Source organism: Podarcis gaigeae (assembly GCF_964106915.1).
Source record: "Podarcis gaigeae genome assembly, chromosome: 7".
Taxonomy (NCBI): Eukaryota; Metazoa; Chordata; class Lepidosauria; order Squamata; family Lacertidae; genus Podarcis; species Podarcis gaigeae.
The window spans coordinates 68337774-68404588 of record NC_139683.1 but is presented as its reverse complement, the minus strand read 5'-3'; the positions used below and the strand labels follow the sequence as shown (position 1 = coordinate 68404588).

Below are 66815 nucleotides of genomic sequence, written 5' to 3'. Positions count from 1 at the left end.
TGGGCAGCTCTTTTATGGTCTTATGAAACTTCTCTGAACAATAATGACTCACCCATATATTCTCACATCTGTGCTGTGTGTTATAAAACATCTCGGTTCAAATTTTATGAATGCTCTCAATGATTATAGAAGCATTAACTGCCTATCCAAACCTCAAGGGGTTTGCATATCACTTTCCCCAACAACATATATTCCAATCCTGATTTAATTTGTCTAACGTAGGTTAGTATATACTATTTCTAATGTTCTGCTTATCAATTTGTTAAGAGCACCTAACTCTTAGAGATTAAGAGTCCCCAAAAGAAATAGCCTCATGTAACTCAGCATACACAGATATTTTTAAAGCTGTGAAGCTTCACACACACTAGATTTTCCCCGGTCTTATTAAGAAAATAATCATCCCACAGCTATAAAATTACCATTAACACAAGAACATTTCTTTTAGCTGACACTTCTCCAAGTTAACCCCTCTGTCTCTGTCATAAAACAAGGAAATAAACTTTAAGTTACTGAAGCTACATGCAAGCTGGAAAACTAAGCTTTGTATATTGTAACCATTGGGTGAATTGGGCCCATATTCATGTATAAATTAATTTGTTCACCTATATGTAATTTGATTTATCAATACCAGGTGACCTGATAACTTGAAGCTGGATGTGTGAATGGGCTCCATCAAAACGTATTAGGTTTGAAGTGATATGGAAGTTGTATCTGTGATATTTGATCTGTAGTTACAACACCAAACTTCACAATGACCCAATTTGGAATGCAAATTTGGTTGAACTATTTTCAAAACAAATGTCACTGATGTTCGCTGCATCCCTTCACTGTGGTTGTCTAAACACTGTCTGTTCCGTTCCCCATATTGCATGTGGCTTAGGGCCCTCGTATTTACGGGACCACCTCTCCTGGTATGCCCCGCAGAGGACCTTAAGGTCCATGAATAACCATAGTTTAGAGCTCACTGGCCCTAAGGAAGTCAGACTATCCTCCACCAGGGCCAGGGCCTTTTCAGTGATGGCTCCCACCTGGCGGAATGCTCTGTCCCATGAGACTAGGGTCCTTCAGGATTTAACCTCCTTTCGTCAGGCCTGTAAGACAGAGCTATTCCACCTGGCTTTTAATTTGAATTCAGCCTGATCTTTTATTTCCCTTCTCTTCCCTCCCCCTCCCCTTTTATTAAGATTACCAGCTAATTCTCCCCTGGCCTCCTCGCTGGCCCAAGTAATTCAGCCAGCTAGCCCTGGTGACTATCTAATGCTTATTGGATGGATTTCCCCCAAATAGATTTTTGAACTTTGAATTTTATTGTCATTCATGCTTTTATACTGTATTTTATGCTGCTTTTATGTTGTATTACAATTAAGTGTTTTAAATTTGTTGTCGGCTGCCCTGAGCCCGGTTTTTTGAACTGGGAAGGGAGGGGTATAAATAAAATTTTCTTCTTCTTCTTCTTCTTCTTCTTCTTCTTCTTCTTCTTCTTCTTCTTCTTCTTCTTCTTCTTCTTCTTCTTCTTCTTCCTCTATTTTGGCACCTGTTAAATCAGGAAATGTGGCCCTCCAAATGTTGTCTGACTTGTATGTTTCTGTTCTGCCTAACCCAGCCCTTCACTGCTACCAAACAGTGGCTCAATCTTTCAAATGCGTTGGTAGGACCACATGGAAATCAGACATAGAATTTGGTGTCACCTGCATACCAATGACTCTACAACCCAAATCTCTGGATGACTTCACCCAGCAGTTTCATGTAGATGTCAAACAGCATGTGGGGCAAGATGGAGTCATAGGCCACTAGCCAAAGTGAAGAGCAACATTCCTCAGCACCATCTTCTCAATCCCATCTCTTGGGAATGAGTTCAGCTCTCGAGAACCACTGTGCTCCCCCCCCCCACCTAGTTCCATCCCTTTGTGGTAACCCAGTTAGTGGTATCAAAAACCAGTGAGAAATGCAGGAGAACCAACAGGGTGCCCTCTTTCCTGGTTCCCATCCCTGCCTTAAACCATAATAGGAGCCAGGTTGATGACTGGAGATCCACCTGCTCTGCTGCAATAAATGGTGGAGCCTTGGGGGCACAAATTAAACAGAAGCCCAACACGTTCTGCTGATCCAGGCGTTCCTTTTATTTGTCTATAAAGTGCATTTTAGCGTATTGTTCCCTTGTTCGCTTTACAAAAGAAATGGATGGGGGCACTTTGCGACGAGCCGCATAGAGTTTGAAAATGGGGTTCTGCATCCCATCTACAGTAAAAGATCAACTCTAATGAGCTTGCTTGCAACATGCAGTTCACAGGTAGTCACAATAATAAGCACCTTGTGAGTATTTTATGTCCTACCTGCTTGTCGCAGCTTGGTAGTATAATAGCAGAACCTCCTTTCTCTGAAAAGAAATCCCATCTGCAGTGGCTTTTGGAACAAAAGCTTGATGCACCCCAAGCTATTTTTCAGCTATAAAGCACATATCACACGAGAGGGGAGAGAATGCTTTACTTTTGTAGAACTCCGCTTGTCTGTTTAAATGACAAAGAGAGAAGATAAATGATAGAGTAGGGTTGCCATATTTCAAAAAGGGAAAATCCGGACAAAAACATGTTGAGCTTTTCTTGGCGAAATCTAAAAAAGAAGAAGGAAGAAGCTATTTTTAATGAAATTCACCAAAATCTACACTACCAACATGGGCTGCCATTGATCCGGATTTTCCCAGACATTTCAGCAATTTCCGCCCAGATGCCTGGACGCCCTTACATCCGGGAAATTATGGACGTCTAGCAACATTAGATTAGGGACGCGGGTGGCACTGTGGGTTAAACCACAGAGCCTAGGATGTGCCGATCAGAAGGTTGGTGGTTCGAATCCTGGCAACAGGGTGAGCTCCCGTTGTTCGGTCCCTGCTCCTGTCAACCTAGCAGTTCGAAAGCATGTCAAAGTGCAAATAGATAAATAGGTACCACTCCGGCGGGAAGGTAAATGGAGTTTCCGTGCGCTGCTCTGATTTGCCAGAAGCGGCTTAGTCATGCTGGCCACATGACCTGGAAGCTGGATGCCGGATCCCTCAGCCAATAAAGCAAGATGAGCGCCGCAAACCCAGAGTTGGTCACGACTGGACCTAATGGCCAGGGGTCCCTTTACCTTTAGCAACATTAGATTGCGGCAATTTTCAGTTCAGGTTTGAAGACTGCAAGCCGTCAAGGGTCACTTACCTGGAATCCTTTGCTAGTTGAGGGGCACTTATGGTGCATTTGATAAGGGGGTAGGATTGGATGAGGAACTCCCAGGGTTCAAATAGCTGCTCACTGTTGGTTGCATTTATATCCCCCCTTTATTTGCTGGAATAAAGAAATGGCCTCCTTCTCCATTCTATCTTCATAACCAGCTTGCAAGGTAGGCTAGGTCAAGAGACAGTGATTGGCCCAAGGTCACCAATCAGCAAGGATTTGAATCTGGATCTCCTCAATCTGACACTCTAACCACTACTTGGCACACACTTTTTTAGCTGTTGTGCTCATGGGTGTCCTTGGACAATTCACTGGCTCTGGATTTAGCCTACTTCCCCGGGTTGTTATGTGGCTAAAATGTCACCTTAGGAAACCATTTCACATCATGGCTCCCTGATGGGTGTGTTTGTATAACAGGCTTGCATTCCTACCCTTTAACATTTTGGTTGCTCATTTAAAACATCCCCCTGAAAGTGGGATACAAATAGGATGAATAAAAGAAAACCCTCATTTGAACTTTCAACTAAAATGCCGATGAATTTTCGAGATGACTTTTCTTTTTAAAGAAATAATAATAATCACACTGATGGTGGAAATGTGAAGAACAAATTTTAAGATGGGGAAAAATGAGAAACGGAGGGAAACTGAAATTTACAGGCTCATTGATACCTCCTAACTCTGGATAAGGCTGACATTGGATCATGAGTTTTGCTCCACCCTCAAAATTCTCCCACAGAAATTGAAATACTTTATACTTTATTGTCACTTGTACAACTTGTATACAGTAAGATTACACGAGCACCCCCCCACTCAGACTAAGAGTCTTAATTCCCCTCATTTACTGACGCACACCCGCCAAACCCGAAAGTCAGTTGCCTTGTTGTTATCTTTTCATTCAGCAGCCTAACGGCCCACGGATAGAAGCTGTTCTTTACCCTGTTGGTGCGACTAATCATGCTTCTATATCTTCTGCCTGAGGGTAGGAGATCAAGAAATTGCCGGCCAGGCAATCACCCCTGAGAATTTTCCTCACTCTCCTGAGGCAACGTTCTTCCACTATTTCATCCAGCGGATATCTTGTGCTGTATTCACCACCCTCTGTAGGCACTTCCTATCAGTTGATGTCAAACCAGCGTACCACACCGTGATGCAGTATGAAAGGACACTTTCTACTGCTGACCAGTAGAAGGAGGTCATCAAATGTTGATTGACATCATTCTTTTGCAATACTCTGAGATGGAGAAATGTGAAATGTGAAAGATGGAGAAATGGGAAAGAGGAGAGGCAATTCGGCTCCCTCTTTCATTTCTAAGCCCCTGTCGCCCACAATTTGAGCCTGCAGTGGGTTGCATGGCATTTGAGAGTGGAGGAGAATCTGAGCAGCTCATGGTGGACTCACAGAATCATACAGTTGGAAGGGACCCTGAGGATCATATGGTCCAACCCCTGCAAGGCATGAACATGCAGCTGTCCTTTATCAGGATCAAACCTGCAACCGTGGTGTTATCAGCAACCAAGCTCTAACCAACTGAGCTATCCAGCTGATTTCAGGTGTTCTCTCTCTGAAACACCTCCCCACTTCCCTCAGTTGGGCAAATCAGCTATAAAACAGCTTGATAAACTGGGGCAAATTCAGCATCAGTGGCAGATAGAACCCTTATTTGCTAGCATTGACAAGTGCATTCATTTGCATGGCCTTTCAGCCATTTTCCCTTGCCGAGGGAAGCGTTTCAGCATTCCAGACTCATTTTAAATATAGCCTTTATCCTTAAATAGGTAGTTAATTGGCATGTCCAATTACTGAACATAAAAACCGCACTAAGTAACCAAAGGTCAGCGAGATAAAGACGAGCTATCCTGTAAAGACCTTGGCATGAGGGGAAAGTGTTAAGAATATCATTTAAAATGCCACCCATTTTTGAGTAAGACATAATTATAGCTATAATGAATTGGCGCCCAGGCACCTTAGTGATTTGCGTCGAATACAGATCACTCATACATCTCCTTCTTTGACAAGGTTGGCGGCACATTTTACTTTCCGCATAGGAACTGAGAAGAAGGATGAAAAGCAGGGAGGACAGCTACCGTTAAAATAAAACCATGCTAACATTACCAGCAGGTGAGGGCAACCCTTTTGATGAGTGTGGTATGGGATAGAATGAGGCAACAACGAAATTGCTACCCTCCTAAATTGGAATCCCATAGTGACTCAGATGTAGATTTGAACAACTTGCTTATGCAGGTCATTCCAAGAGGGCCAACTTGCCCATGAAGCGTGATGAGGCAGTTGCCTCAGGGCGACAGGCCGCAGACAGCTGGGAGAGGTGGCAGATCCAGCCTCTGAGGCATGCACTGCTCACTATCTCCTGCCCTTGATAGCTGTCCACACAGCTTCTTTCTACCCCCCTTCTGCCTGCTTCTGCCTGCCCATTGGCTCCCTGCCACCCAGAGGGGGTAGCAGCAGCAGAGGGGCTGTGGAGGAGTGGGTCATGGTGGCTGGGTGTGTTTGTGTAGCCTTTCCTTTTTTCAAAATCAAGTTTTCCTTGAAGGTTTTCCACTTACAACAAAAGCCTAACTAATCTAAAGAAGAAAGATAGGGAAGAAAGCAGGAAAGAGGAAAAGAAGAAAAGAAAGACGAAGACAGAAAAGAATATAGTACAGTGGTACCTTGGGTTACATATGCTTCAGGTTACAGATGCTTCAGGTTATAGACTCTGCTAACCCAGAAATAGTACCTCAGGTTAAGAACTTTGCTTCAGGATGAGAACAGAAATTGCACAGCGGTGGCACGGCAGCAGCGGGAGGCCCCATTAGCTAAAGTGGTGCTTCAGGTTAAGAACAGTCTCAGGTTAAGAACAGACCTCCGGAACGAATTAAGTACGTAACCAGAGGTACCACTGTAATACCAAGCTCTTTGTATCTTTATTCTGCACACAGAAGAGTGAACTTGCCTAGCTCTTACCTGGGAGCCTTGTCCCTTTCCCTCAACTTCCCACTCTAAGGGATCCTCTCTACCCTGTGTCTCACACAGGGCCCTTGACCTTTTGTCCATCACCTTCCTGTGTGTATACTCCTTTATCCATTTTCTGTTTTTCCTTGAGCCTCAAAGCATCCTGGGCCAGCCCCAGGGACAGTGCATCCTGTTTTGCTGCTTGAGGTAAAAGATGTCAACCTGCCCTGCCGCTGCTGCCTCAACCACCCATGCCACCAGCTCCATCGGAGACAGAGAAAGGGACCTTCTGATTGGCATGCCCAAGAGGCTCAGTGGTTTAGATCACAGTGCCACCCGCATACCCAGAACAACACAACACAGCCTAAGCGAAAGGTCTTCTGTATACCATAATTTAGGAAAACCATGGCAAACACATCCCTGCAGCTCTCAGACTTTAGCACCAGGTGGCACAGCTAGCCCACAATAACTAACTTAAGCATGAGAGCGTTGGTGTTGCTGTAGCAGCACTCAGTTCTGTGGAAACTGAATGCACAAATGGGAGTGAGGGATATCCGTCAGCCCTTTTGCTCAGCCAAAGTCCTTGTGTTATCAGTCAGTCAATGACTTATTTAGTTCCACCTTAGTTTCAAAAGAAATGTAACTCTTTCCCTTAAATAACTTCCATGAAGGTAGGCAGGGAGTGAGTGTGCATCACCATATACTATGATGGGTGAAAGTTACATGTGTCTATTTTGCTGCAATTTTATGAGCTGGGAAGTTGGGACACAGGGCAAATGCCAAGCCAGTGTCACCGTGGCAAAATAGACACAACATGAGATGATCCAGTCCCTCTGTGGATCCCTCTGTTGGAATACACTTCTCTGTTCACACGCAACACAATAGCATCAATTCTCCTGTTACAGTAAATGAGGTCAGAGCACCACAGCAGACAAATTAAAGTCTCTGTGTTGTGGACCAATGGTCTTGAACACCCCCCCCCCACACACACCCGTGAAGAGCCTTGAAGGATGTGATTCTCCCACCATGTACCAATTTAGCCCCTGCAGTGTCTTTTTCTCTGCCAATGAAATTTAAGAGACTGGTGATCCCCAAACTTCCTTCACCCCCATGGACCACTTGAGGACTGCTGAGGATCTTGGCAGGTCGCTTAACTATTTATGTGACCGTGGTAACCGTAGTTTCCTTTTAATCACTTCTTTTATTTCTTATAATACTGTACACTGGTACATCGGGTTAAGAACTTAATTCGTTCTGGAGGTCTGTTCTTAACCTGAAATTGTTCTTAACCTGAAGCATCACTTTAGCTAATGGGGCCTCCCACTGCCACCATGTGATTTCTGTTCTCATCCTGAAGCAAAGTTCTTAACCCGAGGTAATATTTCTGGGTTAGCGGAGTCTGTAACCTGAAGCGTATGTAATCTGAAGCATATGTAACCCGAGGTACCACTGTATTGCGTTCCGATGCCATCTAATTCAAATTGTAATGAAATAATAGAAGAAACAATATCAGCCATAAAAATACAATTAAAAACCAATAGGAACATTTAATGTGATGGATGTTTTCAACCACAAATCCACAGACCAACCCTGAACCATCTGTATGAAGCTTGAGGAGCCCTCCTGTGGGCCACAGTTTGGGAATCTCTTTAATAGAGTAAAAGTATTTGCACCAAGGCAAGGAAAAAGATGCTAGGAATGGGGAGGAGAATCCAAGTAGGATCTGGGGAAGTGACCCCATTAGCACAACCTTGAATTTGTCAATAGCACACTTTTGTTAATCAAACCTTTCCTAAGGGGGAAGGTAATTTTTCCAAATTCTCAGATTTCTTCTGAGTTCTTCTGATCATGCTCTCTCCCTCTCTTGAACCTGGGTGATTTCCCAGTTACTTAATGGGGCCTATTGAGAGCTCACCTTTCTCTCATTTCAGCCATGTCAATACTTGCTTATACCCCAGTAATGCTTTTGTCTTCTGGGTCTATGCACATCGCTTTCAAGCCACCCTTGTTGCAATGTATTCCCTTGTCTTCCAGATCAGTGAAATAAATAATGCACAGAGAGGAAGTTTAGGTTGGCTGAAACAATTTGTTGCCGTTATCAAAAGGCTCCAACTCTAAATCACCCGCAAGCTGTTTATTGCCTTGTTCCATCTCTTAATTATACGAAACCTCAGCAGTTTGTTTAGTTTTTAATTAGCATAATCCAAGTACAGGGTTCATTCTGGGCAAGGACACAAGGCTATTGAGTATCTGTCCTTTATGCCACAGGGTCAAGAATCATTTCTGTGCTGTGCTTATTAATATATGTTCGTAGGAATGGCACTGAAAATCTATCATTAATATTGATCTTGATTTTTAAGCAGTCAATGGTCATTGATGCAGGCAGATAAATTACTGGAATGAATTTTGCAATTGCTTGCTAAGGCTATTCATATTGATAGATGCGCTATTGAGCAACTTTTCCTTTCTCCTTTTCAAAATACTAACCATGCCGATAGACATGTGGATGACTATGTGTGGGAACAGGTACGCAAATCATTTTTTCCTAAGTTCTCACAGAGTGAGAGAGAGAGATATACACCGCAGCAGGTCCTTTTTTCAGACTCTGCCGGAGAACTGGGAGGTTCCTTGGAAGCTTCTCGGGGTTACATTGGTGAGGAAGTGGTTAGGAACACAACCTTTTCTAAAGATAGTTTGTCTACCCCTTGCTATCCAGCTTCCCTCCTGTGTGGTACAGTCTCATAAGAAGGGCTGTGACCATAGGCACCAAGTTGCCCCTGTGACTGAGGGGACCCTGCCGCATGTGTGTGACATCACATCCTCTAGAGGAGGCCCAGCACTCTAGTAGAGCTGGGTGCTAAAGCTGCAATGTGCACTACACTGGGCCCCTTCAAACAAAAATCAAATAGAGTTGGCACACCTGACAAGCAGAAAGTCCCAGATTCCATCCCTGGCACCTTCAGCCATGTCCCCTGTCTTAAATCTTGGGAAACTGAAACAGCCTCGCTTTTGCCCCATATGAACTGAAGGTGTGTACTAGAACAATTGTCTTCTTCAACTATGAATCAGGACCCACAAGTAGGTTGTAGCTTGACCTCAGATGAGGCACCCCAGGAGACCATAGCATTTATTATCTCTTTCTCTCTATTTTTTTTTTTAAGTAGAAAGAGCAAGGCAGAAGGAGACCATACCCTCCAACATTTCGCCGATCAAAATAAGAGAATAATGATAATTTTAGTATTTATACCCCAAACATCTTACTGGGTTGCCCCAGCCACTCTGGGCAGCTTCCAACATATATAAAGACACAATCATTAAACATTAAACAAAACTTCCCAATACAGGATTGCCTTCAGACAGCTCAGGGTCGGATAACTCCCTACCCTCCAACGTTTCTCCAATGAAAAGTGGGACATTCCAGGATCAAATCAGAAACTGGGATGGCTCCTGTAAATCAGGGACGTCCCTGGAAAATAGGGACTTGGAGAGTGTGGGAGACAGAGAAGGAAAATGTGTCTTTACTTCTAATTTATACGTATTTTGTTGTACAGTGGCTTCCTTGAAACAAATGAAGCCTGTAAGCTGAATTGTGGGTGCTAAGAATTCAAAGATTTTGCTCCTCAAGCTGATGAATTGAAGTGCCATCTTAAACATATCTACTAATAGGTTCAGTGGGGCTTGTGTTCAGGTAAGTGAGAATGGGCTGCTAAACCTTCACACTGTGGAAGAGGTTTGCTGAAGTCGGAGAACCATTGTGTCATAGCAACTTGCCAGGCCCTCAGAAATTTAGTATGATATCCATCCAGTAGCCCCTTTTCTCTCTCTCACTTGGTGGCAGCAAAATCCTTATTTTTACCAACCTCTGCATGCATGGGAAAGAGAGAAGCAGTGGTTCTCAAAATGCTTGACGTCTCTGTTCAGGCATACAAAGCTCTGCAGACAGAAAACATTGGGAGAGATAGTAGTCTACAGTATTTGACAACTCAACTAAAATATTCTAGAAGTGAGTAAGGCTAAAACCCAGGCAGTATACGAGGATTTTAGACCAAGGACTTTCAGTATTTTGGACTCTTAGTACAAAATATGAAAATCTTTGGAATGGAATGCAATACTGGAGAATTACAAACATGTCCCACTCCTAGGATGTATGGAGGGCAGGGTTTAGTTTTGTAAGCCCTAAACTTTATATAGCAGCTAGGCAACTGAGAATATCAGCATGGTTTCTGCAAAGGTAAGCCCTGTCTATGTCACCTGTTAGAGTTCATTGAGAATAAGCATGTGGATGGGCTGAGGTGGGGAGTAGCCATTGTACACTTAGACTTTCAAAAAGCTTTGGTGATCTTCCATACCAAAGACTCCCAATCAAGTTTAGCAGTCACAGATAGATCCTCTTAAGGATCAGTAACTGGTAAAGAACAGAAGAAATGGACAATTCTCATAATGGTGGGATGGAGTCCCACAGTAGCTGAATTGGAACCTGTGCTCTTAAACTCATTCATAAATGTTCTGGCATTAATGTGAGCAGTGAGATGGCAAGGTTTAGCACCGAAGCTCAATTATTCAGGGTAGTTTTAAAAATGGCATTATGAGGAGCTCAAGAATGGTTTTCTCCAAACGGGGTGAATGGACATTTAAATGACCAATGCAGCTCAGTGTAAGCTGGTGCAAAGTGATGAACGTTGGGGCAAAAAGTCCTACCTTCATATATATGCCATTGTGAACTGAATTGGTGGCGATTGACCAGGAAAGAAATCTTGGACGTCTGGTGGATAACTTGATGAAAAGGTCGACCCAGTGTGCAGCAGCTATGAAAAAGGCCGATTCCGTGTCAAGGATCATTAGGAAATGGATTGAAAGTAAATCTGCCAATATCAAAATGCTATTATACAAATCTATGGAGGGACCACCTTTGAACTACGGTGTACATTTCTGGTCACCACACCTTAAAAGGGAGATTGCAGAGCTAGAAAAGGTTCAGGCAAGGTCAGGTAAATTGATCAACGGGCTGGAGCAGCTCCATAGGAGGAAAGATTGCATTGGTTGATGTTTTTAAGTTTAGAAAAAGGTATGTAATGGGGGACATGGTAGAAGTGAACAAAATTATGTATGGTGTAGAGAGAGATGATTTTTCTCCCTCTCTTATAATACCAGAACCAGGCGTCATTCAACAAGAATGAATATTGGAAGATTCAAGATAGACAAAAGATAGAACACACAGTGCAACTATGGAATTCACAATCACAAGATGTAATAATATCACTGGCTTGAATGTATTTAAAAGATAATAATACCAATTCATGGAGGACAAAGTTGTCATCATAATGGCTATGTTGCCTCCATTATTAAAGGTAGTATGGATACAACTTGCTGGGGACATGAGAGGGAGAGTGCTTTTGCATTGAGGGACTGTTTGTGGGCTTCCCACAGACATCTGTTTGGCCACCATGAGAACAGGTAGCTGTGGTAGACTGGTCTTTAGTCTAATCCAGCAGGGCTCCCCTCATGTTAATCCAAACCTTGGTTTGACACCATCTTCATGAAGTCCAATTATTACTTCCCTTAGTTATCTGTCTGCTCCCAGTTCAATTTTGATTCCTCTGCTACAGCCCTTGAACCAGAAGCCCTGTGAGTCAGGCAGTGGTTCCATGCTCCATGCGGATGGTTGGAGGAGGAGACAGCTAGTCATTCAAAGTCAGGTATCATGGCTGGGTTATAGGCAGTTGTCCAAGACAGTTCAGGAGCCAGAAAGCAAGAGTTTAGCCAGGGAGTGAACAATGAAGAGCAAAAGGAATCAGAGCTGAGGAGTAAGTTGAAGTTGCGGGACAAGCAGGAGCTACTGTTGAAGATCAAACCAGAAGTCAGGGGCAAAGCAATGTACACTCAGGAGAGCTAAATAAGACCTAGGTCCCAGGCAACCAAGCCCGTTTATAGTCCTTCCTGCCCAGGAAGGTCCCATGGCCAGCTTGCAGGTCATAATTGTTGAAGCAATTGCTGCTCCAATCTTCAGTTCTGTGGCTTTCCATATGGGGAGCCACACACAGGTCCAAAACAACCTATAGTTACAATCCTAGCAGTTCCTGAAACCATCACTGAAGCCTGGAGTCTTCTTAGTCCTAGAAATCAGGTCATCCCAGATAAATGACAAGCACCTCCCACACCAGGTGCACTTCAATATTCTGGATCCGATTTTGCTGAGGGAGGCCACCAGGTATTGGCCAGACAGCCCTTAAATCTAAATGCATATCATTGAACCCAGTGCCCCACATCAGGGTCAGCAAAATAAGGTAGGAAGAATGCAGCTGCCGCTCCTTGTCTTTGCTTGCCTTCAAACCTCTGTCATTCTTTTGTCCTCACCTTTTTGGAACCAGCTGATTTTCTTAATGTCCTTAAAATATTTCTGTTGTTGTTGTTGTTGCTTTGTTGTTGTTTTTCTGTTTGCTGCCCTGGGCTCCAATCCTCTCTTGTTGTCTCTCTACCTTCTGCATAATCTGTCCTCACATTACAGGACCGGATCCTCTTTCCTCTGTGCCTTGGACCAGCTCCTACTTTGCCTTCTGCTTGGACCTCATTCCATCCTGCACCTGCACCTGCCAAATCTCTTTTCTGGCTGGCGTTCTGCAAAGATCCTGAGAGGCTGCCCGCATTCTGGGCTCTCTGGCCCCGTTCCTGACAATTCCACACTTTAATTACAAAAAATGCATGATCTGATATTAAGCAAAGTGAGTCCTGTCAAATTAGTCATTCAGACAAATGTTTCCATTTCGTGGGATGACTCAACAACTTGTTGGAGAGGGGAAAAAAAATCTTCATTTACATAACTATAAGTCCTACCACAGCTTAATCATCCCTTTTGTCTGAACACATTCCATTTTTTGAATATTTGCATTTCATTGGCCACCTGCCATTTGTTTAAAGGGTAGGATGTAATTAGAAGCACTGGCAGTTCAGTGGTACATTTTTTTTTAATGGCTCAAATGCAGTTTGGGTGTCATTACCGTATCTGGTGCAATGCTATATACTATTGGAATGTCCCTGCTACTCAGAAATGTAATTGAAAATGTGAATAAATTGAAAAGGCCTCTTTCATCTTGGGGCCATGATGCACGCCACAAAAACGCAACATTTGAGGGCAGAGTGCTGTGCTCACCATAGCTCTGACGCAGTGTTCGAAACTCCCATTGTTCTAGGTGCATTATGCCACAGGAGATCTCATCTCTGAGCTCTGGGAGCAGTACTGTGCCTAAGATTTCAGATTAAAACTGCAGAGTGAAAGGAAAGGACCTTTTTCTGCCTCCCCACTTCCAGCTACAAAGTAATGGCTGAAAGTTCTAACTAGTGATGTGAAAGAAGGGCACCATATCTTGTGTGCTCCTCTCTACTGCTGCTTCAGGCTGCCTAGTGCTGCCAAGAAGCAAGCAACTATGGTGGCTGCTGGGTAGCACTGAAGAAGGGGGTCTATGCAGGTGACTGTAACAGCCATTGGAAAGGATGGCCACTGCTACAATCATCTCAAGGCTTCTGAAAACATAGAGGCTTTGCTTAGGGCTGCTTCGTGAATCAACTCAAATGCTGCTTCTCTCTTTTTGGCACATCGCTTTCACATACCCTCCAACTTTTCTCTGATGAAAATAGGGACATCCCATTCCACAATGATAATTTTATTGTTTATACCCCACACATCTTACTAGGTTGCCTCAGTCACTCTTGTTGTTGTGGTTTAGTCGTTTAGTCGTGTCCGACTCTTCGTGACCCCATGGACCAGAGCACGCCAGGCACTCCTGCCTTCCACTGCCTCCCGCAGTCTGGTCAAACTCATGCTGGTAGCTTCGAGAACACTGTCCAACCATCACATCCTCTGTTGTCCCCTTCTCCTTGTGCCCTCCATTTTTCCCAACATCAGGGTCTTTTCCAGGGAGTCTTCTCTTCTTATGAGGTGGCCAAAGTATTGGAGCCTCAGCTTCAGGATCTGTCCTTCCTGTGAGCACTCAGGGCTGATTTCCTTCAAAATGGATAGGTTGGATCTTCTTGCAGTCCATGGGACTCTCAAGAGTCTCCTCCAGCACCATAATTCAAAAGCATCAATTCTTTGGCAATCAGCCTTCTTTATGGTCCAGCTCTCACTCCCATACATCACTACTGGGGAAACCATAATCAGTCACACTAGGCGGCTTCCAACAGCAGGTGAGCTGCATCTGATTACTGGGAGGGAGAAATGGAGGGATGAAACAGATGGGAGGGCAGCATGGTGCAAAAGCACTGGTGGGCTCAGCCAGTGTGTTTGCACTGCTCCGACCTGATCCAGCCTCACCATTTCCAGTAAGCAGCACCTTCGCACCTTCTGGGAAGTCAGTTAAGCATCTCTGCCCCACATCTCTGGCCTCTGCTGCTGCTCAGGATCTTTATGCAGGTTTCTCTCACCTTGACCAATGATGGAAAATTTCCTAAAGGCAGGGGGATTCAGATGACCTACTGAAGAGCCATTCATTCTGTAAGATGGTCAATTTTTTTAAGGCAAGCTTCTTTCCTGTTGTGAAAATTGTACATGTACAAGTAATGAGGACGGAAATTAGATAGCAGCAGCCAAAATTGGATAATAGCAACATCCCCTCTCACCATAAACTCTGAACAGGTCATAACCCTTCATGCAAAAATGAATTCTTGTCTTCCTTCTGCAATGCAAAATCGTAACAGGGATCTGCTTGATTGTCAAGAAAGCACTGGCTGAGAAATGAACATGTCAGGTCAGAGCGGCAAAGGGCAAACACAATCCCTATTCTTTTTATAACATATGGCAAATGTTTATTGACTATCCAAATTCTTTAGAGTGGGGCAGGAGTCCATCCAACACTCACAGAAAAATGTGGTGTGATCTTTTAGAGTAATTAAATGAAACTTTATTACACAGCATGACAAAAGTCTGTAATTTATTGGGAATTCCGGGGGAGGATCAGATGGGCAGGGAATAATAATAATGAAGATTGTGATGATAATAATTGTTGTTCTTTTGTCTTTCATTTCTCCTTTCTTTCTTTCTTTCTTTCTTTCTTTCTTTCTTTCTTTCTTTCTTTCTTTCCTTTTCCCCATTTTCATTTTGTTGCATCAAAAAAGCTTTAATAAAAATTGTGCAAAACAGCAAAAGTCTGTAATTTTATCAGGATAAGTTCCCCCCCTGCTGTAACAGTTTTTTTTTATCAAAATGTATCTTCTGTGACATGAAAAATAAATAAAAGCATTATAAAAAAGAAAAGAATAGGAATGATATTTAATATATGAGATGCTCATACCATGTGCTTATCTTGCAGTAGAATGTGCTGTGTTTTTATATTGTGATTTTATCTTGTGAACCGCCCTGAGACCTGCAGGTACAGGCTGGTATACTACTACTACTACTATTACTACTACTACTAATAATAATACTCCCCAAATCCTGGTCTTCAGACTCTGCCCTGCCATTTGAGAAAATAGCCAACTGTAGCAAGATCTAGGGAAACTCAAGGTCAATTTATTTGTTATATTTTTGCCCCCATAGGTGGATAAACATTTGGATCTTCTGTTCATGTTGCCTTGGGCTAGATGCTGTGCACATTTACCTGGAGGAAACCCACTGAACAGTGTGGGATGTATTTTTGAGCAAGCATGCCTAGGATTGTGCTGTCAACCTCAGTTCAGTGTAATATGGGCCTCCTAGCAGTTTATCTGATGGTTGTTGCCAACCATGGGCTCTGGGGAATTGCCAACAATGACTTTTAGAGGAAGGCAAGGATCCCTTACTCCCCCACCAAATCACACCGGGCAAGCAGCAGACGCTCTCTCATTAGTAAGAGTTCAAAGCATAAATGGTAAGATTTAAATTTTATAATTATGACAGTATGTATGATCTGAGCGCGGATACCTAGCTCAGGTGGGTAATTACAGATCTTTAATACATAATTATGTTTCTTGGAAACATAATCACCTTCCTCTAACTACTCTATTTTGCAACATTCAGTGCACACGTAATGTAAATTATGCATTTAATCAGAACAGTTCTAATTGGGCCATTTTCAATTCCCTCCCATAAATACAGTTATTCATTAGCTGGGCTTCTAAAAACTTTATGCACCAAGATAATGTGGTTCTGAAAATATGCTTTTCCCGGAATAAATTTAGCTGCACTTGAAGGGGTTGTGTAAGGACAAAAGTGCATCTGTTGAAATCAACTCTCCCTTTAAAATAACAACAATAATTAATAAACTGCTCAAGTGCGATGCTGATTGGACATGTAAGTTGCAACCCACCTGTAGGAAGCAAAAATCCCATTCAACTTTCATAAAAGGACCAAGATGGAGAAGGCATAAATCCATTGGGGATGGGGGTTGTCCTTCTGGTCTGCAACTGTGCTTAGTTTTACCAGTTTTGCAACACACCCGTAAATCATCTGAGAAATGCACATATTGGGAGTAGGAGGGCTCATAGCCTAGAGTTAAAGGTAAAGGGACCCTTGACCATTAGGTCCAGTCGTGGCCGACTCTGGGGTTGTGGTGCTCATCTCGCTTTATTGGCCAAGGGAACTGGCATATAGCTTCCAGGTCATGTGGCCAGCATGATTAAGCCGCTTCTGGTGAAACAGAGCAGCACCCGGAAACGCTGTTTTCCTTCCCACCGGAGTGGTACCTATTTATCTACTTGCACTTTGACGTGTTTTGAACTGCTGGGTTGGCAGGAGCTGGGACCGAGCAACGGGAGCTCACCCTGTCGCAGGGATTCGAACTGCCGACCTTCTGATTGGCAAGTCTTATGCTCTGTGGTTTAACCCACAGCGCCACCCGTGTCCCTAGGGCTACTGCTTGCCAATTTCTTATCCACATGGAACTAACTGTGGTGCTTCTCTCTATACCAATGAAGCTTAGTAGCGGATTCAGGAAAGTTTGTGATTTTCTGAATATCCCTTAAACATAAAATAAAATGGTCTTGCCAGATCACACCAAGGTCTGACTAGTCCAGGATTTTGTTTTGAATAGTGGACAGCTGGTCCAATGCCTCTGGATAGTTAAGCCAGGGAAGGAAGATATTCAACATCTCCTCTTGTTAGTCCTATGTATCAGGTATTCAGATACCTTTCATGGGCACCATAGGAGGTATGGGCAGACATATTGGCTTAAAGCATCCTGCAAATGACCCTAAACCACAATTAGGTAACCTTGCTAGGAGTCTAACTAGGTAGGAGCCATTAAATAATCTTCTACGGAAACAGCTGAGGTTGCATTTGTTGCTACTTCTGGCATATGGCACCCATTGGGCTGAAGATTAGGAACTGGGAGGGACGCCAAGAGAAAGTGTGGGCTGAATCATTGTCTGAAAGGGGAAGTGGATACCTGTAGAAACTATTTCTACAGTGATTTGCTAAGAACAGGTTGCAGATGGTGTACAGGGGTTTGAAGTCATAAAACATTATTTCTCATTCAAAAGTTACTGCGTGCCCTCTAGAACTTCTCTGCTGTTTAATGTATGGAAGAAGAATACATATGCTATATAATAAATATGTAAGAGTGTTGTCATGCTGTGGTTTGGTTGGTTACATACAGGTGGCGCTGTGAACTACAGGCAGTCCACTCAATAGCAGAGGAATAGCCAGAAAAGACTGTGGCAGCTCTGCTCAGCTCTTCTTCATCTACCTGCCAGTCTTGGGGGCCCTGCTCTCAGGACCATGAGAGAGAAATCCTGAAGAGCTGCTGCCAGCCGTTGTAGACAATACTGAAGTAGATGGACCATTGATCTGACTCAATATAAGGCAGCTCCTCATGTTCCTATGAGATGGTTAGCTGAAAATTGTGTGGCCAAAGAGAGCTGGCAGTAGAGTTGCCAGCTTTTGGTTTCAAGATTCATTTTTCCTGGTTGGGGAGGGGATGAGATAAGGGGCCCAAAGCTTAGAACAATTAAAGGAGCAGAGCCTCTTGTAGTCTGGTGGCCAGCTGCAAAGCTTTCTGTTTCCTCCTGTGGGTTGCCTCAACCCATTCTTCTTTAGCTCCCTCTGCCAGGTTAGCACATTGCTTTGGCACCACCACCCTCTTTCCCCATGCTCAACAGAGTCTGTAGAGGCTAAACAAGAAGAAAATGCCTGCACTCCTCATTGAGAGGAGCTGAACACCTTGACTCCTCAGGCCGCACAGTTTGAGCATGTGTACCAGTCATGGTTGGTGATGCAGGGCTGCTGACCTAACCTCCCTTGCTATCCAGCTATGGTGTGCTGGGTGGTGTTGATCAGAGGCAGTGCCAAGGGCAGTGTGGTTTGGCTTGGACAGCCTGCATGCACAGCATCAGTCTCACTGCCGCCTTGAACTCTCACTTGTCATCTCTCAGGGAGCCAACAGGTGGAGCAGGTTGTTTGCAGGTCAGAGAGAGAGAGAGAGAGAGAGAGAGAGAGAGAGAGAGAGAGAAGCATATGGCAAACTTGCAGTTAGCTTCTTTATTAAGGAAAGCAAAACAAAGAACACAGAGAGACTACTAAAGGGTGACCCTGTCTTTCCGTCAGGATGCTGTCAGTGGCTCCCGGCTGACTGCCCAGGAAAGTTTAAAGGCAAGAAAAAGTTTCTTAAAGTCCTTTTTTATTTCACAGAGGAAGGCTATAGAACCCAGCATCTTGGATAATGGCATTGTCCCAAGTTAATCTCCACCCCCTTCTCTCCCACTTCCTCATTCGTCATCATCATCACCTCCTCTATGGGCGCTGCTACATGCCCTCTGTCTTTGAGCTCTTTGCTCTCCTAGTTTTAAGGCTCGCCGAGTTCTGACAGATAGAGGGTCTGGAATGCTTTCTAATGACAATGTGTCAGCCAGGTGTTGTTTTGACTCTTCCATGATTTCCCACCCCCCCCCCTCATCTGCCTCTGACCTGCTACCTCCCTCAACCCCCTGTTGTAAATATATACTGCCTTCCTCCTCCTCCTCCTACCTGGGAGGGTCAGGATGGGGAGGAGGTCTCCACCATTCCTCTGCCCAGTCCCTGATAATTAGTTTTCTTTAACAGTGGAAGCAGGTTTTCAGATTATACACAGCTCTTCTTCAGGCTTTGATTATGAGAGCAAAAAATGAACATCCAATAGTCTAGATAGTAACAAATGGGTAGTCAAGCTGATGGTTACTTGGTTGCAGAAGTTTACTGGCCCTTGCTGTTGGCATGGAGATAGTCTAGGTTGAATGCAAACATGCCATTCTGATGTCATGTGTGATGTCACAAAGAGGATATGCTTTAAGTCTTGGTAAAGCCAAAAGCAGTTAACAGTCAGACTGCATCTCAGCACTGTCAAGATGGATCTGCATAACAGGTGATGAATAGTTTTATTTGGGGGATATATTAACTTTACCTATTGGGGAAAAGTTTTAGATTGCTTTGCCAGTTTGTAACCCATTAAGTTGAGGCCAATAGATATGCATTCACAACCCTGTACCCATCAAATAATCAACTTTATGGGTGAATTTGGGACTGATTTATACAACCACATTTCCTTTCTCAACTCTATAGCAGCTTTTTCTCTGTATTTTAAAAAAAAATAACCAAGAAGGAGAAGATAAGGAACCAGGCATAAGATCTAGATGAGTATGGTAAGGATCTAAGCTTTATAAGTGAGGGGGCTAGGAAGATGGCTTTGTGGTCCAGCATAGGAATGATGGGTGCTTCATATTATTGAATTCCTGTTGCACAAAGAGGAAGACTTTGAGGTCTTTGCTCTCCTACTTTTAAGGCCCGCCAGGTTCTGGGAGATGGTGGGTCTGGAATGTTTTCTAATGACGACGTGTCAGCCAGCTGCTGATCTTGCTCTGCCTGCTTCTCCTCTCCCATAATTTCCCAACTTTCCCCCTCATCTGCCTCTGAGCTGTGACGTCCCTCAAACCCATGTTGTAAATCTATACTGTCTTCCTCTTCCTCCTCCGTGGAAGGGTCAGGATGGGGAGACACCACTCCTCTTCTGCCCAGTCCCTGACACTTAATGAAACAGTTGTTTGAACTGGCTTGAAGCTCTTCCATCACTCCCTAATCTTCTGTGTCGGGCCCCTCTCTCTGTGATCTTTTACTGTGGGACTCTCTCTGTGTCTGCCTGGCTCACTGCTCAGGAATATGCAATAAACGCTTCATTCTAGGAGTGGGGCCGGCGAGCTGTCAGCAGAGAAGCTGTCATAGTGGCTTTGAGGCAAAACTCCAGGGTCTACCTCTCCTCTGTCCTCTCTGTCGGTGCCTGCATCCAAACTGGAAACCTTCTCACCTTGCCTGTGCCTGCTTCCATCTCTTAGCTACCTCTCAAGCGCCCTACTCCTAGCATGTCCCAGCTTGTCCCCTCCTCTGAGGTGTGGCCTGTGTCCCGCCACCAATCCCCAGGCTCGAAATCCTCTTCCTCTGCACCTTCCCTGGGGAGCTCTTGACTGGGCAGTTGTCACCACTCTTCTTCATCCAGCCAGTCCCTGACATCCTCTTGGTACGCCACAGCAATGATGGTGACAGGAGGGCAGGTAAGCAGGACCCCCTCCTGCTGTTGGTGAGACCAAGTGGAAATGTGACTACTGACTGTCCATAAACAACCCTGGCTTTATTTGATACATTATGTTAACCAAGCTAATATCCCATTTTTACACACACACACACACACATGGACAACTGGCCTAAAGCCAAGTTGGACTGTTTCACTGAAGCATCTCATTTTATGTTCTCTCAGGATCCCATCATTTCTCTTAGCAGCTTTCCTTTTGCCTCCTATTTAAAAAAACGAGTGCAGCTGAGAGCAGTGCCCTGAATGAAGCTTTTTACTAGTTTCGAAACTTTTGGGGACATTTGCCGCCCTCTTGAAAATGGAAACCTGCAATTAAAATGCAAAGGAATGCCATAATAGCATAAAAATGGGTGAGGGAGTTTGAAAGCCACTGCACTTAACTGCTGGGGGTGGAGGTGAACATAATAAAATAAACCTTAAATATTGAGCCGCGCTCTCCAATTGCGGCTGAATGTCAATTGACACCGACAGAGTGAAAATCCAGCGTTCATTAGGAAGTGCTTTTGTGCAATACTTGCCACGAAGAAGAATGCAACTGAAGGGGCACATTCCCATCTGGTAGAAATCAAAGGAGCATATTAGCATTTATTTATTATCAATTAAGGTACCCCACTTTTCACTATATATCTCAAAGCGTCTTGAAGAGAAAAAAAAGTAAAGCATATTAGGTTGCATTCGAAGTAGCACTAAGGGGGAAATTCCATTAGCAGAAGGATTCCTACTTCTGCAAGAGAGAGAGAGAGAGAGAGAGAGAGAGAGAGAGAGAGAGAGAGAGAGAACGCACATACTTTTGTAACCTACATAATTATTTTAAAACAAACAATGCTCTCCCACTCTCCTCCCCCCACAAGTCCCCTATATTGGTTCTGGGGTTTCCTCCCACACTCTGGAGCAGATATGGAAATAGCAGGGAGCATCTCAGCAGGGAGGAGAGGGGCTGAAGACCTCTTGCACAAGCAATTATTTAGGAATATAGGAAGCCATCTTATACTGAGCCAGACTATTGGTCCATCTAGCTCAGGATTGTCTACATTGACTGACAAAAGTTTGCAATGATTTCAGGTGGGGTTCTCTCCCAGACCTACCTGCAGATGCTGAGGGCTGAATCTGGGATGTTTTGCATGCAAAGCAGATGCTCTACTACTGCAGCCCTCTCCAACACTGACCCACAGCTGAATAACATCCAGGCTGTATCTACGCTGACCTGTTTTAACATTATTAGAAAGTTATTAGAGCATCTGGGAAAGGCTGGTATCCTGTACTGCCCAGCATCTGCCTGAGGCAGTCCCCTCACTTTGCTTAATACAAGGGCCGGTCCTATCCTGCATAGACCTTATTTTTAGTCTTGGACTCCTTATTCCCAAGGTTCTTTTAATTGCTGATGCCAAAGAATCTGGAACCTTATGTGCACAAAGTACAGTGGTACCTTGGGTTAAGTACTTAATTCGTTCTGGAGGTCCATTCTTAACCTGAAACTGTTCTTAACCTGAAGCACCACTTTAGCTAATGGGGCCTCCTGCTGCCATGCAATTTCTGTTCTCATCCTGAAGCAAAGTTCTTAACCTGAGGTATTATTTCTGGGTTAGCGGAGTCTGTAACCTGAAGCGTATGTAACCTGAAGTGTATGTAACCCGAGGTACCATTGTATATGTTTTCTGACTGAGCTGTGATAATTCCAATTGCTGTATGAAAGCTATTATTGGAAAAACACCTTCAAACGTGGCATGGGAACAGGAGAAAGTCCAGGACTGCTACCCTCCAAGTGAAGAACAAGAAGTTAGCAGGCATGGGTATCAGGATGTTGTCAGTGGCTCCCGGCTGCCTGCCCAGGAAAGTATAAAGACAAGGAAAGGGTTCTTATAGGCCTGTTTTATTCCAGTCTTTACAGAGAGAGGCTATAGAACCCAGCCTCTTGGATAATGACGTTGTCCTGGGTGAATCTCCACCCCCTGTATCTCCCACTTCCTCATTCGTCATCATCATCGTCACCTCTACGGGTGCTGCTGTTGGGTTTCTATTCCTCTCACTGTGCAGATATTGTGTAGGATTGGTTCATCACAAGTCTGTCTTATGTATGTGAAGTTAACATATGAGAGTGCTGGAGGTGAAATAGTTAAACAGGTTACCCAATCAGGACCCAGGGGGGTGGAGTCAGAGGGACTATAAAACCAGCTGGGGGGGCAAAGGGGGAGTTCGTGGGGAGTTGGGTGGTTGGTTGGAGTGGGAGTGAATTGGGATAGAGTTTGTAGGTAGGTTTAGTTAGTGCAGTGAAATAAGCTGAGTCAGGAACAGTTAGGGGCTAGGAAGACAAGTAAATATCTGAGAGGTGGTTTAGTGAGTGAGAGCAGGTAGCAGAAGTTATAGGTCTGGATAGGCACCCCATGAATGTAATTGACTGCTGCTGTCTATGAAACCACACACTTGTTAAACTGTGATAAATAAACAGAAGTTTATGTTTCAATTTAACCCTGACTGGACTCAGTATTGTACCAGGTAGGGCCTGGGTGGTGGCAGCGAGTAATAAAGTGGTGGCACAGGGATCAATAGACGGTGAAATGTCTGGGGACCCTGTGTGATCGCCACAATGTATTCCAGCACCGACTGTTGGAATCACGGGAGCAGATGTTTACTGTACTGTTTCTGGTTTTTGGGTTTGTTTTTTTTTGCTTTTATGTCTGACTTCTTTCCAAGGAAGACCAGAGAGAGGAGGCATGTTTTCTTTTGTTCTGCCTTATACTTGATAAAGTAGCTTAGTGCTTACAACCCTAGTTTAGCTCTGACTGCGTTTTATCTCTGCTGGACTCTGGATGTGTTCTCAGTGTCTCCAAGGCCTGAGTCACTATAAATCATTGGGGAAGGCTGTTGGAACTCCCTAGAGGTGCACACTGATGGGAGGGACAGGCTGGAAACGTTCCTGTCATTTGCCTAGGGGTCGTCCTAGCCCCTGGCCAAGCCGACAGCTGCTACGTGCCCTCTGCCTTTGAGCTCTTTGCTCCCCTACTTTTAAGTCCTGCCGGGTTCTGGGAGATGGTGGTCTGGGATGCTTTCTAATGACAACGTGTCAGCCAGGTGTTGCTCTGGCTCTCCCATAATTTCCCAACTTTTCCCTGTGACCTTCCTCAAGCCCCTGTTGTAAATCTATACTGTCTTCCTCTTCCTCCTCCCTGGAAGGGTCAGGTTGGGGAGGCAGTCTTTGCCATTCCTCTTCTGCCTAGTCTCTGACATTGGGTACAATACAGACAATGTGGGGCTCTTGCTTTTTTCAATAATCTGGAACATACTGGGAGCTTATACACACTGCCTGCAGTCTCTTGCTTCTGTAGCAAGCTGTCCTTTCCTATTTGGGAAGCAAGCCGCAAACCCCAGTCCTGCCTCTGAGCATACACTAGTCTCTCCCAACAAAAGAGACAGCTCTGCTTTTCACCCATGCCTGGGCCTGCTTCTCTGTCAGACTTTTGCCAGAAGGGATGGTCAGTTTACCACCATAATCTGAAGCTACAGTTCCCTTTGCTACAGGATGCCCATGGCCCAACCCAAAGCTCCTAGGCTGCCCGAGACCAAACTGTAGGACATGCTTTGCAAAAGGTCAAAATAAAGCTAACCTTGAAGCCCAGTGTACCAGAGTTTTATGTCTTTGCAGATTTGCATTTCATGGGCTTGTCTTTAAATCAGGAGCTTTCACTGACTAGCTTGAACCAGAGAGAGAGAGAGAGAGAGAGAGAGAGAGAGAGAGAGAGAGAGAGAGAGAGATATCAGGTTGTTGTTGCAAAAACAAAAGTGCCAGGGACTTTGGAGTGGCGCTAAGTAATAATTTTGCTCAAATTGGAGCGCTTGTGGAAAATGTTTTGCTTCAGTCAGGGCTTCACCAAGATGCTTCTCACAGTTGTTTAGCCTCTAAAAGATTATTTATCAAACCACAGGGAAGCTATTAGCCAACTAGAAAAAGATTGTATGCCTCTAATGAATTGGGGGATGAAGACCACTGTTTCCAGTGTGGGGAAAAAGTAGAAAGAAACAGCATAGCTTTTTTTTTAAAAAGAATCCATATCCACAAATTGTTCACAGTGCACTCTAAAAAGATAAAATTAAAACTACTAATTTCCTATTAATTAAAAAGACTTCACCACTTTTTGTGTTCACATGGTTAGTAGTGAGGGCAGCGAGGTGACCTAACTTGTCTGATACCTGACATTAGGAGGAAGACAGGTGAGAGTGGCTTTGCCAAAAGGATTTTGTGGGCTCAATTACACCTGTAGACCAGAAGTTCCCCATTTCTGCTTTATGATCACTTTTCTCAGATTCTCAAACAGCATCAATACACAGAAACCAAATCACTGCAGTGTATCAATAATTGTTTATTTTTTTAATATTCATACTCATCCTGGGACCCCGTTGAAGGTCAGGGTGTAAATCAAATATATTAAAAATAAATAATCCCTGATATGTTGCAACGACCAGTTTCAAACAAACTAAAATACAATTGCATGACATATACTTGGAAAAGAACTTCATCAGACTCCTTAAAATCATTCTGAAGCATGAGAAACTGCCTTCTCCTTATAGCTGAAATGGATTTAACCATCAGGGCCAGCCCTACCATTAGGCAGAGCAAGACAGCAGCCTCAGGCAGCAAAATGCTGAAGGTAGGTGGTGTCAACGATGTGTGACACATACTCAGCATGCCCTAAAATAGGCTGCTGCCATCATGTGCGGTTGAGGATGCTATCCAGTTTAGTGTTCGAGTAAAAAACAACAGTCCAGTTGGTGTACACTGAACTAGGGGTGGTGCCATGTTTTCCTTTGGTGCAGGCAGCAAAATGTCTTGGACCTGTTGACCATTCACAGTGTTAACACAGGGCCAATGCTTCAAGCCTGATTCCTGACTTAATCATTCAAAGGACGGACTGACGACATTGCAGCTTGGCTGATGTGGGTGGCTACTATATGGACAGAGTCTCTATGACCGTATATTTGTATATTGCAAGGAGCCTTTTACCTTAATGAGGAATTGCTCTAAGAGTGTTGTTTATAGCACTCAGAGATTCAATCAGCATTTTAGGTCTCTAGAACAGAATAATATAATGCCTAGATGTCCCACATAAATAACACAGAACCATAAATGGTGTGTACACTCAGAGATTCCAGTTATTTAAAGCATGCCTTCTATCTGGAGCAGTAACTAACTTTATGCAATCTGCAATGCCCAGGGGAGTTGGACGGAAAACTTGATGCCGGCCAAACCTTTTTATGTGCAAATTTGAAAAATGAGAGGTGTCAAATTTCTTTGGCCTAGAAATGCTGATTTTAGGATTTTCCTGTTGTGTTCAGTGAGGTTTGTAGGTTAATTTTGGAGTTAATTAAAGCGTGTGCTCACTTAAGGGAGTTACTGCACAGTTCATCAAATCTGCAACTCTGCTCTTAAAAAAAAACCCCCAACCTAAACATTTAAAGATAACTACGAGTTGCTCAAATCACACATGATAAAACTGAGTTTCTAGGAAACACCTGAAGGTAAGGTCTGAATTCGTGGGCCAAACTGGACTTAACGTAAATTCTGGGACTGCAATTAATTGTGCATGCTTTATGTAATGCAAATAGCATCCACAAGCAGCATTGGGACCATGGAGGTACATATGTGGGAAGGGATAGTATAGCCCTTTTCCTCCTGTTATGGTCCTAATGAAATCTCTCATCCAATACTGCTGATTGCATTGGGAGGAAACCTTCCTTAGTGCTACTGGATGGTTCTCTCCTGATGCAAATAGCAGCTTCGGGTGGGGAGTTTCATTGAGGCCGTCATGCATTGATGGCCATCTCAGACAAATTTCCTGAATGACCTAAGGATCCTTGGAGCTGCAAGTATGCTGAGTGTTGTTAAGAAACCCATATTCACTATGTGAAGCTGCAATTTCCAGAGTGGTTTAAGAGTCAATCCCTCCTCCCAAGGAACTCTGTGAATTGTAGCTCTGTGAAGGGATTGGGGGTCTCATGACAAATCGGGTCCTCCCTTCAAGAGGGCATGTATTGTGGTGAGACCTGGAAGCCGACACCCTGTGTTTTGGGTGGGTACGATTGGTCAGCCACAACACCCGATTGGTAGGTCCCTCGTAGCCGGGTGCAATCTGGTCAATGGGACACAGTCCAAATGGTTCGAGGGACCTATTTATACCCATGTATGTGACCCAGAGGACGCAGGTGGCGCTGTGGGTTAAAGCCTCAGTGCCTAGGACTTGCCGATCGAAAGGTCGGCGGTTCGAATCCCTGCGGCGGGGTGCGCTCCCGCTGCTCGGTCCCAGCGCCTGCCAACCTAGCAGTTCGAAAGCACCTCCGGGTGCAAGTAGATAAATAGGGACCGCTTACCAGCGGGAAGGTAAACGGCGTTTCCGTGTGCGGCTCTGGCTCGCCAGAGCAGCGATGTCACGCTGGCCACGTGACCCGGAAGTGTCTCCGGACAGCGCTGGCCCCTGGCCTCTTGAGTGAGATGGGCGCACAACCCCAGAGTCGGACACGACTGGCCCGTACGGGCAGGGGTACCTTTACCTTTATGTGACCCAGAGCTTCCTCTTTCAGCGTGTGCATTCGGAACACCCACCCACCTTGCTATGCCGTTGTGTGTCATCTGTCATTGGGACAGGGAGAAGTCAGGAATTTCCCCCACTTGGCTGATTGGCTGTTGCCATTTGGGTTTCGCCTGCTGCGTAGCAAATCGTCACAACTTGTAAGGTTGTGGATAGGCTCTGGTTCAGGTGATAGGGATGGGAGAATGCTCTCGCCATCCCTATGTGAAGGGTATTCCGTTAAAGGAATCCAGGGACTCGATGGTTTGGTCAACCCCGTGCCTGAGTCCAGGGGGACATTTGGGTGGCAGAGATAGCCTGTTCCCAGCTTTCCACTTATCCAGGTGTTCACCCTTGGCTGACCCATGCTGGAACCCTGGGTCAGCGCTACCTGCATGGCAGGGAGCTAGTCGAACCAGAGCCTATGAAACCATTCACTTTCTGAAATCAATAAAGTTGTGGCCTAAATTCTGCCAAAAACCAAACCCAAAATTTGAGTCAAGTGTGGATTTATTTAGGAGAGAGGTTTCTGGGTCTGAACATGCAACTCTCAGATCCCTTACAGCTCCCAGGACTCATTGGGGAGGAAGGCGTGATGGTTTAAAGCAGCAAGACACTGCTTTAAATGTATTGTGCCAATGGAAACAGGAAGGATGCTGTGTTTTTTTGGTACCAGTCTCATGTTTGCCATAAGGTTATCTCCAACATCAGTCCAGAGACAATGAGCTGATTTAAAAGAGAATTGAGTAGCTTTAAGGAGAGAGTATCAGGGCATGGCTGCATCTGCCATCATTTCAGGTCAACAAATTTTGTAGAAGTTGTTGAAGAATCTCCTAAGCAGAGATGACTGTGGGCATGAGTGTGTGCACCGTGGCCAATGATGGGTTTTCTGTAGCATTTTCAACTCTCTGAAAAGGCTGTCATCTTGTCTCCAGCCTGAATATGCCCCCTGCAACCTAGTCTGTCAGGAGACTGGCAGTAGAATTTGCACTAAACCGCAGTTCCAAAAATTGCCTTCAAAGACCAGGCTTCATTTCCTTCCATTGAAAGGCATTGATTTAAAGAGCAGGACAATTTCTCCATCCCTTTGCCTGGCTTTTAAAGGATTGATTCCCTTATGCAACTCAGGGAGGCAAGAGAAATAATTAATAACTTAAAGAACTTCATCAAATTCCCCTCTTTCTTCTCCAAACTCACTATAAATATACAAAGCATAGATCAGATGGCACTTTGAGAATGAGGGGATGATTTTTTTGGTTTTTTAAAAAGTTAATTAGTAAAGAAAAAAAACACAACCACCGCATTTTAAAGAAAAAATAACTGCTTTTATTTAAAGACGCTTCTTTTCAAGAATATTTTAAACAACAACTATACAGCCTATTAATAATGGAACAGATTTATCTTTTGCGGCCCCAACTATCGCTGATTAAACGAACGGAATATTGGTATGATAGGAAAGTTTAATGAGATCTCATGAACAATTAACAAAAATAGCAATTCCGCATTCTTTCTTTTTAAAAATCTTGTTGGATGATGCACAAGGAAGATTTAGCTTTAAACCGCATGCTGAGAGGCAGAACAAAAGAGGACGGTAAATGCATTTTACTCTTCTTCCTAAAGCCACGATTAGCACTTTGGGATGCTTATTAACATGTATATTGCTTTGACCTGATTTACCACTGCTTCGTATTTATGCCGATGTTTTAAGCAGGTATTCAGCCGGGCACTCTTTCAGCTGCAGTCATGAGCCGTCATCTTCACATATATGCCATCTTTGCTTAAGGCTACGGGTGGAAGTAACTCAGAGCCAGAAGATTAATTAGCCAGCTATTTGACAAATGTCTGATAAATTCATCAAAATGACAAATCAGAGCCACTTGCTGATCTCCTTCCATAGGACATTGGAAACTGCATTACACTGGATCCACCTAGTTCAGTTCTGTCAGTAATGACTGACTGTGGCTCTGTGGGGTTTCAGGACGGAGTCTTTTCCAGCTGTACCTTGAGATACCAGAGATTGGCTTTCTGTATGCAAAACATGTTTGTTGGAGAATAAGGAAGGACCCTCGCACCATTGTTGGAAGAGGGTCTACACTGCTGGCCTGGCCCCTGCAACATCTATTTTCTGGGGAAGGCTGTGTGTGAGTAATTGCTGGTGGGTTGAGATAATAAAATGCTGCCCATCTTACTGGGCTGCCATAGCCAACAAACTATTAAAAACACAATAAAGCACAGAGGTGGAGCATGGGGGGCACCTTGGGGGCCGTGGCCCAGGGCACACATTTGTGAGGGGGCAAACAGGTGTTCCCCCAGCAAGATCCTTCATCAGAGCCTGGCTCCATGCAAGAAGGAGCAGTGCTGTGGTACGTTTACTTGACCAGAGCTCTAACCCCAGGTAGGCCTGACCCGGGGGAGGAGAGTAAGAGAGGGGGCGGCAACACTGCCGCCTGCCCTCCTCGGCTGCGGTGCACCTCACGCTCAGGGCCAGTCGTACATATCCCAGGATCCAAGATCGTTCATTACACCTTTAGCTATAACATGTTACTGAAGGTTCTTTTCAAGCCTCGTATATTCATTCCTTTTGCAATCACCTGCCCTGCACCTGGCTCCTGAAACAAATGTATACGTAATATAAAATCTTTTTCAAACAACAACAACATGCTTATTTTTTAATACATATCTATCCCACTCTTTTGGTTCTCTTGGGGCTGAATTAATATATATATATATATTATTAAAAAACACACCTTAAAAATTAAAAATAGCTATACAATTTTGCTATAGCTGTTACATTAGCTTATTTACTTACTTATTTATTTGTACCTCGCCTTTCTTCCAAGGAGCTCAAGCTGCCATGCTTGGCTCTCCCCCTCCCCATTTAATTCGCACAACAACCCTGTAGCTTAGGCTGAGAGATAGCAGTGACTGAAGGTAGCCCTGCAAACTTCAAGGTTAAGTGGGCATTTGAACCCTGGTTTCCCAGATCCTAGTCCAACACTCTCACTGCTACACCTCCCTGGCTATACTTCTTATAGACTTCCATGTACTTAGGATCAAACCATGGGTCAGCAAACTAAGGTCCGTGGGCTGGATCAGGCCCAATTGCCTTATGGATCCGGCACACGGATGGTCCGGGAATCGCCGCGTGGATCACTAGTGCATGGATCACCAACGTGCGTGTTCTTTCCCTCTCTCTCCATCTCCCATACACGGTGGTGCTTTTTTTTCTCCTCAGGGATGGAGCAATCTTGTCCCACGCCGGGTGCTGTCAATGGCGGGAGTCGGCTCGCCCGCCTGCCCGCCTCAGCAGGGCGGCGCTGTGAAGGGGGCGTGTGACACCGGCTGCTTGTGTCTGTGGCATTTTCCTCCTGCTCCTCCTTCCTCTCCCTTAGTCCGCTCTTCCTTCCTTCTCCGTGCCCCTTTTCTGTGCCGCTTCCTCACACGCTTTCTTCGTCACCGCCTGCCTGCCTGCCTGCCTGCCTGCCTGCCTGCCTGCCTGCCTCTCTCCTTCATTCCTCCCATGGCTTTCAGATGGGTTGTTGCGGTGGCTGCAGCTGCTGCTTGTGGGTTGGCAGAAGGCTCTGTCTTTTTCTCCGCAGTGCCTCCCTGGAAGCAGTGGCAGCAGATGGTGAGTAACAGCACTGTTGACGCCCCAGTTCCCCTACCTCTGTCCGCAGCTCCTCCGCCGGGGCTGCTGCTTTTGTCTTCACCGGCCAACACAGCCTCCTACCCTGCCACAGCGCCTGGCTGGCGGGAGAAGCCCAACTGCGGCTATTGGGACGACAACTGGGACAGGTAAAGAAGAAGAGGAAGAAGGGTTTGGATATGATATCCAGCTTTATCACTACCCGAAGGAGTCTCAAAGCAGCTAACATTCTCCTTTCCCTCCCCCCCCCAACAAACACTCTGTGAGGTGAGTGGGGCTGAGAGACTTTAAAGAAGTGTGACTAGCCCAAGGTCACCCAGCAGCTGCATGTGGAGGAGCGGAGACGCGAACCCGGTTCACCAGATTACGAGTCTACAACTCTTAACCACTACACCACACAGGCTCACCCAGAAGAAGAGATTTATCAGGTGCTTTTGATATTTGGCAGGCATCCTCTCTAAATTTAGTATACCTGAAGGAGCATCTTTGCAGGCAGGTGAAAATCGTTCACCCCCCCAATATAGTCCGGCCCCCCACAAGGTCTGAGGGACAGTGGACCAGCCCTCTGCTGAAAAAATGTGCTGACCCCTGAACTACACATTATGTTCACATAGCCGGCTGCCTTCTTCTTACTTTACAGTAAGTCTCTCCCCCTGCCCTGCCCCAGTTCAAACAATAGTGTGCAGGGAGGGGAGGTTTAATTCTTCTTTTTCCAGCCACGACTGCCCTGAAACTTGCCTCCCAACACGATACTCCTCAGGCTATTCCTAGGATGCTTCTTTCAAACTTCATGCTGAGGTGATGAATGACCTTGGTACCCAAAAGTGGGAAAAGATTCTTGCCACAGCAGCTTCTGGACACAGTAACTTGCATGTCTCTAAGTCGTCCGTAGTAGAAATAGCACTCACTCAATGTGACTTGGGAGCTTTGGAAATGTATTAATTTATAGGAAAGTGCAAGACAATTCTATTGTAGGTTTCAGGGAAATTGATGTACGCAAGAATATTTGATACAACAGAGAAAATGTTAGCCTTGCAAGATAGAAAAGACTTGCAAAATTACACGTTTTTCGAACGCATTTAATTACATTTATTTCCTGCTCCATTTATCTGAAATGTCTTGTGGCAATGAGCATCATACGATTTAGTCACTGGTAGGGCTTTGAAAGGGAGCTGGGCATGTTTAGCCTGGAGAAGAGGAGGTTAAGGGGTGATATGATAGCCATGTTCAAATATATAAAAGGATGTCACATAGAGGAGGGGGAAAGGTTGTTTTCTGCTGCTCCAGAGAAGCGGACACGGAGCAATGGTTCCAAACTACAAGAAAGAAGATTCCACCTAAACATTAGGAAGAACTTCCTGACAGTAAGAGCTGTTCGACAGTGGAATTTGCTGCCAAGGAGTGTGGTGGAGTCTCCTTCTTTGGAGGTCTTTAAGCAGAGGCTTGACAACCATATGTCAGGAGTGCTCTGATGGTGTTTCCTGCTTGGCAGGGGGTTGGACTCGATGGCCCTTTTGGTCTCTTCCAACTCTATGATTCTATGATTCTATGACATGCATTTGAAAACGAGGAGAGGAGAACTCTTTTGGAGCCAAAGCTCACGCAACATGCAACATATCTAAGAGAGGCCACCTGAGTGCCTTCTTTATAATGGGGATAGCCATCTGAATTGTCCACACTAAAGACTGTCAATTACCGTATTTTTTTGTGTATAACATGCCTCCATGTATAAGACTCCGTGTATAAGAACTCCTGTCTTTGCTGCTCCCTTTCTGTTTTTGAGTTGACGTGCTACTGTCATGACTCAGTTTGCAGTTTGGAACTGGATTCTGAACTTTGTATGTGCCCAGGTGATCAGGCCTGAGACTCACAGCCTGAGGTGTTCCTTTGCAAGTGAATGTGGAGATATAAAGATAAACAGCCAGACCGCGATGGAAGTTTAAAAACTTTATTTCCTAACCAAACTTTTACATGGCTAGCTAGGGCAGCCTTTCTCTTACGGGGAGTTAAAAGGGAAATAGAAATGGGATAGAAAGAGCTATCCTATCTAAGCGAAGTAACCCTAATCCACACAAATACCAAGAGTGGGGTGAAACTCATACACACAAAGGATCGTGGCCAGGGATCCTTGTAGAAGCAAAAAATAGAGAAAGGTGAGGCATTGGAGAGGGAGGTGCCTGCAGACACCTGTTGCCTCTTTGGGTTTTGCTACTTCCCTGCTTGGCAGTGAGAGATAGCCAACATGGGATGGAGAAGGAAGTCCTATGCCAAGGATCTGGAATGCCATAAGGTTGCAAAAGTAGCAAATCCATTGCCCCAAACCAGGTTTGTCTCCATATTGTCCTCTTCTCATGCACGGGAACATAATTCATCACGTAGGTCCAAAGCAAATAGCAAAATCCAGAATACTTGCATTACAGTTACAGCTTGATCTTCACCCCTCACTTCTTCGCGCCCCACCCTGTTTTCTTGTTCTCAGCCTCTGTAAGTAAAAACCAATCATAATGCATACATACAAACAAATGTATCCTTTCAGTTATTTAGTTGCCAAGCAGTTGCTAAGGCACTTTATTGGTAAGGTTGAATTGCTCCTGCAAAACTTCGTTTATTATGCTAAGTTTTCAGCCTATCTGGGTTACAGACACTTAATCTTTAAATGAAAGGCAAGGACAGAATTGAGCAGTTTGCTACTTGTACTAAAAGCATTATATGTCATAAAGATTGAATGTGTCATGAGCATAAATGCCTCAGAAAAGCACTGATTTACTAGGTGGCCAAATACACGAGTTTGTCCTGGCACTTCTGCTTTCTTAGGCTTGCAAACTTCCTAGAACCATGTTTCAATAATACAATATGCCTTTTAATTGTGACTCTACTCCCCAAACACAGGTAGATGCCTCAATTTTCTATGGAGTACAGTGGTACCTTGGGTTAAGTACTTAATTCGTTCCAGAGGTCCGTTCTTAACCTGAAACTGTTCTTAACCTGAAGCACCACTTTAGCTAATGGGGCCTCCTGCTGCCGCCGTGCTGCCGCTGCACAATTTCTGTTCTCATCCTGAAGCAAAGTTCTTAACCTGAAGCACTATTTCTGGGTTAGCGGAGCCTGTAACATGAAGCGTATGTAACCTGAAGTGTATGTAACCTGAGGTACCACTGTATTAAACACTTTACCAGGAAAGACCTGCAGAAGAAAAAAATCAAAATCAAAAGTCTAGATCAAGGGTTACCAAACCGTGGTCTGCAGGATTGTTGTTGAGGTTTTTTTCTAAATGACACTGATGGCATGTTTGTGGATTTGTTACTCAACAAGAGGAAGCAGCACATTCATTGCATTGAATACACATAATGATTTTTAATTGTATTTGAATTCCTTCTTTTATTTCTCATATTGTGTTTTATTGCATTACAGTTTGAATTCTATGGAAAAGAGTATCCACACTACAGGAATGGAAAATGCAAATACTGATGATCTCCACATATATTTAAGCATCAAACATGGGTGTCCATGCAGGGAGCAGTCACCTTCCCCATGAACCATATCTCTGAGATTCCTGGCTTCCTTCCTTCCTTCCTTCCTTCCTTCCTTCCTTCCTTCCTTCCTTCCTTCCTTCCTAGCAAGCTTCAAGCATCTGCAGAACCTGAGATATGACACAAAATGTGCAGGCACTATTCTCCCTATTGCCTTTGTGAGAAGCTAGCTAGTTTCCGCCTTTCAGAGCTTTTAGCCAATGATTGAAGTCATCGCAATGACTGACATTTAGGAAAGCAGGTTCTAGCCAATTAGAAGGCTAGAGTGAAACACTAATTATCTAGACCAGGCTTCCTCAAACTTGGCCCTCCAGATGTTTTTGGCCTGCAACTCCCATGATCCCTGGCTAGCAGGACCAGTGGTCAGGGATGATGGGAATTGTAGTTTCAAAACACCTGGAGGGCCAAGTTTGAGAAAACCTGATCTAGACTAAAGGTTTCCATGTCTTTTCCCCACTGACCACTTGAAAGTTGCTGTGGGTCTTGGTGATTTCTGTCCCCCTACATTTAATTGAGTTTTTTTCTGGTACATTTGTCTGTAAATATTGTAACCTGCCTTTTAAGCATGTTTCCCTTTTTTAAAGGGAAATTCCCTTATTCCGAATAGGATTCCTAGCAAGAAAAGGGAAAAGTTGACAGCTATGCTTTTAAGTCTAGGCATAAAATGTGTTAACCCCCCTCCCCAATGTTTTTAGAAGTTCTTATTTTTATCTATAAGTAGGGTCGCCATATATCTAGAATTTCCCAGACATTTTCAGAATATTGCTGCTGCAAGCAGAGTCTGGGTGTAAATCAACGAAATGTCCAGAAAAATCTGGATGTATGGCAGCCCATGTCGGCCATGTTGTTCTTGTCGATTTTCCTCAGAAAAAGCTCAAAAATGCCTAATTTCTTTGGCCAAAATTTGAAAAATAGCTCAACGACTTTTCTGTCCGGATTATGGCAACCCTACTATAAGCTGTCTTGAGGGAAATATGTAAAGAATAAGAATAACAACATACTAAGTAAAAAGACAAGAAAACGTAAACCAAGCCAGGTAAAAATCATCACTAAAATCAATAATACAACCAGTTAATACACCTTCCGCCTACCAGCAGAAGGTCATCAGAGCCGGGTCTTCTTTGGCAAGCAGTTTCAGATATAAAGCCTACATTAGCCAGAACGTTGCTCTGATTTAAAATTGGCTCCCTTCTACTTTCCTCCCATTAATTGGAAGCCGCACTTTCCCAACATACTTCGCTGTCTCCCACACATGTCTATTATTAATGCACCCTTTGTGAATATAGCATCTTCGTTTCATCGCCCCCAGCTTCCTTCCACAATTCCTATACTTTTATGGTTTTGCTTTTGTTAGCATCTTTCCTTTTTTTTTATTAAAAAAAGGTGGTTAAAAGGCTTGCGACATCAATGTCACCCGTTACAAGTGACAAGAAAATTACGTAAAATGCCGCACATGCAATTATAGTTGGGGGCCCTTGTCGGTTTGCGGCATAATACGAATGACATGGCTAATTTTGTGCTCTACCTTTAGTTGCACTTAGGGGGGGGGGGATATTCCATTGTTTCCTGAGCAACAACACGGGTGTCGAACGTTTTGACGCTGCTGTCAGCATCTGGCCTCACGCTAAGCAGGATTAGCGGTGGCTGCCATCTGCAGCGCTTTTCAGGAGGGAGTGCACAACACTGGCTGGCAGGGTAAAAAGGAAGGCCATTGAGCTCAAGGCTGTCACATCCTGTGGCATCCTCTGAGGGCCAGCTTACAGTACTGAATCTCTTCACATTTGTGTATGTAGGGCCGGATTTAGGTTTGATGAAGCCCTAAAATACTGAAGGTAATGGGGCCCTTTATATGTCCAGCTGTCCTTTGTCATCAACAAATTGTTGCTGTTTTTTGTGTTGAATATATGCTATATAGTAATTTAGGGACTTAATAGGTATATAAAGCCATTTGCTTTTTTAACGTGTTTCTTGGAGATAAAATTGTTCCCCACTAAAATTGCTAGTTTCTATCCCAAGATGATGACTGAAGAATATTTAGACCAGCTCTAGTATTTTACTGAAAATGCCAGAATAAATGAGCATCCATCTAGTAAAGGCAAGAGTAGCTAAGTGTGGGTAGCCTTTATTATTCAGCCACAGTTGTGCCAGACTATTGTTAGAAAAATTGTCCCATCCTAAGGCCATGTTGTGTTCGAATTGTTTTCTGGAGTTCAGCAAAATATGTGACTTTGTTTTATTTTGGGTAATGCATTTTTGTGTTGTCCTCCCTCATGTTACCTGTCATAGATGTATTAGGTGTCAATCCTATACTCAATTATACCTGGGAGTAAGTCCTCTTGAACCCAGCGGGGCTTACTCCTGAGTAGGCACACGAAGGATCTTGCTTTATGTCTGTGGCAATAACTGTTAAGTGTGTGTGCATGAATTTCTGATCAGAGACACCATAAAATGAACCCAGTGGTTCCGTAATGATCTATAATGGGTGAGCATCTCTTCTTTATGTTAATGACATCAACTAATGAAATATACAGCGAGCCCATAAAAGCAGTAGGTTTCTGAAGACGTGTTTATGTGAAATGCAAACACAAATTTATTTTCGTGTTTTTTTGTGAAAAACTGTCATGCGTTGAAAGGAATGTTGTTAACTGTCTGTCAATAGTTAGTAATGCCATCCTATTAGCTGCATTGAAGTGCATAAAAAATGCGAGAACGGCAATATATATCCTTCTTAGATAGGAAACTCTCAGTTTCCAGATATATTTCAAGAGTTTGGGCTCTGATTCACCCTGTTTTGAGCCTCTTCAGGTCTTCCATCAGCAAGTAAAATAGTCACATGAGGAGGGGCGAGAGGAGTCATGTGATGAGTCACATGAGGAGGGGCAAGGTGAGGGGATGAATGTGCTAGCTCCTCCCTTATAGTCATTCCTGTTTGAGGGCTTCCCACTGCACCAACGCCTAGAAATCAACCGAAGCAACGATGAGGATGGTTGAGATTGTGTGCGCTGTCTTGCCCCCAAAATTGAGGGGGCTGGAACCATGTGATGTCAGCTCACTGTGTGAACACACCCCATGGCGTGCCGACATCACTCACACACACCAGGAGGGGTGCTGCTGTGTTGTGTGGCCACCCCGTGGCTTGCACACATGACACAAACAAGCCCAACGGCATGCGCACACAGCCGCTGCAGAACTTTGAGTGGAGTCGGCCCCCTCACTGAATTTGGCCCCCTCCCTAGATGGTGTGCCTGGTTATGCACTTATCCCAATGACCCCCTGTGGTGATCACACAGGGTCCCCGGATGTTTGACGGTCTATTGATCCCTGTGCCACCACTGTGCTCGCTTCCTTGCTGCCACCAACCCGTTACTCTCGGGTACACACTGAGTCCAGACAGTTGTTTAAATTGACCCAAATAAACAAGTTTATTTTATAAGTATTAACAAGTTTATGGTTTCTCAGATAATATTCTGGTCAGTTTCTTAACTTTAGTTTCTTTACTGGCCTATACCTTCCTAATACCTTCTGACTGATTATCTCAACTGTTTGACTGACTGCTCTTAGCAGATTCTCTCACTCTCTCACATCAGACTAGCCCAACCCACAGACTTATCCTCTCTCTCTCTTTAACTCCAGACTCTTCTTAACAACTCTAACTCTAACTCTAACTCCTTCCCTTGGGTTCCTTTTGGTTAGGCATTTTACAATTAGTTAACCCTTTCCTTATGAACCCAGTATGATGTCACACACCTAGGAGGGCAAACGCCACCCCCCCCATATGATTCTTGACCTGCTGATGGGACACTGAAGAGGGCTTTAGAAATAGACCAAAGTGCGGTTCTTCTCACACAGTGAGGAAATGATCTCATCTTCAGCATCCCCTTTTCAATTACTTCCCTTGCTCCCATCTTACCCCAAATTCCTTGGCATGTAAAAAAAAAAAAAAAGCATCTTGCATGGACTTGCTTAGGACATCTAGTCTGGACAGCAATCTTAAACATATCTGGAAAGTATGTTCCAGGTACTTCTGAGCACACATAAATAGGACTGGGCTCCCTCCTTTCTGGTATAAAAGACTTGGAGTTTCCCTCTTTTCCAACTGCCCTCTCTTTTGTATCTGTTCAAAGCTCATCTCTCATATGTTGTAAATGATTGTATGGGATAATCATGCACAGCTCTCTCCCGAGAGCCAGTCCCAAACTAGGACTGCATCATTCCATAGTGTAATGGTTCTAGGGGTTGCTCGTGCGTAAGTTGTTGCCACACCTGGCTGGGTTACCTGGGTGAACCCTTTCTGTCCGGACAGCACCCATCCATGGCTGTCTCAATCACTGGCAGAATCCGTCAGTGGGCGTTTCTTGAACTTCTTCCAGCAAAGAAGTTCTTTGACGCCTAGTCTCCTCCTACTCTCCCTGCACGGAAGTCTTCTGCGCAGGGAGGGTGTGGGCAGCGGAGGACCCGTGCTCTCCCTGCTGGTCTCGGGCGAGGAGTCCTGGAGCCCCCTCGCCGATTCCCCCATCTGCCCCCCTTCTCCACTGGTGCTACGCTGATTTCCTTCCCCAGCAGATGGGCTGCCTCTCTCCCTACTGGGACCCTCTCCGGCATCCCTCTGGAGCCTTCCCTCCGCCTCTGGCTCCAATGGCAGTTCCCTGACACATAGGTTATGTAGTGACCTCATGGAACTGAGGGAAAGGGGCATTGTTAGTTCAGATGGGAACAGCAGGGAACATAGGGCCACCCTCTTAATCAAGAATGGGTTAATATGTGTGACTCTCCTGCCCCGCATGTGTTACTAGGCAAACATGTGGCATATGAATCTTTAAAAAGTCTAAAACAATACTCATGCTTTCCATATTTATAAGTAAAAGGTTGCCCTGGGGGAAGGTGGGAGGTGGTGTTGCTTAGCAACCAGCAATTTTAGTCTGGAATTTTTTTATATAAAAAAAAGCCTCATAAGAACAGAGCAGATGGAAGGGGTAAGGGGATATGTACCTGGTGACTTGGAGCGAGAAACAAGAGAAGGAATTAGCGGGAATGAAACAAGGAGCTCAAGTTTCTTAGGAGGACTCCGGATAAGAGTTCTTTAAGATCTACTGATGTACTTTTCTTTACTGTGCCACACTGAAAACTTCACTCCTGAAGTAAGGCTTGCCAGATCAGACCATTTTCATTTGGTGTAGGTTTCATTTGTGCTTCATGATAGGCTTAATCCCCTCTTCTTCTTTTTTGCAGATTAAAAAAAAAATGAAACAAATTGTATTCAAATGGTTTACATTTTGTATGTATCCTTTCCCTAAACTACACATTTTGGTATGGTTTTCAGTATGTAGTACCCCGTAAACTGGATTATGGACAAAACTAGAAAACTAAAAATAGAGAGTTCTAGAAAGACATCTATTTCTGCTTCATTGACTATACAAAAGCCTTTGACTGTGTCGACCACAGCAAACTATGGCAAGTTCTTAAAGAAATGGGAGTGCCTGATCACCTCATCTGTCTCCTGAGAAATCTCTATGTGGGACAAGAAGCTACAGTTAGAACTGGATATGGAACAACTGATTGGTTCAAAATTGGGAAAGGAGTATGACAAGGCTGTATATTGTCTCCCGGCTTATTTAACTTATATGCAGAATTCATCATGCGAAAGGCTGGGCTGGATGAATCCCTAGCCGGAATTAAGATTGCCGGAAGAAATATCAACAACCTCAGATATGCAGATGACACAACCTTGATGGCAGAAAGTGAGGAGGAATTAAAGAACCTTTTAATGAGGGCGAAAGAGGAGAGCACAAAATATGGTCTGCTGAGGCTCCAATACTTTGGCCACCTCATGAGAAGAGAAGACTCCCTGGAAAAGACCCTGATGTTGGGAAAGATGGAGGGCACAAGGAGAAGGGGATGACAGAGGACGAGATGGTTGGATAGTATTCGCGAAGCTACCAGCATGAGTTTGACCAAACTGCGGGAGGCAGTGGAAGACAGAAGTGCCTGGTGTGCTCTGGTCCATGGGGTCACGAAGAGTCGGACACGACTAAATGACTAAACAACAACTAGCCTGCTGCCCTCTGTTGTAATGAAGGACACTCCCACCATTGAATTAAGATCCAGTTGCCTTCTGATCTGCTTCTGTAAGTGTAAAGAGGAGGCTGCCATCTTGTTTTCCACCACAGGGGCCAAGTAGAGATTTTCCTCACCTATCAATCCGCAGTCAAGAAATCTCCTTTTCCTTCTCTAATCATCTTTCCCCCTTACCTGAAACGGTTCATGTAGAAAACCCGATAATTTCCTCAAGGATAAGTTGGCAATTTACCAGTTGTTCCTATTTAATCTTAACCATTGGCATGTGTGTTTAAGCCTAATACATGCTTTGAGTCTGGGTAACGGAGGCGTAATCTTTGTCGCTAAAGAAAAAGCCACCTTTGCCATTATCGTTCTGCACCTAAATCACCCCTTAATATTAAAGCAAAGGAGTGTTTGTTTTTCATAATGACTTGTTAAAATATTCAGTATAAAATGCAAATACAAACGTGTACTCTCCTATGGGCTACCAAAGGTGATTTGTCAAAAATGATCACACTCATTTCCTTTCCTCCACAGGCAGAAAATTAACACTGAAACACTCGACTTTGCTATAGTAACTTTTCCCTGTATTTGCTTGTTTATAAGCCCAGAGAGCAATTTCCATTTATTCACTGTGAGCCTGGGAGGAGGGATTGAACCTCTCCTTGGCACTTTGTCGTCGTACTGTAATGTCAGCATCCATTATAAACAGCAGATGTTTGGTAATGATAATTTAGTAATGAATAGGTGTGTGTGGAGCCCCCTGAGGAATTTCTCCGCCTGAAAATGCTTCCCTCGAAATTCTTCAGGAACCTCCACGTTTGCTTGGCATTTTTGCTTCAGGTAAAATATGGCGGCAACCAGTGCTTTTTTTTTCTTAAAAAAATGTTTCGGGGTACTCTCATTTTGACTCAAGAAAATCACCATTTTATAGTTCAAATCGGGAAAGATAAATACAGTGGTACTTCAGTTTACAAACTTGATCCTTTCTGGAAATCTGTTCTTAAACCGAAACCATTCTTAAACCCAGGCGCGCTTTCCCTAATGAGGCCTCGCCGCCGCCAGTGCCCTTCCACCATTCAGATTCTGTTCTTAGACTGAGGTAAAGTTCTCAAACCAGGACACTCCTTCCGGTTTTGCAGAGTTGGTAAACCAAATCGTTCTTAAACTGGACTGTTCTTAAACCGAGGTACCACTGTACCATAAATGGATGAAAGTACAAATGTTTACAAAATGTTTAGGGTTATGTGTACCCCTTCGTCCCCCCAGAAAAAAAGCACTGGCGGCAACTCTTATGATGTAATCCAGCACAATGACGCCAAGGTTACTAGCACTGCAGTCATTTTACCAGTAGTTATTACATGGCAGGAGAAGATGCATATTTAAAAAGTTCTCTGTTTATGTAGGCAGTGGCATCGCAATGGGGGGCTGGGGTGGTGGTTTGACCCAGGTGCCATGTCTGGGGGTGTGTGACAAGAAGGCACCCCGCAGGGGCTCGCGGCGGCACAAGCAGCCATCGTGCCACTGCAGCCGCATGTGGAGAATCTTCCGTTCGCGGCTGCAGCTGCGAGTAGAGGATCCCAGTGCCAGCAGCAAACCACTATGTACAGTGCATGTGCGGTGTCACATGCATGCGCCGTACATGACGATGCCGCACATGAGCTGTACATAGCGGTTTGCCGCCGGCACCGCTCAAGCACCGTACGGCCGGTGGTGGGATCCCTTTGTCACCGCTACAGCTGCATGTAGAGGATCCTCCGTTCGTGGCTGCAGTGGCGACGGGGGGATCCTGGCACCGTCCTTACGGCACTAGAGGGGCGGCGCCAGCAAACCGCTATGTACAGTGCATGTGCGGCTTCGCTATATATGGCGCATGCACCCTACGTAGTGATACCCTGCCCCGAGTGTCACGACACCTTTGTTCACCCCTGTATGCAGGGCACCTCCATGTGGTCTATGCACCCACACACATTGGCCACGTCTCTCTCAAGCATGCACAAGATGCTTATCAGAGGGTCTGAGTCCCTTGGTGTCAGAGCAGGAGGGCAGTCCTTACTGCAACAGTGACCTAAGTGCAAAACTTTCTTTTTTCACATAGAAGCAAATGGGAACTTGCTCTCCAACAGCTACTGGACTCCCAACACCCATTAGCTCCAACCAGCATGTGAATGGCCAGGGATGATGGGAAATAGTTTTCCAGCATAATTTCAAGCCCTCCAAGTGTCCCTATTTTCCAGAGATGTTCTGGATTTAGAGAAGCCATCTCGGTTTCTAATTTGATCACAGAATGTCCCTATTTTCAATGGAGAAATGTTGGAGGACATGGAGTTATCAGACCCCCAAGCCGTCTGAAGGCAATGCTGTATAGGGAAGCTTTTTTTAAAATGTTTAATATTTTATTATGTTTTCATATATGTTGGAAGCTGCCCAGAATGGCTGGGGTAACCCAATAAGATGTGTGGGGTATCAGTAATAAAATTATCATTATGGAATGGGACATCCCTATTTTCATGGGAGAAAGATCGGAGATTATATAATTTAAATGACTATTGCTCTTTGTTCCCTGCTGTCAGGGTGCTGTCAGTGGCTCCCAGCTGGTTGCCCAGAAAGTATGAAGACAATAAAAAGTTACAGCCTTACAGTCCGTTTTTCTTTCAAACTTTACGGAGAGAGGCTATAGAACCCATCCTCTTGGATAATGGCATTGTTCTGTTTGAATCTCTATGCCGTCTCTCCCACTTCCACATTTTTGTCATCATCATCACTTCCTGTACAGGTGCTGCTATGTGCCCTCTGTCTTTGAGCTCTCTGCTCTCCTACTTTTAAGGCTCGCCGGGTTCTGGGAGATGGAGGGTCTGGAATGCTTTCTAATGTCAATGTGTCAGCCAGGTGTTGTTCTGACTCTCCCATGATTTCCCAACTTTACCCCCTCATCTGCCTCTGAGCTGCTACCTCCCTCAAACCCTTGTTGTAAATCTATACTGTCTTCCTCTTCCTCCTCCCTGAAAGGGTCAGGGTGGGGACACGGTCTCTACCATTCCTCCTCTGCCCAATCCCTGACAATTAGTTTTCTTTAACAGTGGAAGCAGGTTTTCAGATTATACACAACTCTTCTTCAGGCTTTGATTATGAGAGCAAAAATGAACATCCAATAGTCTAGATAGAAGCAACTGGGTAGTCAGGTGGATGGTTACTTGGCTGCAGAGGTTTACTGGCCATTGCTGTTGGCATGGAGATAGTCTAGGTTGAATGCAAAGATGCCATTCTGATGTCATGTGTGATGTCACAAAAGCAGTTAACAGTCAGATGGCATCTCAGCACTGTCAAGATGGATCGCCACAATAGGTGATAAATAGTTTTGTTTGGGGGATATATTAACTTTTACTATTGGGGGAAAGTTTTAGATTGGATTGCCAGCTTGTAACCCATTAAGTTGAGGCCAATAGATATACATTCACAACCCTGTACCCATCAAATAATCAACTTTATGGGTGAATTTGGGACTGATTCCTACAACCACATTTCCTTTCTCCACTCTATAGCAGCTTTTTCTCTGTAACTGGGGGGGGGGGGCAAGAAGGAGAAGATAAGGAACCAGGAATAAGATCTAGATGAGTATTGTAAGGATCTAAGCTTTACAAGTGAGGGGGCTAGGAAGATGGCTTTGTGGTCCATGATAGGAATGATAGGTGCTTCATATTATTGAATTCCTGTTCCACAAAGAGGAAGATTTTGAGCTCTTTGCTTTCCTACTTTTAAGGCCCGCCACGTTCTGGGTGATGGGGTTGGGTGCTCATCTCACTTTCAGGATGAGGGAGCCGGCATTTGTCCACAGACAACTTTCCGGGTCATGTGTCCAGCAGGACTAAACTGCTTCTGGCACACAGAGGTCCGTGATGAGTGCCAGAGCACACAGAAATGCCATGTATCTTCCCGCTGCAGCGGTACCTATTTATCTACTTGTGCTGGTGTGCTTTCAAACTGCTAGGTTGGCAGAAGCTGTGACAGAGCAATGGGAGCTCACTACATTGCGGGGATTCAAACCGCTGACCTTCCAATCGGCAAGCCCAAGAGGCTCAGTGGTTTAGACCACAGTGCCACTCACTGTAGAGTAAAATGGGTTCCTTTGCCATGATTTGCTCTTGATGAAACCCAAACTGCCACCACCACCCCTTGCCCGCATTATATCCTGTGGCTGCTAGTTCTCATAATGTTCTCTGATCATTTACCACATAGTAATCTCTTAATACTTATAAAGCTTTCCCATCAAGAATTCCTAGTATTATGCCTATTTTGCTCTAGTCCTCTGGGATCTTCCTATCTTCCAAGAGATGAAGAGCATAATTGCCCATGACTCCATGATTACTGCACCTATTTTTCCCCCCTCTTACTCTCGGGCAAATTTCATTTAGACTCTTCTGACATCTGAACATCCATAATAACTGAATACATTCATTAATCTGTATCTTCCCTTTACAGGCCTGCAGCTTTCCTTGTTAACGTTGACTAAAAGCCTGGCTTGGGCCTCCATTTTGTCACCTCTTATTGCTTTGTGTTCCTTACATTACAATCGTCTCATGTTTTCCGTCCCACAGCTTTAAAGCCTTGCCTTACATCACCATATTTCCAAGCTTTGTATTACTAATTGCCATTCTTTTCATAATTTTTGTCTTCCTAATGCCGCGGTCGCTCGCTCCTCTTTTGTGCTCAGCTGAAGTAATCGTGTGTCTCCTCTCTGTAAAAGCACTTTCAATTCTCAGCTAATTAAAAGCATTTCTTATATGACCATGCTGATTTCTTCCTCGGTCTTTTTATTTTTCTCTCCTTTGGCAAAATGGCTTCCTGCTATCAACATCGTGCTTCTCTTGAACCTCAGTCCTGAGCATGTGGGGAAAGTCCTGAGCATGTGCTATGTACACATAACTTGCTTTCAGGTAGCTGTGCTTAGGACAATGGCTTTGGAAATAGGGAGAGAACTATTGGCTGGTCACTTGGGTTGAGAACAGAGACTAGGAGTGCCCAACAACCTCTCAGAAGACATTTTCTGAGGGGTTTGTTGTTGTTGTTTTCTTACCACACTTGGACAAAGATGGATCTAGGCACATTACTAAGCTACGTATCTGGTCCTTCAGAAGGAATACAACCCCATCTCGGGGGTTGTGCTGACAAGCAGTCAAACTATTCTCATCCCCCCCCCCCTCAGAGTTGCCATCTTGCTGGGGTCCATTACTGTTGTTGTTTCCTGTATTTGAAACCCTCCTGAGCTCTCCTAGGACATGAGGTCTCCTCACCATCTCACTAACAAGTATTACCAGATAGCTTACCACAACTCCTTCAATAAAGAAACAGTTCAGCTCTTTAATACCCCATTTCCCTTATTTTTGGTAGTAAAGAATCTATATTTATTGCACTACAAATTCACTATGAACACAAATACGACATAATGAAGACTATCTCTTTTTTATGCTGGGCAATATGTGTGTAAGTAAGAGCTGGGACAAAATTACACATAGTGTTTTGTGAACATTTATCCAGGGAAACCACCCCGTGTTGATTTGGATCATTTTAAGCAGAGGTTATCGGTCATGGATGCTCCAGTTGAGATTCCTGTATTGCAGGGGCTAGACTAGATGAACTGCCATCTTCTGTGTATAAATCAATTTAACACAGATTCTTCTTCCATCCACAGCTGAAGTGATGCAGGTGTCAGGAAGATATCTCTGCCCTGCTACACAGGCCGCTACTGAATGGTATGATATCATTGTGGAGAAGGCACCAAGTAACTGCATCCAAAAAGAGGCCATTTCAAGTAGAGAGCTAGTGTAGTGTAGTGGTTAAGAGCGGTAGACTTGTAATCTGGTGAACCGGGTTCACGTCTCCGCTCCTACACCTGCAGCTGCTGGGTGACCTTGGGCTAGTCATACTTCTCTGAAGTCTCTCAGCCTCATTCACCTCACAGAGTGTTTGTTGTGGGGGAGGAAGGGAAAGGAGATTGTTGGCCACTTTGAGACTCCTTTGGGTAGTGATAAAACAGGATATCAGATCCAAACTCTTCTTCTTCTTCTGGCCTTGCTAACATATAGGTAAAGGGACCCCTGACCATTAGGTCCAGTCGTGACTGACTCTGGGGTTGCGGCGCTCATCTTGCTTTATTGGCCGAGGGAGCCAGCGTTAGTCTGCAGACAGCTTCCAGGTTGTGTGGCCAGCATGACTAAGCCGCTTCTGGCGAACCAGAGCAGCACATGGAAACGCCATTTACCTTCCCGCCAGAGCGGTACCTATTTATCTACTTGCACTTTGACGTGCTTTCAAACTGCTAGGTTGGCAGGAGCAGAGACCGAGCAACAGGAGCTCACCCCGTCGCAGGGATTTGAACTGCCAAACTTCTGATCGGCAAGTCCTAGGCTCTGTAGTTTAACCCACAGCGCCACCCGTGTCCCATATAGACGCTAACATATAGAATAGCTTAAATCTGAAAGTGGTAACCAGAGCAGACTGAATAGGGCAGGGGCAGTGTGGAAGACCTCTAGAACACTGGTTTTCAAAGTCTATGGAGATTCTTCGATCCCCAAAAAGCTTATTGCTTTTACTCAGGGAGATGTTTCATTAGTGGTGGGTGCACGTCCTAGAAGATGTCCCAGAATGCTTTGTATTCTGGGCTACCCCACATGTTTGAAAACCACTGCAAAAACACATTATAAGCAATATTATATATAAGATTCCAACATTTTGTTTCTTGAGCTCTTCTGTCCTATCCTTCTGCTATCATTCCCCATGAGGTTTAGTCTCTTCTTGAAGGTGTCATGGTTTGCACCAAAAACCCAGGGCAGAATTCTATGGAATGGCCAACAGCAGCTTAGCTCAGATCCTTTGCACGAACATCTCTGGTATCTCACCAATCAATTTCTACTTTGGTTTATATATTTATATTATGGGGTACATTAGGTTTGAAATAGGAGAGTGAAAGTTTGGAACATGTCTTAGAAACGAGCGTGTGAGTTCCAGGGCCCTCTCATCAAATCCTGGTTTTGGTATCATAGATACCAAATGGAACATCTTTTAATGAAAACCAATTGTGTTTCCCAAGGATGTTTGGTGCATTGTGATGCCAATCTATTCACACACCATAATGCAAGTTATGGAGCTATTTTTTAAAGAAGAAGAGCATGAAATGGCATGTCTGTAATAAAGTGATTTTCTATAAGGCCATTTCTTGCATTGTTCCAGATCAGTCTTGGAAATAAAATGTTAGAGCTCTCGATTCCTTCTCTGTGTTGCTCTAATGTGCAGTTCAAGGTAGTTTTCATTTTAGTTTTCACTGGTTTGAATGGCTGAATATTCAAACACAGTTTGTGATGGGAATGTACTGTTTTCCATAGTGGTCCTTCTAGCTGAAGTGAGCAGCTGTGTGCTACTTACGCTGTGTTTCTTCTTCCTTTTAAAGTATGCCTTCCAATGCAATATGTGAAGGAAACAAATAATACAGACCTAAATTATATGCATGATGAGGATCACAGGCACTCATCCAAACTATTGCCTTCATAGTCATAAAGAGCACAATTTAAGTCAAGGTTCCTTTTGTCTAGACTTTCTGGGAATATGCCATGATTATTTACATTCTGCATAGGATTTTAATGGTTGGTTTTCTTTGTTTCCTGTCCATTGTATTTTATTGCTTTTATCATGTTGTATCCTTGCCCTAGAACCATTGACAAAGGGCAGGTATTAAATAAAATACTAAAATAAGGTAAAGAAAGGTAATGGTGAAGGAGCTCTGGACGGTTAAGTCCAGTCGATTTTGACTATGGAGTGCGGCGCTCATCTCGTTTCAGGCCAAGGGAGCTGAAATTTATTATTATTATTATTATTATTATTATTATTATTATTATTATTATTACCCCACCCATCTGGCTAGGTTTCCCCAGCCACTCTGGGTGGCTTCCAACTGAATATTAAAAACAATACAGTATCAGACATTAAAAACTTCCCTAAACAGGGAAAAGTAAAATACAGTTGTTTATTGCCTTGACATCTGCTGGGAGGGCGTTCCACAGGGCAGGTGCCACTACCGAGAAGGCCCTCTGTCTGGTTCCCTGTAACCTCGCAGCGAGGAAACCACCAGAAGGGCCTCAGCGCTGGACCTCAGTGTCCGGGCTGGATGATGGGGGTGGAGACGCTCCTTCAGGTATACAGGATCGAGGCCGTTTAGGGCTTTAAAGGTCAGCACCAACACTATCTGCAGACAGCTTTTCCAGGTCATGCGGCCTACATGACTAAAACTGCTTTTGATTCAAGGGACACTGTGATGGAAGTCAGAGCACATGGAAATGATCTTTACCTTCCTGCTGCAGCAGTACCTATTTATCTACTTGCACTGCTGTGCTTTCAAACTGCTAGGTTGGCAGGAGCTAGGACAGAGCGATGGGAGCTCACCCCGCCACCCGGATTCGAACTGCTGACCTTCCAGTCAGCAAGCTCAAGAGGCTCAGTGGTTTAGACCACAGTCCCACCCGCATCCCTAATAAAATAACATAAAATAAACCCTGGAGCCTGACTTGGACCAATACATGACCAAGGGACATATAAACAGAAATAAAGAATAAAGTGTTATTATACATGGGTAAAGTATTTTCAGTGTTGTTCTAGGCTATGAAGGACAACAGTCAACTCTTAAATCATATCTGGAAATATGGGATAAAAGTCTAGTTGATATTAATAGCATGGAGCTGATAAAACTATACCTGGTATAGGTGCTTATAGAAAAGCAGGTGTTCAGAAAAAGTGTTCCAATATGTCCCAGACACTGCTATCCTACAGCCAAACTAGACCTTAAATGTGTCCTGGAGTTTGCCACTACAAATCTCTTCAAATATTTAAATAGGATAACTAAATTGGGATCGTATGGGGGGGGGGGGGGTTTGCACTTGCCATGGTCCTCATCAGAATTATCCCCATGCCAGATATTCTGGGGTTTCTTTTTAAGCTACTCAGTGCCAAATTATGCAACAAACACTGGCTCCTCATTTTCTAACATAAGAGAACTTTTTTTCCAGCATGCAGAGTCCTGCAAATTCCATCATCATCATCCTTTACCGCATTTGTTGTCCACTTTATTTTAAAAAAATCCCGAGGAGACTTAATAACCAGCAGGTAAAATCTATTAAAAGCCATTAAAAAGAAGAAGAAGAAGAACACAGCATACTATGCAAAATTTTTAAAATGTTCATTTAGCAATACAATAGAAGGGCAAGTCCTACATCGCCACCCTAAAAGATGAGCACCACAATAGAGGCCAATGTAAACACAAAAGCCTGAGTAAATAAAAATGTTTTAGCTTGTTGCCTGAAAGTTGACAAGGAAGATGTCAAATGTTCTACCCTTGGGACAGCATTCCACAAACAAAATTAAAAGGCGTTTTAATTAAGTAAGGGATCATGCTTTGCTCAGTATATAGAAGTACTCTGTTGCCTTCTGCTAGTGCCAGGTATTGCAGAAAAACTGATGCATGCTATATGTATTGATCCAAATTTGGTCACCTCCACATGACTCTCATTCTCAATGGGATCGCCTGATGAATCATAGCCAAAATGGCAGCTGCTGCATGAGTTGTAGCCAAAGTTATAGCCACCCAGAGTGGCTGGGGCAACCCAGTTAGATGAGTGGGGTACAAATAATAAATGATGATAATGCACATGAATCATTGTCAAAATGGCCATTACCATTGAATCATAGCTACATCAGTGGTTGCCTCTAGACTCACAGTTGATTATGAGACTCGTAAAAAAAAATGGTGATCACCATGGGACTTGTGCCCCAAACAGTGGCTGCTACAGATCTTGTGGCTTCATGACTTAGAGCTGAGCACAGGCTGCCCCTGATCACTGGGTGATCCCATCAGTGAAAATGAAAAATATTTCCTGGGTGACCACTGCATGAATTGTAGCTGCCTGAAAGGAGCCCAGATTCTCTGACCTGGCACATATCAATATGTTCCCCTAACCCAAGTGTGCAGACTCACCTCTACGTAAGTTCAGTTTGTGTGTTTATGGTGGTAGTTCACTTCATGAGTGCCTGGTTCCAGATGGCTTCCACCTCTTCCCACCATTGCCTCAACATTGCCTCCACTGGGCTTTTCCCTGGCGAGTGCTTCCTTGCAGAGCTGCCTCTTTTGGCTGCTTCGTGGAGGCCTCAATCTGATGGCCAATTAGAGGAATGAACCAGTGGAAGCTGCAGCAAACACTGGTGTGGTGCTGTACCTTGACTTAACATACCTGCAGAGTGGGCCAGAGAATCAGAGTTGTCATTCTAGTTCACTTGGCCAGTCACACCTCGCTCAACACCGACAGATCCAGGGATTGGTTCCTGCTTGCCAGCAAATCATAAAATTGTAGAGCTGGAAGGCTTTCAGACCATCATCAAGTCCAACCACCTGCAATGTAGGAATCTCAACTCAATGGAAGACAGCATGTGGGTCTTCTTATGGAGTCACCCTCCACACCTTTATTGGGTAAGGCACACCAAGAAGGACCTCTGATGAAGGCCAGCAGGACCCAGGTTTATTCATGTGGAGATAGGTGGTTCGTGAGCAACAGGGGTTCTGAGTTGCAAAAGGCTTTACAAGTCAAAACCAGCACTTTGAATTGAGCCCAGAAACCAATCATTAGCTAGTTCAGTTAGGGCACTAACTGGTTTCCATAATCAATCTGAAGTGCTGGTTTGGACCTATATAAGCCACCTATGGCTCAGGACCTGTTGTGTTCTAGTCCATGAAGAAACTTGCCACCTCATTTGATATTTGTGTGATGTACAGGGTGGTTGGAACATGCCTTACAAATGAGCTTGAGTTCCAGCACCTCTCCTTTTCAGAAATTAAATCCTGGTTATAATATATGAGATTTGCTTCCTGAGTAAATCAGTGCTGATGGGCTGTGTAGAAAAACAGCCATTTAAATGCAGATTCATATGAGGGAGGTATAAGAGGCACATGGGGAGTTCAAGTGCAGTATTACCATAAGACGTCTCCTGAGAAGGAAAGCAAATGTCTTCATGGCGGGGGATGCAATGTAGGAGGTCACGAGCGGGAGAAGAAAACACAGAGATTGAAATGTAGGCCATCATGGCTTTACAAAATGCCTTATTGGTTCAAAGGATACATGCTTCTCATATGACAAGAAGTGGTTTATTTAGTGAATTTCAAGGCACGTGTCAGAGGATAGCAATGGTAACATGATTTAATCAGTAGTATCTTAGAAACAGAAGAAGAGGAAAAGTAAAGAGGTTATTATACCCTAATCTAGGAGAGTGATAAGTAGTTATGGAGAAAATTTGGCACACTTTATTGCATTCAAAATAATTAAAAAGATTCTTTGGCAATGAGCGTCGGTGACTGGGAAAGCTTGATGGAGAACAGCTAAATAATTGGGTTGGCAGGTATAAACGAAAATTTCAGAAAGTGGTTTTGAGAAAGGCAGGCGAGAGGATAATTGTGGGAAATTAAAATGGCCGCCCTCAGCCAGCTGTCACTGCTCAGAGCACTACTACTGCTAACCACCACTGCTGCCAGGTATGCTTGCTAGGGCACACCCACAGAGACACACCAGGCACCTCCTCAAACCAAAAGTAACTATACCAACATTCCTTTATGTCAGGAGCGGGGAACCTGTGGTCCTATAGTTACTTGCTGTATAGCTTAGTTGGTTAGAGCAGTGTTTCCCAACCTTGTGCCTCCAGCTGTTTTTGAACTACAACTCCCATCATCCCTGACTAGCAAGACCAGTGACAAGGGATGATGGGAATTGTAGTCCAAAAACAGCTGGAGGCACAAGGTTGGGAAACACTGGGTTAGAGCACGGTGCTGATAAGGCCACGGTTGCAGGTTCAGTCCCCATAAGGCACAGCTGCATATTCCTGCATTGATGGGGTTTGGACTATATGATCCTTCCAAATCTATGATTCTATTATTCTTGCTGACTACAATTCCTATTGTCCCTGATCATTGACCACCCTGGCTTGGGCTAATGGGAGTTGGAGTCCAACAACTGGAAGGCTACAGATATCTCATCCCTGATTTAGGTACATTATCTCGTAGTGAGTGAGAAGCGGTAGTGGCGACTTTCATCAAGTATCCTTCCCAGCTAAGATAGCATGTATTGCTCTCATCTATGATCTAATCCACCTTGAAGCCTATTTACACAATAATTAAGTTCATGATAGATGCATATTTTTTTAAAGGTGCATGCTTATACTATTCACTGAGGACAGAATGGATTGGTCATGGACTCTTGATCCTGACCACTGTTTGAGTCTGGACTTCATAGGTGCATGCTAACTGATGGACACCCTGATTGTGAAGGCTCTTGTCGTTCAAGAAAACATGTTCTGACAGCTGCCAAAGTTTACTGATGCAGAAGAGACTGGCGTCTCCCATCTCACCTCTCCACTCCCATCACCTGGCTCATGCCTGCCACACCAGGCTCAAAAAACTAGAGTCTGCCTAGCATTACTCAAAGTCTCGTTTTTTTTTATTTGACTCTGATTGATTGGTTATTACAGTTGTTTTTTTTTATCTGTAAGAAAGCTAGTTGGGTGAAAATAAAGCAGGAAGGAATCTTAACCCACTGTAATAATATGTATCCCTAGGTTTCCAGAAAATGTGGCTATAAAGGGGTTGGATGCTAGCTGTAATATCCTGTTCCAGGCTCCAGACTATTATGATTTGTTGAGCACAGGAGGAACCACAGTGGGGCAGGAAAGCTGAAATAATGTCAATATATTTCACATCTGGCAACCAATGCACCCCTTTGGTTTCAGATAGTACATAGGTAGACAAGTCTTAAAAGCCCCGGACACAAAATTTCATGGCCATAGCAGCTATGGTAGCTCATTTACCAAAAGTACAGTGGTACCTCGGGTTACATACGCTTCAGGTTACAGACTCCGCTAACCCAGAAATAGTACCTTGGGTTAAGAACTTTGCTTCAGGATGAGAACAGAAATCGTGCGGCGGCGGCCCATTAGGTTCAGGTTAAGAACAGTTTCAGGTTAAGACCGGACCTCCAGAACGAATTAAGTATGTAACCAGAGGTACCACTGTAACGTATTTAGCATTAACTCTGGAAGTGTATACTTGATTCTGACCAAACTAAGCCTCCCAGTGCTCAATACATCACTTCTGGTAAATGAGCCAGCATAGCCACTAGAAGGATGTGAAAATTCATCTCTCAGGCTACCCATTGGTTGCCAGATGTGATTCCCCCCCCCAGCTCTTCTGCCCCACCACCAATGTGGTGCTCTTCAGATGTTGCTGGACACCCAACTCCCATCACCTCTATCCATTGGGATGACTGGGGCAGATGGGAGATGGAGGGCACTACCATCTGGAAGAGGATGCCATATTCAATTCACTAAACAATTCAACGGTTCATTTAAAATACATAAAAAATGAACATAAAGCCGGTCAGTACATCTATTAGCATTACTCAATGCCTTCACATTGTGAAGTAGTCCATGCTGAGGAGCATCAAACAATCTCCTTTCTACATTTTCTACCAGTTTACTAGTTTTGGAACTTAACAGGCAGGGGCGCGACTTGAGCCCCAGATAATGGTGCCCAAAGTGCATGACGGGGCACCAGAAGCCAGGTTCTGAGGTCTCGCGAGGCCTCGGACGTGACTTCCAGTGCTTCACAAGGCACCAGAAGTTACTTTGGGGGCCCTGTGGTGTGGGTGCTGAGCATCCACAACAAAAAATGTGGGTGCTCAGGCCCCCAGGGGCCCCTAGAGATGGTGCCCTTCTTAACCGGCTAGAACCCCCTTCTCTCTGAGCCAGTTCTTCTGTCACTAGGTGTCCTATGCAGGTTCCTAGAGCCAGAGAATGGAGCAAGGAGGATGGAAACAACTATCTCCGATGGCAAACAGGATCTTTCTTTCCCCTCAGTGTAGCGACCATCAGTGGCAAAGCAGCTGTCTGGGAGAGGGGACAGCTCTCCAAAACAACACAAAAATATCAAAGAAAGCAGTGAAGGAGGACATAATGCCTGCTCTGAAATGGCTTGAAAGTTTTAATGCAGTATATTTTGGGAAGGTGCTTTTCTCTTCAGTGTGGATAGAGTTTTCTGCAATTAAGACAGTACCTCCAAAAGCTGTCTCTAAATAATTATTGCTTATTTGCACAAAACCTCAACTAGCTATATTGTTTAATTGCCAAATACCCTGCAGAAAAATATTGAAAGTGGTTTTGCACAGATATAATATGTATTCTGCTTTGGGTTGGGGAATTAGTAGCAATGTTAAGATTACAAATTATCTTCCTATTACAGATTTAATAGGAAAAATAATAAGAAAAATTGTACGTGGACTACTTTTCAATTACATATTGGTGAATAATATATTTACATCCTGTCAATTTTAATTTTACACATATGAAGAATACCAAATGAACTCTTTAGTCTTTACTCTAAGTTGCTCTCCTGTCCTGAAAAATTCTCTAATAATCTACCGGAAAGCTTTTTCTGCATCCTTTGAGACTTTTTGGTATATTAAAAATAATAAGAAATTATCCAAAAACAAAACATTTCATCACCAATACTCTGACTCCGTCTCAGCATGCAGAAGATCTGAAAATGGCAACTTGATAAAATAAAAGCTGAACCTTGTCACAACATTCATTTTAAATAAAATAATGCTGTTGATAAAAGCTGGATATGATTTTTGTTGTTAAAGAAGGCAACACTTAGTGCTTTCTGTTTCAACCCCTCTGGTTTAATTGTTTTCTTGAAATAGAATATAGAACAATGAAGTGAGTTTTTACCTACTCCCTACTAGGAATGAGGGAGAAATTTGCTTGGCTTGCATTTTAATGGGAAACTACCTAATTCACAATTCCTGAAAATATATGAACGGAAAGGCAGCTATTATTGAAAATTCGCACTGCTCTGAATTTTGCAGTGCAGCAGTACAAGAAAAAAAATGTGTAGAAAAGTTTGCATATTAGAGGAAAGCCTGCTTTCAAAATGCACCTTGGTAAAACTAATATACAAAAATACCTTATATTGTGATGCTTGTAAAGAAAAGTGTGTATTACATAAAATTGCACACAATCATGTATCTATTAGGAGAAATGCACATTGAAATCTGTCAAATTTTCATGAGGACAATTTTCAAACTGATGCAGAAATGTGGGAGAATGATCAGAAGACTGGAAAAAAAGAGAAACGGAAAGAAACTGACAGTGACGGATTCATCCACCCATATTTCCTGGTTTCATTCTTCTTTCTATGGTTGGCCCACTTCAGTCTAAGGGCTGAGCACAGAATGGAGCTGAGAATGGTGGTCTGGTGCAACCACCCCATTAAAGCAAAGGTATGTATTATGCAAAGCTGATCAAGGTATTTTGGCACTGACATGAGTTAAACAATGCCCAAAGCCTTTCTTTTCCTTTCTGACAGTGTCAGGCTTCAGGGAAGCGGCTTCCTTCCCCATGGCTGTAAATAAGCAGAACAAAGGAAAAGGAATCTTCTTAGCAGTTAGATTCTTTAATAATCACAGCGAAAGACAAAAAAACACATCTCTCTAGAAATGGTGGTGCTCCAAATTAAGTCTTACGCTCCCTCCATCCCTGTTAATCTACGTTGCTCCTACGTCTTGTAATCTAATCTTGTACCCGCTGCACTTTCTGTTCTGAGACTTTCTGAGCTCTTTTCGACCATGGTGAGGAGGACTGCTATCCAAAGACTGTGAATCTGTTAACTCTCTCTCTTCCAGTGTTTCTTCTTCTAGCTGTTCCCCATCCAGTATTTCCCAGCTTTTGCCTTCTGAACTATGCCCCTTTGCAAACCACTGTTCTAAATCTATACTGTGCTCCTGGGGAGATTCAGGGCCAGGGGGAGTGGGCAGCTCCCACCATGCCCCCTCATTGTAGTACGGTCCCTGACAGACAGTAACAACGCAACAAGGATAAATTAAGCACCTAACAATAAGCAGCCTCTTCATGACACCTGAAATCAGCTACTTGAAGTGGCCATCTAATGGTAGGGCAGGGATAGGGGTCCTTTCTGGCCTAGTGGGTCAGATCATTATCTCCTCCCACCCTCATAGTGCATAGGGTGTGCCATCATGTTGACATCAGGGACTCAGCTACACTGGCAAATAAAAATTGCTTTATATGCGTTGTTTATTCATCCTAACACTGTGACACCAGATGGTGCTGTGGAGTTCCATTTTTTGCCAACCCGATTTGTCATACACAGTTTGCAACATGTTTAAGTACAATGCTTCTCTGATTTGTCTAGGTCCAGCCCAGGTGACTGAGGGGTGGACAGTCTTTCTCAAATGTCAAAAGTTGACCCATGTGAGAGGAGAGGTCTGCGTCAGCAGTGCCTCCCAAATAAAGTTGTGGCCTTTTTGAACCCATAAACCAAAATACTTGTGTCTGTGTATTTATTGACCATGGAGTCTTGGCACGTAAGTCCGCTCACTTTTTCTGGTGGGTGCCATTGAGGCCGGGGAGTCAGAAATGAACAGTGATGCGGCAAGGTGGGGGCAGAGAGTTGATAGCCCCTTCCGCATCAACCCAGCTACATCACAGGCTCTGGGCGGGGCCCCGCTGACCAATCAATGCTGGGAGGCAGCGTAGCCATGGCATATTTAACTGTGGTGTGGCCAGGAGGGTCCTTCTCTCTTGCCCTTTTGCCGGATCTCCCAACCTCTTTTCAGGTTCTGCTCTGATGTGACATTGCTATGAACAATTGTCGGCCGCCATATTTTTGGGAGCTGGGTAGGAATTTTCCCACTTGTCAAATTTTCCACCAGCCATTTGGTTTCTGTCACTTTCCAAGCACCACCCAGCAGAATTGAACTCTCTGCTCACAAGATGATGAGTGGAGGGCTCAATCCTGCTAGCAGCAGGGGTTTGCTTTGCCAGTACATTCCCCCCTTGGAAGCAGCACCCTCTGCTCTTCAGTTGATTAGTGGAGAGTTCAATCCTACTGGTCGCATGGGTCTGCTTTTCCAGCATGCGCTCTGCAGTACCCAACAGGAATGAACCCCTCTCCCCACAAAACCAAAGTAAAATAAGTAGATGGATAAATAGGATAGATAGATGATAGATAGATGATAGATAGATAGATAGATAGATAGATGATAGATAGATAGATAGATAGATAGATAGATATCATCTATCATCTATCATCTATCATCTATCATCTATCTATCTATCTATCTATCTATCTATCTATCTATCTATCTATCATCTATCTATCTATCTATCTATCATCTATCTATCTATCTAATCTATCTATATCTATATCATCTATCTATCTATCTATCTATCTATCTATCTATCTATCTATCTATCATCTATCTATCTATCTATCTATCTATCTATCTATCTATATCTATCTATCATCTATCTATCCTATCTATCATCTATCTATCATCTATCTATCTATCTATCTATCTATCTATCTATCTATCTATCATCTATCTAGCCTACTTATTTTATCTATCATCTATCTATCATCTATCTATCATCTATCTATCATCTATCGATCGATCGATCGATCGATCTATATCTATCTAGCCTACTTATTTTATCTATCATCTATCTATCTATCTATCTATCATCTATCTATCTATCTATCTATCTAGCCTACTTATTTTATCTATCATCTATCTATCATCTATCTATCATCTATCTATCTATCTAGCCTACTTATTTTATCTATCATCTATCTATCATCTATCTATCTAGCCTACTTATTTTATCTATCATCTATCTATCTATCTATCTATCATCTATCTATCTATCTATCTATCTATCTAGCCTACTTATTTTATCTATCATCTATCTATCATCTATCTATCATCTATCTATCTATCTAGCCTACTTATTTTATCTATCATCTATCTATCATCTATCTATCTAGCCTACTTATTTTATCTATCATCTATCTATATCTATCTATCTATCTATCTATCTATCTATCTATCATCTATCTATCTATATCTATCATCTATCATCTTTCTATAATCTATCTATCTATCTAGCTATATCTATCATATATTTCTATCTATCTATCATCTATCTATCATCTATCTATTTCTATCTATATCTATCTATCTATCTATCTTATTTTATCTATTATCTATCTATCTATATCTATCATCTATCTATCTATCTCTATCTATCATCTATCTATCTATCTATCTATCTATCTATCTATCTATCTATCTTCTATCTATCTATCATCTCTCTATCTCTATCATCTATCTATCTATCTATCTATCTATCTATATCTATCTATCTATCTATCTATCTATCTATCTATCATCGATAGATGCTAGATAAATAGATAGATGATAGATGATAGATAGATGACAGATATAAACATGACTTCAGATGTACTTCTTCCTGCGTGCATGTCTGCAACGCAATTCATAGGTGTAAAAAATGTGGCCTGGATGCTCTTCTTGAGCAGGAACAATCAAAAGAAAAAATGTCATGCCTTTTGTGCATTTGTCTGTGTCACAAAGTTGCCTTTCAGTACTTACCACTGCAATGTGGATTCCCGACACCGGTGTCTCTCCGCTCCCCCGCCGCCCCTTCTTCCTGGTTTTTAAAAAGGCAATCTGTGATCACTTGGAAAACATTTTCTCTGTCTCTATGCAATTTCCATATTACTAATGGCCCATATAGAAAATGGGGCTGAAAAACAGCTTGAAGGAAATTTATTATCCACTAAAATTATCACCTTCAGGTGGCATTCATAATGTGCACAAAAACTCCAACCCAAATTATCAAGATTAATTGGACTGAAGGGCCTCCCCCCCCGCTGCTCAATTCAGTAAATACTACAGATGCTTTTTAAAAATGTACACTTTTAGCGTGTTATGCTATAACCTCATAAACATAATTAAACAGCAGGGATACAAAGCAGCCAGTGTAGAGTACTTTGAAGTCCCATTGACTTCACTGGGGGGACATGTACTTAACACTTCCCCTGAAATCAATGGGACTTAAAAGTGTTTCAGCCGAATTGTGCCCCATATGCTTATAATTAAAGCACTACTCTGAAAGGTCTAATGAAACATAATTTACTCCTACATTTCCCACAAACGAATGTACATTTTTTTGAGGCACATTGTAATGGTTCTAGGGGTTGCTCGTGCGTAAATCGGCACCACGCTTGGCTGGGTTACCTGGGTGAACCTTTTCTGTCTGGACAGCCACCCATCCGTGGCTGCCTCAATCGCTGGCAGAATCCGTCAGTGGGTGTTTCTTGAACTTCTTCCAGCAAAGAAGCTCTTTGACGCCTAGTCTCCACCTACTCTCCCTGCGCGGAAGTCTTCTGTGCAGGGAGGGTGTGGGCAGCGGAGGACCCGTGCTCTCCCCGCTGGTCTCCGGTAAGGAGTCATGGAGCCCCCTCGCCGATTCCCCCATCTGCCCCCCTTCTCCACTGGTGCTACGCTGATTTCCTTCCCCAGAAGATGGGCTGCCTCTCTCCCTCCTAGGACGCTCTCTGGCATCCCTCTGGAGCCCTCCCTCCTCCTCTGGCTCCGATGGCAGTTCCCTGACACACATCAAGAACAAGACATCAAAACCCTAATTAGGCTCCATCTTCAGTTTTTAGTAAGCAAATAAGTAAAATAGTAGAAGTGCCCTGATCATGAATCAATGGTTAGTGGTTTATTGATATAACCCGTTCAAGTCAAGTGAGGACATTGTCTAGCTTGCACCTCTGAAAGCTTCTCTATGTTCAGGGAACAAGCCTCTTATCTCTTTGAGAGCCAGTGTGGTGTAGTGGTTAAGAGCGGTAGTCTCGTAATCTGGGGAACCGGGTTGGCGTCTCCGCTCCTCCACATGCAGCTGCTGGGTGACCTTGGGCCAGGCACACTTCTTTGAAGTCTCTCAGCCCCACTCACCTCACAGAGTGTGTGTTGTGGGGGAGGAAGGGAAAGGAGAATGTTAGCTGCTTTGAGACTCCTTCGGGTAGTGGTAAAGCGGGATATCAAATCCAAACTCCTCCTCCTCCTCCTCCTCCTCCTCCTCCTCCTCCTCTTCTTCTTCTCTATGGAACACAAATAACTGGGAGAAAACTAGCTCAAGTGCTGGTGTCCTTAGATTCCAGCCTTATTGGCTGCAGCTGAAGGGAATTGGAGTCCAGAACATCTGGAAGCTGCAGGGGAGGCTGTACTAGGGTGACCTCAGCCAGACGATGGGCTGCTTTCAGTCCAGTGGAACAGGCACCTAAACTTGCATAATTTCAGAATGCACAGAATCACAGCATGTAGAGTGTCCTTGTAAGGCACTCAGAAGGGAGCAAGAGAGAGAGAGAGAGAGAGAGAGAGAGAGAGAGAGAGAGAGAGAGAGAGAAACAAGATTAGTGAAGGAGTTTTTATGGAAAAAGCACAATTTTTTGGGTTAAATATTAAAAGCTGTCCTAAAGATGAGAGGCAGATGGGAAATGAAAAATGAGATGTGGCAGGCTAAAAGAGTATGGACAGTGATGCTGCAGCATTTGAAGAGGAAAGGCAGAGGAGATGGAGCAATGGAAGCTGGGGTGCTGGCAAGAGAGAGAGAGAATAGGAAAAGAGAGAGGAATAGCCATACCTTTATGGTTTGCCTGAGAACCATTTCAAAGGAAGAGGCAGAGCAGGTCCTTCGCATTCAGGATAAATTCAAAAAGACGACTTTCCTCAGCCACATCAGGGCTTTGATGGGCAGAAGCTAATGGCTATGGGTGTGTGTGAAGAAATAGGCACCCAAAACTGGGAATTTCAGAGTCAGAGACTGTGTTTGTCCCAGCAAGACACCTTCTGGGATCACTATGAGTTCAGTGGTGCAAAAATGGGCACCAAGCCAGGAATTCTGAAGGTCGGTCAGGCAGAGTCTCTTTGGCAGGGCTGTTTTTGAAATCATATGCTGCTTGTGTAATCTTTTAGAGTCTTCCTATAATCTCACCGAGTTTCAGGCCCTAAGACTATTCATAGTTTGGGAAAGGAAGCAATGCAAAAGAACGGGATTGTCCTGGAATGGTGATTGCGATGATTGGCCTCTAAGTGGGTATGTTGAAGCACTCCTTTAACGAAAGTCAAGAATTAACAGTTCTCAACCAAATGCTGACACAGTGTTGTCCTGGCTAAATTAGGAAACAGATAAGATGATGATGATGATGATGATGATGATGATGATGATTTATTTATACCCCGCCCATCTAGCTGGGTTTCCCCAGCCACTCTGGGTGGCTTCCAACAGAATATTAAAAATAGAATCAAACATTAAAAACTTCCCTAAACAGGGCTGCCTGTTTAGCGTTAGGTATATCCCACAGATATATCTCAGGCCAGTATGCAAAACATGAAACCAGCAATTATAATTATTGCTTTTCTAGATCTTATTCAGCCAATTTGAAGTCAGATATCAGTTATATAATACTCTGCCTTGTTATTTTACATGTGTATGGATAGGCTTTTTTGCTCCCTTTGGAATATTTTATGCCACAGAATCTGTAATTGTATAATTAATATACCTATCCTGCTGTCTTTTCCTAATGGGTTTAAAACTTACATCCCATGTTTATATCTTTCATTATGATGAGATGATATTTGACAGTAAGCCTTTTGTTCTCTACCTGTGGTTAGAACCAATTGTTGAAATTCAAAGTTGTTCTCAGAGCCATATTTCTAACTCCTATATTCACACAATTCCTTAATGGAAAGTACAGAAATATCCAAGGGGTGTCAGAATGCATTTTCCAAAACGTCCAAGGTCACCGGTGTTCTGCAAGGTTTGGTGCCCATGAAAGTGTCCCTGTAAAGTTCATTGTAAAATGAGGCTTTCCCACTCTTCAGTCCTCAGCTTGCCTTTGCTCTGAACAGGCATCTCCTAGGCTAAACATGCCCCTTCCCCTCTCAATTTTGGGCTCCTATCTTGGAGCCCGGCTTTCAGTGTGGTTGCCCCTGTTTTATGGAACAGCATTCCAGTCGCGATACAACAGGCATCCACTATCTGCACATTCCAGAAACAATTGAAGACGTTTTTGTGTTCTGACAAGCTTTCACAGCAGCTACTGTTTTCTGTGCTGTTTTTTTAAAATAACTTTTTATTCAAAATTAAAACAAAACATATTATCCAGAAATATATCATCCTTATTCCCCCCTATTTTTCCTCCCTCCCCCCACAGAACCCACCCACCCCACCCCCGACTTCCCTCAGTTCCAGTCTTTGATTTCTCTAAAAATGCTGTTTTCTGCATGTTACACAGTTGTATAGATCCTCAAACTATTTAGCTGATCAATAAAAAGGTTGTGAATGTTTATTCAAAACCAGCCAAGGAGTCCAGTTTGCTTTGTTGTGTCTTCAAATACTTTGTAAAGGGTTCCCATTCATCTTTAAAGTCACAGTTATCCTTGTCCCGTAGCTTGTATGTCAGTTTTGCCAGTTCTGCATAGTCCATCATTTTTTTATTGCCATGATTCTTTAGTTGGGGTTTCTTCAGTCTTCCATCCTTGTGCTATTAAAACTCTGACGGCCATTGTTTTCTGTGCTGTTTTAAGACTGTTTTTACTTGTTTTATGGCATTTGATGCATAGCCCTCAGACCTGTGTGGAAGGCAAGCAAGCTAGCAAGCAATAATGAATGAATGAATGAATGACTGGGGCACCCACATATTTGGTTATTCCATGTCTGTATCAATGAATATATCTGTGCATGTAAAAACAGAAGGCAGTTGTAATTGACATTTGGCACCTGACTATTCTGTCACTCACAGCTGGCTCATTTTGGTTCATTTCCCCCCTGTATTTTTTCCTGACTCCTGTTTAAAAATGCCAGCATAAGCATTCAATTACATAACAATTTATTAATCACACTGTGCCCGTGATTGTCAAATTAACTGCTGGCGCATGAAGCACCCAGTCAAATTACAGATTTGTAACAGGGTCTGCAATTTCTTTTTAATATATATATATATATATATATATATATATATATATATATATTCTACAGTTCTATACTTTCAGCAATCTCCTTTCTACAGATGATGGTATAGATGGCAAATGCTAGCAGCAGAAGAAAGAGTTTTTGATTCGGCAAAACAGCGGTGAGGAAGCATTACAGGCTCATAGATCTATAATGAGGGGTTCGGATTTGGTAGAAAAAAATTCTAATGTTGTTCAGTCAAAATGATGGAGCAGCTTCCTGGAAATGACATTGCACACCAACATTTGGGTGAGCGGAACAGCCGTTTCAAGAGCAGACAACAGCTGGCAAAAAATCCTGTGCGCCTGAAACTACACAAAGTTTTTTATTCGGAGCAGATAATGTCTGTGTTTGGAACACTGTATTTTACATTTATGTTGAGATTCAAATGTAATCTGCCTTTGGCAGCGCAAACCAGTAAGCGAAGTTTTACTGAATGGGTAAACACTACAAAAACATCGCAGCGTATTAAATGCCAGCTGATCTCCATGGAAAACCGTTTCATAAATCATGGATGGAAGCGCGATGTACTGTTCCCCAAGTACCTTGGAATGAAGACACAAGATGGTACATGGAGTTCTTCCTATCGTTTACAGGAATTTGTAATGGGGATGCAACTTAGCTAATATCTGAACTCAACCCTCACAATGCAGGCTTCCTGTGCTGGTGTGATGGGAACTGTGGTCCAGAAACATCCAAATTTCCCACCCCATCCTTATGGGGAGAGCTAGGAGGGCGCCATCTTGCTTCCTAACTTTCAGTAAACCAGCTCTGCCTTCAAGAACCAGATCAGACAAGCTTGGGAACTGTCTGAACTCTTATATCCCAGCTCAATCACCAAGATCATCTGTAGAAGGGCTGCTGGATGTCCCCTGAGTTGACGAGACTCATTTGACATCGACATGAGCCTTTCGTGTCATTAACCCAGCCCCATGAATTGCTCTTCCAATAGAGATCCAACAGGTGTCTTCTATATGGGCCTTTAAATGTTTGCTGAAAACTTTCCTTGGCCAACAGGCTACTGCAGATAATGAAGATAAAAACCTCTGTAATAGTTAGCTGCCAATCTTTTATTTTTTTATAAAAAATGTGTGTGTGTGTGTGTGTGTGATTTTTATTGCATGCACTGCACACACACTCACACAATTTTTTAAAAAATCACTTTGATTTTTTATTAATGAAATTGTAGCATATGTGTGTTAAAATAACTAAATAAATATACTGAGATGTGCTTTCCTTTGTCTGTTTTGCCAAAGAGAATGGAAGATCCACTTCCTCCTTTTCGACCTTTGGATATAAGTTTGGATGGGGTGAAGTCAAATGCTCTTGATCTGGATGACAATGAGAGGTGCAATTGTACCTCTCCCTGCCCACTCTGAATCTGCCTATTGTGACCAAAGCATGCTGGGCAGTGGTGGAACAAACTCAGTATTCATCTCTATCCCACTTCAATAACCCTGCAGTGTGTTGTTTTGTGTTTGTTGTTGTCATCCATCTGTCTTGAGAGACAATGGAGAGCTCCTCCGGGGGTGAAGTCAAACCGCTGCATTAGTACCACCAAATTGACCTCCTCAAGGTCAAGCTTGGGCAGTGTGTATGGAGGCTCGGGGCTGCCCAGATGGCAAAAGTCCCCTCACTGATGTGATCCACAGGAAAGCAGAACAATATGTTTGGCACCAGCTTGGCTGCAGGAGTTGCCAGAAGGAAGCGGACAAGGTGCCATCCAACCATCTGAGTGATTTCACTTAGGATTTGTGTAGGGTTTACTCTTTTTCTTCTCCTGAAGATATCCCACAAGGTAAGAAAAAAGAAAGTACTTTCTGCAGCAAATGGTGGGAACTGCCAAAACATTTCTACTTAACCCTGACAGATTATTAGCTGTTCCATCTCACTTTCTGAAGTTCTTCTGGATTGGCTGTTGCTCAGTTTGTGGCCCAGTCTCCCATATATTTCTCTTCACCCAACCAATGCTGTGGGTCAGAACAGCACCCAATGAAATGAATGAAATCCAGTGAATGAACTAGAAAATAAATCAATGAATTTAGATTCCCACCCCAGGGTTTTGTGGCACTGGAATAACTCCCATGATGCCTTGAGTGAGGTGGGCCTGGATTTCAGATGTTACTGCTGTATTGAGCATCCTCACCATACTGATTTCCCCGCTTTCTTCAAACACCCCCACAATGAAATGAGAATCTGGCCTTTGATTGTGTAATTCTTCAGTGATGAAGGTAATTTAGGGTGAGAAAGAGACCTTCTGATGAAATTCCTTGCTTGGTAGCAAATGACAAAAGAGGCAATTTAAAAAACAAATGTGCAGTCCCTATAAAGTAAATTACGTGTAAAATTAATCCCAAATGTTACTGTAAATCAAAAGGTTTCTTTTTTTCTTTTTTAAAAAAGAAACATTAAAACTAAAATATAAAGGTCAAACGATCTCTCTAACTACAACATTCATGGCAAGCAGAATAGAAGCTCCAGCGAGTTCCAGCTAAAACGAATTCCTGTCGGAAAAATAATTTATTGTCTTTGTCGTCAAGTCGTCTTTGAGAGTCTTTGCTTTGTTTTCTTTTCACCTACAGGTAATTGCATTGTTTCCAAAGATTCTTTAAACAGAAGGAAGACCAAATAGGAGAATGCTGTGGGTTTGGGGATAGTTGGCATCAGTTCTATTTTTCTAGAAAAAGAGGTGCTGGAACTCACCATGAACACCTCCCTTGTTCTCTTAGAATGGCAATGGCACCCACCTGAGAGGTGCCGGAACTGAGTTCCACTGAGTTTCAGCTTGAAAATAGCCCCGGTTGTCATATTTTACTCTAATTCTATGCCCACTTGTGAAAGGGCCAGACCCCCCAAAAAACCCACATCATGGCATCTGGAAAAACCAGAATCTGTAATCTGTGTAAAACAAAGGCAGAATAGGATTATGATCACTCAAAAGCACATCTTTAAAAATCATCACCATCAAGACATGGATTGTAAATTTTAGTAACATTTATCCAAATCCAGGGAAAAAACCCAAGCACTTACAAATTTTCAAACACAAATATCTTATGAGGATATAAAACAGTGTCTGTGGTATCTTTTTCATTCTGTTTTATTACTGTGTAGTAATTGTTCTATTTTGTTTGTATTTTTTGTATAAAGATAAAGTGAATATATTGCTGTGGGGCTCCATGCTCTCTGTAAATAATACTAGGTTTTTAGAAAAAACAAACAAAAAACAACAACATAGGAAGTGAATGTGTGTGTTTTTCTAACCCTTAGAACTATTTATTTTGGGGGAGGCATCTTAGAGTTCTTAAGTATTTTAGGGTTAACCATTTAAATAGCTGTACATCACCCATTATGGACGAGGGTGGCG

General features: G+C 43.6%; 2 long non-coding RNA genes across 2 annotated transcripts; one reads left to right on the top strand and one right to left on the bottom strand.

Annotated features, from left to right (window-relative positions):
- Positions 1-7614: 7614 nt before the first annotated feature.
- On the bottom strand, positions 7615-10969 carry LOC310849034. Its single transcript, XR_014566752.1, has 3 exons — positions 10861-10969; positions 10023-10095; positions 7615-7809 (listed from the first exon to the last, which is right to left on the bottom strand). It is a non-coding gene; the product is annotated as an uncharacterized lncRNA (long non-coding RNA).
- Positions 10970-19135: 8166 nt separating this feature from the next.
- LOC310848465 lies at positions 19136-45836 on the top strand. Its single transcript, XR_014566425.1, has 2 exons — positions 19136-19743; positions 45678-45836. It is a non-coding gene; the product is annotated as an uncharacterized lncRNA (long non-coding RNA).
- Positions 45837-66815: the final 20979 nt, after the last annotated feature.